This window comes from Myotis lucifugus, unplaced genomic scaffold (assembly GCF_000147115.1).
Source record: "Myotis lucifugus unplaced genomic scaffold, Myoluc2.0 scaffold_61, whole genome shotgun sequence".
Classification (NCBI taxonomy): domain Eukaryota; kingdom Metazoa; phylum Chordata; class Mammalia; order Chiroptera; family Vespertilionidae; genus Myotis; species Myotis lucifugus.
In genome coordinates, this window is record NW_005871109.1 from 1,311,789 (window position 1) to 1,383,877 (window position 72,089).

At 40.2% G+C, this 72,089-nt stretch overlaps 2 protein-coding genes, 1 non-coding gene and 4 pseudogenes across 4 annotated transcripts in view; 4 read left to right on the top strand and 3 right to left on the bottom strand.

The window, feature by feature from the left end:
- Positions 1 to 4,373: 4,373 nt before the first annotated feature.
- LOC102431464 lies at positions 4,374 to 20,632 on the bottom strand (annotated as a pseudogene).
- On the top strand, positions 12,891 to 13,055 carry LOC111826231. The gene has a single exon (XR_002829518.1). It is a non-coding gene; the product is annotated as a U1 spliceosomal RNA (small nuclear RNA).
- Positions 20,633 to 30,221: 9,589 nt separating the features above from the next.
- LOC102427742 lies at positions 30,222 to 32,274 on the top strand (annotated as a pseudogene). Its single transcript, XR_002829497.1, has one exon. The product of XR_002829497.1 is annotated as a mediator of RNA polymerase II transcription subunit 17 pseudogene (transcript).
- Positions 32,275 to 62,817: 30,543 nt separating this feature from the next.
- Positions 62,818 to 63,177, bottom strand: LOC111826214 (annotated as a pseudogene).
- Positions 63,178 to 64,224: 1,047 nt separating this feature from the next.
- LOC102428376 (parathyroid hormone-like) lies at positions 64,225 to 64,695 on the top strand. The gene is made up of 2 exons (XM_023754514.1): positions 64,225 to 64,315; positions 64,434 to 64,695. The coding sequence occupies exons 1-2, from the start codon at positions 64,230 to 64,232 to the stop codon at positions 64,693 to 64,695; spliced, it is 348 nt and encodes a 115-aa protein (XP_023610282.1). The 5' UTR covers positions 64,225 to 64,229.
- Positions 64,696 to 69,489: 4,794 nt separating this feature from the next.
- Positions 69,490 to 72,089, top strand: part of LOC102428696 (parathyroid hormone-like) — a 4,083-nt gene continuing 1,483 nt past the window's right edge. The window contains exon 1 of the mRNA XM_023754515.1: positions 69,490 to 69,692. Coding sequence (XP_023610283.1) covers positions 69,598 to 69,692 — 95 coding nt within the window. The 5' untranslated portion in view covers positions 69,490 to 69,597. The remainder of the gene's footprint in view (positions 69,693 to 72,089) is intronic.
- Positions 71,173 to 71,876, bottom strand: LOC111826213 (annotated as a pseudogene).

The window sequence follows — 72,089 nt, forward strand, 5'->3', positions numbered from 1 at the left end:
AATATCATGTTCAGGGGTGTTGTTCTACAGAAAGATTTACTTTTTAAATAGGACACTCAATTTTCAACATAAATCTTCTATATTTGAGTATTATCATTGACTTTCCCAAGAAAAATTGATAGTTAACTATATCCACTGAACTAAAAAGTCGTGCAAAAATAATACTTCCCAGAACACAGGGAGGGTATGTTCCCCAAAACAAGCTGTTTTTCCATTCTGGGTGGCAGAAAGTGCTTCTAATATATAAATTCAAAATTTTCATACATCTATATTTTTTGTAAGGTTCATTCTTCAGTGAGCAAACCCATACCTCAGTTAAGGCACAGCACTTCATGTGATCCCACTGCACAGTATGCAGGCCAGCCTGTGTTTTGGTTGTTCTTCAGTCAGTTCACTCTGTTATCAGTGGCCCTGGGAATATGGGATGAGTTAGTAACACGATAGAAAACAGGATTACTAGTCAGCATGGGCCATGGGTAGGGCTGGGGACATGGCAAATATTTTGATAGCTCTCTCAGCATCATACTAAGTCACAACCACAACAAGGAGTTTGGTGGAGCGGACACAGAGAACAACACAGAGCTGACGTAGGTCCCCACCCTGACCCTCCACACACAGTGGTGCAAGAAGCAAGCAAGTTCCTCATTGGGGTTCCTGCTTCTACTAAGCTGCCCTATTTGTCACAGGCTGTCCTGGAGGAAGAGCAAGTATCCAAAGACCAGAACAGAGTAGGTGAAAGAAGTTCACCAAATAGTGAGCAGGCTTTGGAGGTGTTTGGTCATTTGGTAGGAGTGAGGTGGCCACTGGAGTGGCTCAGTTGGCTGAGTGTTGTCCTGTGCACAAAAGGTTGCCAGTTCGATGCTATGTCAAGGGACATACCTGTGTTCAATCCCTGGTGGGGATGAATATGGAAGGCAACCAATCAATGGATCTCTCTCTCTCTCTCTCTCTCTCTCTCTCTCTCTCTCTTTGCAATTCCTTTCCTTTTACCTCTATCTTCAGGAAGATTTTCGGTTTTGCGGAGGTTTTGTTTATTTTGTATCGTTTAATTTTTCTCTAATTATTATTATAGATCTAAGGTACCTTTCTTGAAATAGTGTCTTACTTAAATGACTCCACTTCTGCTTTTGAGAAAAATTCTCATTTTTTGAAATTTATCTTTATTGTTGAAAGCATTACAGATGTCCCTCTTTATCCCATTAACCCACTCCACCCTGCACCAGCCCCTCCCAAGCCTTCACCACACTATTGTCTGTGTCCATGGCCTATGCATATATGCATGTAAGTTTCCCAGTTATTAATCTCTTCCCAGCCCTTTAGAAATTTGTTAATTTTACGTCTGGGGTAGGGAGGAGGGGGCTTGTGCCTTATAGTGTCCTACACGAGGCTTATGAGGACTGTTGTTTTACTAAATCTGGAGGTGTCCTTTCCAAATCCCCAGATTGCTTCACTGCTTGGTATAGAACTTGGTAAGCTTGATACTTCTGCTCAAAACATAAGTTTAAAACCAGGTCCCCAAGTCACATTTTAGCAAGTTGCCTATATTTAAGCCTTAGATTCCCATGGGAGCATGGAGTGAGAGAACCTAATGGTTATTGAATATATACCATGTTCTAGGCACTATAGTAATACTTTATATTCAAGCCACACAACAGCTTTTGTAGGAAGTACCATTATCTCTACTTTACAGCTGAGATAAAAATAAAATTCAGAGTTGAGTAACCAGCTCCCTAAGGCCATCCAATGGCTAGGAGCCAGAGATAAAATTCCTTTGCATCACTTCAGATAATAACAGTTACACATTGCTTACGAAAACAATTTTTGACCTTATGCTCATATACCCTTTTGTCAAATAGTTGAAGAACTCCAGTGCTATATTAAAGTTTGTAATTCATCCATTTTACAAATATTCGTGTCTGTCTTTCCTTAAGAAATGACTGTCTTAGATGACACCACTATAACATCTCTTACATATTCAAAGTTTAAGTGGCAGATTTAACATAATTTCTCTAACACTATCACCCCTTTGTTTGAATATCCAACCACAAAGCTTTTTTGTCTGGCTACCTTCCAAGGGAACTCAAATAGATTTGGGGCTACTATTTGATTCCTTGAACAGTGAGTTTGTGAGGCTAAAGATTAAGTATCTTTTACTTCTTGTCAAAGATCTAAGGGCCAAATGGTGTATAATAGAGTCACATCTGAGGTTGAGATAGGGTCTTATGTATAAAATGTGTCTTACATAGTCTGGAATGCCAGAGGCAGATATTAAGAGCCTAAGTAGAATTTAAAAAGTGAGAACAACCAGCAAAGAACACAGTAGGCAGTAGAAGTAGTTTTCAAACTTGTGTGCTTAAAAACATTCTGATCTGTAGGTCTGGAGTAGAAGCCAGGTATTTGTATCATTAACAAAGGTCAGAAGTGATCCAAATTTGAGAATTCCTGGGAAGGGCATCAGTAAAACCAGAAGATGTCTAGTAATGAATTCCCATTAAGGAGAAGGAGCAGGGAATATCTATGGTTGGAATTTGTTCTGCTCTACTCCTAGCCCAACTTGGTGTACATGACTCTGATCCATATAAATGGGTGAAGGTTCAGAGAACAGGTTGAGGGAGTAGGATATTTTGCTAAAGACCAAGATTTCCAAAGGGCAGAGTGGATTAGGGAGATTTCAGAGTGGATTAGGGATATGATATTGGGTGATATCACTAGAAGATGCTCAGAGCCATATAATTTAGTATGTCCCAACTTTCAAAAAAATGCTTCCTCACCCCTCTTTCCTTTGTAAATGTGTCTTTATTTCTCAGTTCCACTTTATAGCGAGACTCTTCAAAAGGGTTGTCAATTTCCCCTGTTTTATTTCCTATTTTCCTATTCCCTCTTCAATCCACATCAATCAGGCTTTGTCCCAACAACTTTGGCAAAGTTTTCAAACTTCATGTTTCCAAATCTAATGGTTAATTCTCAGTTTCATCTTGTCAACCTCTTAGCAGTGTTGACAGAGTTGACCACTTCCTTTTTCTTGAAATAGTTCTTCACTTGGCTTCTCGAACATCATATTCCTTTGATTTTCCTTCTACCTCACAGACCACTCCTTCTGAGGTTCCATTGTTGACTCCTTTTCCTCAACATTTATTGGAGTCCATCAAGGCTTAATGCCCAGCCCTCTTCTCTCTCTACCTCCCCTTCCCAGATTATCTCATCCAGTCTCATGGCATCCATGTGCTAATGGCTCCCCAAATTTTTATCTCTAGCCCTGACATCTAAACCCAGTCCAAAGTCATTAACTTTTCCAGATCCTTCTTGGTGACTCCATTTGGTGAATATAGATGTTTAATATTGTCTTTCTTCCGCAAACCTATTCCTCGTATAGTTTTTATTATTATTATTATTATTTTAATAATTGACAACTCCATTCTATCAGTTGCTCTGGCAAAAAAAAAATCATCCTGGATTCCTCTTTTTCTCATACTTCACATCTAGTCCCTCTGGATATCCAATATTTTCCATCTTTAAAATATAAATGAAGTCTGACTATTTCTTATCACCACAACTTCCACTAACCTGATTCAAGCCACCATGGCTCTCAACTGGATTAGTTAATAGCTTTCTCCCTGATCTTCCTGTGTTTGTATCTCCACCTTCCCACATAGTCTATGGTTGAGACAGCAATCATAATGCTCTTTTAAAAACATGTTACTCTTGCACAGCACTCCCACCCACACAACCGCATCCCTGAATTTCCAATTAGGGAGGAAAGGATATATTTTCACTACGTGTCATTGGGTCCATGAAATCATTTTTTTAGGACCCCAATGTGTTAGCTCATGTACATGTTGAAGTACATGGGGTTGGGCCTCTATAGGTAAAATAGATTTCTGATTAGGTCCAAGCCATGTCTGTCTGGGTCAAAGGTTCCCACTGTTTGTTGCCATATTCTTTTTTCATCTTCCATAGTTGTGTACTGAAACTGTAAAAGATAACCTTTTATTGATTTAACAGAAAGCAAAGAACATTCTTGGTTCTGGATAACTTGACTGTTCAATACGGCCTGCTTAGCTGCAGCATCAGCAAAATGATTTCCTTTTGCCTCCATGGTGGTAGCTTTAGAATGCCCTGGGATTTTGATAATTGCCAATTGTTTCAGTTGCTGTATGGCATCTAAAAATTCTGCAACCAGTTTTCCATTTTTTTTATGGGCTGCCCAGAGGAAGTTAAGAAGCCTTACTGCTTCCATAACATTCCAAAGTCAGAGCTACAGCAAATGCATAGCAACTATCAGTGTAAATATTGGCTACTTGGCCTTTGGCCAATTGACAAGCCCAAGTTAGAGCAAATAGTTCAGCTTGTTGGGCAGATCTTATTTCAAGTAGCTAAGAACTTTCAATTATGTCCACCATGGAAGTTATTGCATATCCAGTTCGGTAATGTCCCTGTTCATCGTTCAGATAAGATCCATCTGTGAACCAAATTAAGTCAGCATTATCAATAAGAGTTTCCTGTAAATCATTCCTAGGAGCAAGAAGGTGCTCAGTGAGCAAAACACAACTGTGGGTGTCTTCATCCTGTAAAGAGGGCAACAGAGTGGCAGGGTTAAGGCGATTACAGCAAGTTAAAGTAATATTAGGTGCAGAGAGCAGGAGCGCTTCATAAGAAGCCAATCTACTGACAGAAAAGTGTTGAGTGTGATGAGAGTTCAGGAAAGATTCAACAGAACGAGGAACAGAAATAGTTAAAGGAGAGCCCATAACTATATCTTCTGTGTGTTTACATAACATGGCTGTAGCAGAGATTGCCCTCATACAGGAAGGAGCTCTTTTGCTACCGTGTACTAGTTGCTGACTATACTATCCTATAAACCTATAGTGATCTCCATATTTCGGAGTTGGAACTGCTAAAGCATTTCCTTTACTTTCATATGTGAAAAGGAAGAAGAGGAGTTTATAGTGTGGATGCCCCAGCGCAAGAGTTTTAGACAGTACTTCTGATAGAGCCTCTATAGCTTGATTCCCTTCAGGAGTCCATTGAATTTGGATCAGGTTTATCTGACTTTAATAGGGCAGAGAGAGGTTGGGCTATCAATGAAAAGTTTGGAACCCAATTTCTACAATATCCAGTCAAACCCAGGAATCCTCTAAGTTGCTTTCTTGTTTTTGCAAGAGAGAAAGATAGGATTCCTCTAAGTCAGGGTTAATCAGTAGCCCATCTTTAGATATGAGATGGCCAAGGTATTTTACTTGAGGTAAGTAAAACTGAAGCTTATCCTTCGAGACTTTATGTCCTTTTATAGCTAGCTGCTACAGTAGGTAAATTGTGTCCTTTTGAGGGTCTAGTAATGTCCTAAAGCATAAAAATAAATCATCTATATACTTGATTAGAGTGGAATCTCTAGGAAATTTAATATCATTTAAATCAGCTTTTAATATCTGGGAGAAATAGGTGGGACTTTCTGTATATCCCTGGGACATTATAACAGAAGTAAATTGTCCATCTTTCCAGGTGAAGGCAAAGAGATATTGACTGTCCTTTTCTACTGGAATACTGAAAAGGCACTACATAAATCTATTACTGAAAAATACTGGCAGTCCACAGGAATGGCTGATAATAATGTACGTGAATTTGAAACCACAGGATCTCTGGGTATAACTATTTTATTTATAGCTCCGAGATCCTGTACAAATCTCCATCCTTTTTCTTGCTTTTTAAAAAAATATATTTTATTGATTTTTTTTTTTCAGAGAGGAAGGGAGAGGGATAGAGAGCTAGAAACATCGATGAGAGAGAAACATCGATCAGCTGCCTCCTGCACACCCCCTACTGGGGATGTGCCCGCAACCAAGGTACATGCCCCTGACCAGAACCGAACCTGGGACCCTTGAGTCCGCAGGCCGACGCTCTATCCACTGAGCCAAACCAGCCATCCTTTTTCATTTGGTTTCTTTACTGGAAGAATAGCAGAATTACAGGGGCTTGTACATGGAATTATAAGTCCCCTTTTTGACCAGTAAAAATATATGTTGCACCATAACATCTCCTACTTGAAAGGGGGCAAGTTTGGATTTAAAAACAGTCATTGGTTGGTTAGATATCCCTACCATTTATACAGAAGCTTTATTCCGAGTGAGAAGGAAACTTAGTTGGGTAGGGTAGAGAACAGATAAAGTAGCCCCAGTGTCCACAAGGGCCTTAGTAACTTCCCCTTTTATGAAAATTTCAATTTCTCCTAAAGTATTAGTAAGGAGAAGGGGAAGTACCCTCTCAGTCCTCGGAGTAGCCCTATGCTTGCTTCTGTTTGTTTTCTCTTTGTAAATACCATTTCAGTTTTCTATAATCTTTCTTATGGTGGTCTGCCTTTTTACAGTAAAAACTTATTTCCCTCCTTTTCTAAGAGATTTCTGAGTAGAATTGACTTGATTGCTTAATTTTTGGAGCTGTAAGTTTATAATTTGGTCAGCTTTATCTCTTTTTCTCTTTTGAATAGTGTTAGATAGTCAATCAGCCAGAATAGCCAGTTCATCAGCATGGGTAGTCTGCCTGTTTAATTTATGTTGTTTTATCAAAGTTACAAGCTCTTCATCCAGTCCTTCCAAAAATGCTGAATTTATTAAGGGATCATTTTGATGATCCTTAAAACTGTCTGGAGAGAGACCTGAGTATAGTTGGAAAGTTTTTTCAAAACGTTCAAAGAAATCAAGCACTGGTTCATCAGGCTTTCTTTTACATTGCTGGATTTTGGTCCAGTCCATTTTCCGAGGAAAAATCTCAGGTATGGCTTGATAAAGCCCGTGAGCTAATTCCCTGCATTTTCCCCTGTCTGTGTCTCTCTGCTTTAAAAAATCTTGTACCAGAGTATGCCAGTGAACCTTATTCAGCCATTCTGTTGCCTTGCTCTTAGAAACCAGTAGGTGTATTAATTGGAACAGGTCAGAATAGCCAGGATCATATATTCTAACAGTTAAATCAAATTCCTTTGTAAAGGAATTTGGGTTCTGAAGAGGGTCAGGGAAATCTTTAGTTAGATTTCTTAATTCTGTTCTAGTCCAGGAATATATCTAAAAAAATAAAATAAAAAAGATATATAAATGGCTAATAAGCATATAAAAAGATGTTCAATAACATTAATATTTAAAGAAACACAATTCAAATCCAAAATGAGGTACCACTTCACATCCACTAGGGTGGTTATAATTTAAAAATAGGAAAATAATAAGTGTTGACAAAGATATGGAGCAATTAGAACTCTTCTACGTTGCTGGTAGGAATGTAAAATGGGGCAAGTGTTTTGAAAAACAATTTAACAGTTCTTCAAAATGTTAAAAAGGACTTACCACAAGACTCAGCAGTTCTACTCCCACGTATATACATAAGAGATTAAAAACAGTTGATCAGACAAAAACATGGATGGGAATGTTCATAGAAGCTTTATTCATAATAGCCAAAAATTAAAAACAACTCAAAATGCCCATGGCTAACGAATTAATAAATAAAATGTGGTATATCCACATAATGGAACATTGTTTGGTAATAAAAAGAAATGAAGTACTAATACATACTATAACATGAATGACCCTTGAAAACATTATGCTAAGTGAAAGAAACCAGACTCAAAAAGCCACAGATTATGATTCCATTTGTATGAAATGTCCAGCATAGACAAATCCATCTATATTATATAAAAGCCTAAGTGACCGCTGACCATCCAACTGTCCAACCGTCTGACTATCCAAACGGTAGCTATGACATGCACTGACCACCAAAGGGCAGACATTCAACGCTGGAGCGGAAACCACAGGCATGGAAACATGGAACAGATTGATGAATCTCAGAGGGAAGGAGGGAGGGGGAGGACAGGAAGAGACTAACCAAAGATCATATATGCATACTAGAGGCCCGGTGCACGGATTCATGCACCAGTGGGGTCCCTCAGCCTGGCCTGCAGCCTCTTGCAATCCGGGACCCCTCGGGATGTCGGAGAGCCAGTTTCTACCCAATCCCCACAGAGGATACAAAAATACACAGAGTTTCTTTTTAAAGGGGATTAATAGCAGGGGTTAATAGCAAAACCAGCTGGCCGGTAGACCTCCAGAGAGAACAATGAATCACTGAGTTAAAAGAAAAGTTAAAAGACAAACATCAGGCAGTTACTACTCTCTACATTCATTAACCTCCTTCCTGGGGGCACGGTGTTTGTCTTTGGGTAGCATGGGGGTTGGGGGTGGGGGGTTAGAGGGGGAGTGGTTCAGAGTAGTCAGCCGTGTCTGAGCTTACAGATTTTGACAGTCACAGAGAGTTCAACATCTCCCAGGTGCCTTTGCTGCTGGAGCTATATTGCATCTCTAAAGTGAGTTCCCCTACATATATAAATGTAAGGGGGAAAAAGTTTGGGAAATCAAAAGTGAAAGTGATATCAGTGGAAGGGGACAGATCCATATTGTTGAAGGTAATAAAAGGTGATTTTAATCTTATTTTAAACATTTTTTTTTTTTACACAGAGACATGCTACTATTCATAAAACAAGAAAAATGTAGATTCAAAGTCCAATATTTAAATAGTGAATATATTTGAACTCTGAACAAATATATTCTGAGCTAGTCAAAGTGACTTGGTTGAAAGAAAACTTTGATTTACATTTTTGTCTTCCTAAGGGTAGGAAGAATTGAAAGGGAACAAAAGAACTTAGAGTAATTTCTGATTTTACTCGGCCAAAATGAAAGCCAGGTAAATCTTACTAGTAGGTAATAGTTTAAACATGCCTTGAATCAATTATTTAGTCTCACAAAGAACTCATTATAAAAGCTTTTTGAAATATCTAAAACCTGAGAATTCATCAGTAAGGAACTCTATCTACAAAGAATTTTTCAAGCAACACTTGAATTGGGTTATCAAGATCTCTTGATAAGGTAGACATGGATACTAAGGAAAGCCTGCTATTGCATGTTAATTATTCAGTACAACAGACTATGGGAGAAAAAGTAAAGACAAGTTAAAAAGCAAAAAGAGTAGTGGCACAACAAAATGCTATTCTAGAATGCCAACGTGACAACATGTAAACAGCATAGAATCTAGAGACAATACCCTTGGGTAATTTTGAGTCTGCCACTCTCTAATATGACCTTAGGCAAACCACTCACCCCATTTGTAAAATGAGAATAAGAATACCGACCTTGCTTACCTGGCTGGGTTGCTGAGAAGGGCATTGTGAAAGGAAAAGTACTAACAAGATCAAAAGAGTTCAAAAGAGTTAGAGTGAAAGAGATCAACTCAATAATGTAAAATTCTCAAGGGACTGAAGAACTGTCAAAAGACTTGGGACAAGCTGTCCAGAGAGACTTGTTTTAGACCAAGTACAGTCTAATTCTTTATCCTCTGCGTCGTAATGCACACCTGCCTCGGATTATGCCCATGTTTCTCCATCTTAATTTCAGAAAATTGCTCTTGAACCATCAGCTATATTATTTTTACCATTTATATCTCCGTTTCATTGACATAATTAAAATATATATCAGTCTCTCCTACCCACTCAAGCGTCTTTGAGAATTATGTATTCAAGTGAAGCATTATCAGGGAGAAATTACGATGAAGACTCTTGGGTCAGATTGCCTTGGTTTAAAGCCAAACTCCACACCTTAACAAATATGTAGGAGTAGAAAACTTACTTAACTTCTGCGTGCCTCCGTAAAATGGGTGAAGGTTCATAACTGAGGATTCTTCCTGTTGGGGTCTGTAATTGGCACTTTCCTGTGGGGTCTGTAATTGACTAGAGTGGTAGGTGTGAGGGCTCCCCCTTCTGGCCTCCCGACTCCATTTTTTAAAGATTTATACTTTTATTATAGTAACAATAGTTGTTACAGTGAGAAGTACACACATATACAGAATTATTATATTCAAATTCATATAGAACAATATTTACATTTTAAGTTACAGCTTTTGAAGTTAGAAGATGAAGTAGAGCTTAAGTTTTACAACAGAGGATACAAAAATACACAAGGCAAAAACAGAGTTGACAGTATAACTATCTGTTCTCGATGCAGGATTGTAGACTAACATTTTAAAGAGCAGATCCAAGCCATTTTCATCCAAGTTTTTGATATGGGATGCTAGGCTGCCTGGTTTTCACTTGGGAAATGTATTCTTTTTATTTTATTTATTTTTTTAATGTATTTTATTGATTTTTTACAGAGAGGAAGGGAGAGAGATAGAGAGTTAGAAACATCGATGAGAGAGAAACATCGATCAGCTGCCTCCTGCACATCTCCCACTGGGGATGTGCCCGCAACCCAGGTACATGCCCTTGACCGGAATCGAACCCGGGACCCTTCAGTCCGCAGGCCGACGCTCCATCCACTGAGCCAAACCGGTTTTGGCAAATGTATTCTTTTTAAAATTATTAAGATGACATATACAATTTTCCATCTTTTTTTCAATTATAGTTCACATTCAATAGTATTCTGTATTAGTTTCAGATGCACAACATAGTGGTTAGGCAATCATATACTTTACTGAGGGTTCCCCCTAATATTTCAAGTACCCCCTCTGCCCCGGCCCATACATAGCTATTACAATATTATTTGTTTCCTCCATTGACCTCTCTCCAGCCACTTCTACCCACTACCCCCCCCCCCCCAGTGACTGTGTCCATTGGTAATGCTTATATGCATGCATACAAGTCTTTTGGTTGATCTCTTACCCCCACCCCCACCCCTCCCCTGCCTTCCCTCTGAGGTGTTTTTTTAAAAAATATATTTTTATTGATTTCAGAGAGGAAGGGAGAGGGGAGAAAGAGATAGACACATCGATGATGAGGATCGAGTTGGCAACCCCAGGCATGTGCCCTTGACCAGAATCAAACCCGGGACCCCTCAGTCCACAGGCCGATGCTCTATCCACTGAGCCAAACCAGCTAGGGCCCCTCTGAGGTTTGACAGTTCAATACTTCTCTGTCTCTGGATCTAATTTTGTCCATCGGTTTATGTTGTTCACTATATTCCACAAACGAGTGAGGTCATGTGGTGGGAAACGTATTCTTATAGTCCTATAAAGATTCCACTTTTGGCCACACTTCATTGTTGGGGGTACCCAAAGCTCTGAAAATTCTGAAGAGTTTACCAATTTCTGAATCCCCATGGAAAAATGGTTTCTTCATTGCTAATTCTGCAAATATAGTGCTTTTACTCCAAATGGCAACTGGAGTTGAATAGCAAGCTGATCCCAGCAGTACTTCTGGGGATCTATACCAAAGTGTTTCTACCTCATGAGCATATACTGTAATGGGTATTCCAAAAGCTCTGGCAAGGACAAAAACCAGACAGTTTAATTGTTCCTTTGTCATTTGATCAACAGAGTTTGAGGTTTTACCTGGTAAGTCTCGGTGTAGAACGATTCTAGAGTGACAAAACACAACCCCTTATAGGTTTTGGTACAAATAACCCTTAACAAGGGAAAAATCCATGAACTGACTAGGAGGGATAGAATCCAAGCATTTCTTTAGATCCATGGAAGGTATTTAAAGATGAGATAACCCAGAATCCTGCATGAGCACATTTTGCAGACTGACTATATTTGGATGACGAAATTCAATTAATAGAGAAATTTCCTGAATTTCAGTATAAAGAACCCCTTCCTCTTCACTTTCTAGTCTGATTTCTTTTATAGTTACCACGTGACCTGTAGTTTTGTCTCTACCCGTAGGTTCTTTCTACAATTTTCTCTATTTTGATAGTCTTCCATAGTCGGTCAATAGTTATGGTAGATGCCAACTAATGACCCCGTGACGGCTACCATGTCAACATCGCTCTTTCCCACTGGACTTTATTTTAAATGAGGTTCCCCTTTAACAATTTTCACAGAGGTTAGTAATCGAATCACTAAATTGCATCCTGCTTTCCTCACTGGACCTAGCCTGAAGGAGCACTGATGCTTGTGCTCCTGGGCTGTCTACTGCAGAGTCACCCCAGGCTGATGGATGTTTCCAAAGTGCAAGCAATAGCCAACACGATATTCATCATCTATGAAGGAAGAACGCAAGGATAATCAACGTTTGTAAATCACACTCTTTGGGGCTAAGAAATAGGTTGTTTATCTCGATTTCCTTCAAGCGATGGAAGGTGGGCATGTCTTTTGCTGTTTGCTCTGAGACCCATTCCTTGCTCTGCCTTGTATTATAGAGTGGAGATTCCCTTCCCAAATGCTTTTAGGTCAATTCAAAAGGAGGCATCAGGAGAAAATTGAAATTTGGAAGGTGGGGGCGGGGGGAGCTTGGGTATTTCTTCAAATATTTAAGGAAGAAATGATACCAATTCTACACAAATATTTACAGAGAATACAAAAGGGGGGAGAATATATCAATTTATTTTATAAATTGAGTATTGCTTTCAAATAAAAAATCCTGCGAAAACAACAAGAAAAAAATTGTGGGTAATTCTCATTCGAGAACATAGATGCAAAACTCTTATTATTTAAAAAAATATTTTAATTGATTTTTAGAGAGAGAGAGGACGGGAGAGGGAGAGAGAGAGAAATATTGATGTGAGATCAAAACATTGATTAATAAACATATGATAAAAGCCTCATACCCAGAATATATTTAAAAATGCCTATTAATAAGGAAAAAGAAATAAGCAAACAATAATAATAATAAACGGGCAAGAGACTTGATGAGGCACTTCTCAAAAGAGGATATCCAATACACATTTGAAAAGGTGCTCACTTCAACAGTCATAAAAGATACAAAGTAAAATCAATGACTATACAGCTACCAGAATGACCAAAGATAAAAAAACAGCGACAATGTCATGTCTAGGAAATTTTAAAGCTACTGGATCTCTCAAAACACTGATGATGGATATGTATTTTGGTACAACCAATTTTAGTCCTTGGTAGAGGAAATGAAATCACATGTATATCAAAAGACATGTAATGATCACGAATGTGGTTTTCCCAGGGCACGGCTTATCTATTGCACTCCAAATGTGCTGACCCCTGCAATTTCCCCAAGTGTGGGAAACTCGACTGCATAATTTGTAGTTGTGGGGGGACTGCATTTGTGCAAAATTAAAAAAAAAAGAGAGAGAGAGACATGTAACACTGTTCATAGAAGCACAATTCATTATAGTCAATTGGCCATTACCCAAAAGTCTATCAATAGTAGAATGGATAAATAAATTGTGGTATAGTCAACCAATGGAATACTATACAGCAATAAAAATAAGAACTGCAGCTACTAGTACACACAATGTGGACAAATTTCATTAATGTAATGTTAAATAAAAGGCACAGGTACAAAAAAATACATGTCACATTATTGGATTTATCTGAAGCTCAAAACAGACAAAAACTAATCTATGGCGCTAGAAGTCATTCTGTGGTTAAAATTGGGGAGGAGGTAGTGGCAGGAGGGGGTTAAGATAGAAGTTTCTGGGATTCTGGCAGTATTCTATTTCTTGACTTGGGTGTAATTACCAGAGCATGTTCATGTGTTAATTTATTGATCTTTACACTTACAGTTTTTATACATATCTGTATGTTATACTTTAATAAAATTTTTAAAAAGCCAAAACAGTGTTATATTTTTCAAGAATATATAAGTACTTGTAAAAATGAATATATGGAAGGTGAATTGAAAAGACATGTATTTGCCTGGCCAGAGTGGCTCAGTGGTTGAGCATCGACCTATGAACAGGAGGTCATGGATAAATTCCTGGTCAGAGCACATGCCAGGTTGTGGGCTCGATCTCCAGTGTGGGGCATGCAGGAGACAGCTGATCAATGATTCTCTCTCATCATTGATGTTTCTATCTCTTCCTCCCTCTCGCTTCCTCTCTGAAATCAATAAAAATATTTTTTAAAAGAAAAGAAATGCATTTGATATACTAACATGAATGCCCATAGGAGAAGGGGGATGTAAGTGGACAAGGGAAGAAGAGGGAGAAATGTACAATTTTTTAAAAAAATTTCCTCTATCTGTAACCTGCTACCACCATTCCTCATTTATGTTTTTCTTTCTCTCTCTCTCTCTTCTGTATTAGACTAGCTAATCTTCTAAAACTTGCTATATTAGATTAGCTAGTTTATCCTCTAAATTTCGTTCCTTTAATTTTTCTCCAAATAGGCATATCGTTAATTTATTTTTCCTCCTCATGTAATGATTTCCTCCAATCTATTTTTTACCTTGCCATAAGAATTACCTTCTAAAATGGAAGTCTATCAGGTACTTTCATGACTCGCACATCCTTCAGGAAAAAGAGTTCTTCAAAACATGTGATAGAGCCTTCAAAAGCTGGCTTATACCTACATTTTTAACTATTTCTCTATTTGGCCTTTATATGTCAATTGCATTGAATTCCTTGTCATTCCCACCCACAGGTCATCATGCTGTTGTATTCTTCCATGCATTTACACATGCAGTGTCCTACTGACTGCCTGATGAAGTCAGGAACATACTGACACTGTTATGGCAAAATGTGACTGCTAGCTATGTGCTCATTCTTCTGGGAGAGCTACAGGGATTTGTTCAAGCAACAATTTTACAAATTGAAATAAAAGCTGGGGGTGGATTTAAAATTTGTGAATTTGTTAGGATATAGATTTAGCTGCTGTGATTCAAAATAATAACGGCTTAAACAAATTAGAAGATCCTTTTCAATCTCATGGATAAATCTGGATAGGCAATTTATGGTTGGTGTGATGGCATTATAGTTATAAAGGGCCAGGCTTTTTTTTTTTTTTTTTTTTTCATTATTGCTCTATCATTCTTACCTATGGCGTCTATCTTGTGAATAAAATGGCTGCTCCAACACACATAATCACATCCACTTTCCAGCCAGCAGGCAGGAAGAAATAGTCAAGGGGAGGCTGGCCAGTGTGACTCAGGGTTGAGCATCAGCCTATGAACCAGGAGATCACGGTTCGATTCCCGGTCAGGGCACATGCCCAGCTTGTGAGCTCAATCCCCAGGAGGGGTCGTGCAGGAGGCAGCCGATCCATGATTCGCTCTCATCATTGATGTTTCTATCTCTCTCTCCGTCTCTGAAATCAATAAAAATATATTTTAAAAATAGGAGAAAAGATTCTCCTTTCTTTTAAAAGAGTGAAGCCTGGAGGTTGCACACTTCATTTTAAGAAATTCCCATTATTTAGATCAGTGGCCACTTTTGACCCCAGGAGAACTTTGACAATGTCTGGAGACATTTTTGGTGTCACAACATGGAGAAGTGTGCTACTGGCATCTCCTAGGTAGAGACCAGGAATGCCTCTCCTTGAAAGTAGTCTAGAGGTTAACAAGATAAGAAGTATGAGAACAACAATAATCTTCTTTGATTCAATTTTATTTCTGGAAATTGTCCCAAGGCAGTAATTGAAAAGAAAATAGTAATGTTTGTCAAATGTTGGCTGTAAGTTTTATTAGTGTCATTAATAAAAGTTTTACTCTACATGTTACACAACCTAAATGATCATTTTTAAATATATATATATATATATATATATATATATATATATATAGAGAGAGAGAGAGAGAGAGAGAGAGAGAGGTAATATAGTAATATAGTAATTAGCCCGGACACCATAACAGTCACGACCAGTCAGGAGGAAGCTGCGCACGCAGGTGAGGCCCGGAGCAGACACAGACAAGGGGGGTCTGGGGTTGCTCCATCTGCAGCGCACCAGCAGTCCCACCTCTGCACGTGAGCTGCAGAGGAAACACCTCTTCTGACTGCTCATTGGCTAAGCTTCCGGTAAGCCACTCGCAGCATTCTTGGTAACTTGGGTAATAAGAATCCAAGAAGGTGATCTAGGGCAGGGGTGTGCAACCTTTTTGTGAGTGCGTGCCAAAACCAGCAAAATCTCTGACTCAAAATTCTTCTGCGTGCCAACCCTAATTTCTTGAGAACATGTTACACCTACTTGATATCTCTTAAGGTGTACATATGTGAAGAACCTTGAAGAAATAAAATTCATTCGAGTAACAAAAACACAGTATATGATGATGAAAAATACATTTATTTTGTAATGTATACATGTACACTGATAGTCCGACAGAAAACTTTATGACTCCATTTGATATTATCATTGGGACTTTTGCTGCTGCATCAAAAGAGAGATTTTACATCAGGTTTATATTTCGTGACCTTCAGAGATATGCACAAGCTACTACTTTTATCCGTCAGGCTACTCCTATTACGAGACTTAACAAAATTCATCACTGAGAACAAAGATTCACAATTGTAAATGGAAGATTATAAGAGAGGGTTTCACGTGCCAGCAAAAGTTACTGGCATGCCATGTTTGGCACATGTGCCAGGGGTTGCCCACCCCTGACTAGGGTTTTTCCACCTCACCCCTGGAGGAAAAAATGAAGGTCTGCTGCTGGAGGGGCTAAGAAATGTCATATCCTGCCTTAGCCAGTTTGGCTCAGTGGATAGAGCCTTGGCCTGTGGACCGCAGGGTCCAGGTTCGATTCTGATCAAGGGCATGTACCTAGGTTGCAGGCTCCTCCCTGGCTGGGGCCCAGGTCAGGGCTCATGCAGGAGGCAACTAATCGAAGTGTTCCTCTCACATAGATGCTTCTCTTTGTCTTTCCCTCTCTCTTCCAAGCTCTCTAAAAATCAATGGAAAAATATTCTCAGGTGAGGATAAAAAAAAAAAAGAATCAAAGAGACATCTTGAAAATGCCTAAAGAAAGTTGTCATTTTTTAGTGGTGAAGGGACTGGAGTCTGTGTTGATGAAAACACCTTGGCGGCTGCAGCGGCCGGCAGTGGCAGCAGCGGCAGGGTGATGGGGGTGGCATCTTCCCCTGATCAGCCGGTCGCCTCCTACAGAAGGAGGCCAGACTGCTGCAGGGAGTGGGCCTAAGCCGTCAGTAGGATATCCCCTGAGGGCTCCCAGACTGTGAGAGGGGGCAGGCTGGGCTGAGGGACCCCCTCTCCAGTGCACGAATTTCGTGCACCAGGCATTCATATATATATATATTGTTGATTTCAGAGAGGAAAAAAAGAGGGAGAGAGATAGAGATAGAAACATCAATGATGAGAGAGAATCATAGATCAGCTGCTCCTACTGGGGATCAAGCCCACAACCTGGTCATGTGCCCTTGACTGGAATTGAACCTGGGATCCTTCAGTCCACAGGCCAACGCTCTAGACACTGAGCCAAACCAGCTAGGACCCTAAATGATCATTTATGTAGCCATCAATGGGAGATCAGTCCGAGGGTTCCATTGCTCAAGTATGAGGAAGGAACAGAAATTGGCTCCCTATGACCTACATACTTTTTTGCAAGTCAAAAGGGCCATTCCTGGCCTGGCTCCTGTGGACCTCTCTGATTTCATCTCCTGGAGTCATTCTGTGCTCTGTGCCCTAGTTACACCGAATGGCTTATAGCTGGCTGCATACAAGGCATTTGGTTCATTCCTAGGATCACTCAAAGGACTGTGTTCTCCTGTGTTTGGTACTGGTGCTATATTCTTTAAAAAGACAAATCCAAGAGACAGTGTATGGGTTCTCAATCTTGTAGCATCTGAGTACTACGCAATTTAAACTAAATGTTCTTTTCTCTGTTCACCTGGGATCAGAAATAGTGATGCTTTTTAGGTCCCCAGATATACCATTCTGATAACTTATTTAAGGCAGGTTTTCAAACAAAAATGGCAACCCTTGCAGGAGGTCTGCAGTAATGAGAAGAATGCCACAGATTTGGGTCTTGAACACAAAGAACATCCCAACTTTCTCAAGAGACAATACAGTGCAGTTGTGAAATTACAGACTTTGCGCCAGTTCTGCCACCCACTCATAGAACTTTGAGCAAGTTACCTGTTCTCTCTGTACCTTATGTCCTTCTTGTTAAAATGGGAATAGTAATAGTATATACCTAATAGACTAATGAAGATTAAATAAATACGTTTATCTATACAAAGTACTTACAATGGCTGCTAGTTTTTTTAGTTGTACTCATGGTATTTTAATTTATGAAGATGACTGAATGATGACATGGAGAATCTAATGCTGTTGAAAGAAAATTTTTCTTACTTACATTCTCCAAGAGGAGGGGGCTACATCACACCATGGGGGCCACATGGGGAAACACCAGTGTTCATCAGGAGGCAGAAAGAAATGAGAGGGGAAGTCTGGCCCAGAGCTTTTACTGGTTTTCATGGGAAAGGCAAGGCAGGGCAGGAGAAATTGTTCAGGACTGGTTAGTTTAAATAATTCTAGTGGGCTCTGAGCTACAGTCTCTAGTTTTCTGGTACCTGGCCCTTGGTGATTTAGGGCAGGAAAAATATTGTCTTGGTGTGGAAGAGTAGGATAAAGAAGGTGGTTTGGGGTATGGACTTGGGATTGGTTGGTTTGTGAATGAAACACATGTTTTTAAACAAATTGTTAATTATCTTTGGGAATTAGCTAACCCTGGGAGGGGCAGTCTCTCCTCAGCCAGCTAGACCCCCCAGTATATCAAAACATCATAAAATATTAAAAATATAATTAATGCACTAGCCCGTGGAAAGTGTGAAGGTTTGAGTTGCTTTTTTTTTTTTTTTTTTTTTACAGATAGCAGAGAACTTTAAGGAGCTTAGAAAAAACTCCTGCCCAGAATTTTTCTGTCGGCTTGTGTCTCCCCTGGTTCTGGAAAATTGTACTTCAGTTCCAGTTCCTGACACTGCGATGTTGACTTAGCGATCAATGTCTTCCGTTAAGAATTATACATGTCAGCTCACATTTTGGTTTCCATGGAAACCACCTAGGGATGTGCTTAACCACATTTTTGCTTTGACCATGATACTAAAGGCTTTATGACATTACTTAGCAACCTTGAAATGAGACAATACTAAACTAGTACCACCAACCCAGAGTCACCAAATAAAAGTATAGAGGTAGGTGTGAGCAAAACATGTTAGTAGCATATAGCATCTGGGAGACATGGTTAGGAATTGTAGTAATACAATCCTAAAGAACAGTATGGTGATTACCAGAGAAAAAGGAGGTTGTGGGGAGGTAGAAGAGGGCATAGGGAGGATAAATAATGATGGAAGGAGACTTGACTCAGGGTGGGAACACATGCTGCAACCTTTTACAGCGAGGATTCAGGATCTAGAGAAGGGGCTGTGCACAAACGAATGCACTAGACAAGAAATATGAATTTAGAAGGCATGGGGGGCCAGGCGGAAACCTTTCTCTAGTGGAGAGGCTCTCTAACTTCTTGGTCCTGTTTGCTTTAATTCACTTGAATACACATTTGCCCTTTAGGAATGCATACAGGCATATCAAAGGTAAAGTTTGTAAACAGTAAAAGGATTATCAGGTTAGGGGATTGCCTTGAGCCATTTGGCCAACAGCAGGGCGATATTATGCTGATTTTCAGCCCTGCTGAATATTGCATTAATGTTAACTACAGTTGGTCTTAGCCTCCGGCAACACACAATACAATATACAGATGATGTATTACAGAATTGTACACCTGAAACCTATATAATTTTATTAACTAATGTCAGTTCAATACATTTAATAAGAAAGTAAAAAAATATCCTGAGATATTGGTTATATAGTTTATTCTTGATACCACCTGAAAATGGTCCTCAAACGAGATCAGTCGCTCATTTTATCTTCCCCAGCTTTTAGGGCCTAACTTGCCTTCTAGATTGGTGCATGCCTGCAGATTAAATCTCTTACTAGGTTTCCCTTGACCTCATTGATAAGTCATATAATAAGCAATTGAACAAGTAGCAGAAGTGGAATGGAGATGAATACATTTGTTTGAGAATTCTTTCAAAAAATACCTGCAGAACTTTCTGGCAATTGATTATAAATAGGGAATGACGGGGCAGGAGATTGAAATCTAATGATCTTAAAAAATGGTCATTGCCGTTAAGAAATAACTCATTGAGCAAGGCCTAGATTAGGTGGCCTAGCACATGTCCCTAGGATGTGGTAGGAAGGGAGATTACTGAAGAATATAGAAACCAGGTGGTTCTCTATATTCTTCAGTAATAGGATGTGGGTAGGAAGAATGAGATCCAGGGTGATATAATACCTGGACAGAGGTCACAGGACTAAGTTCACAAAGTAGAGCAAAGACAGTTGAATCTAATGTAGTACAGAGGCTACCTGAGACAAAGTAATACTAACAATTGGATGTGGCAACATGGAGTCCTTGGCAAGAACAGTATGAATGGTGAAGTAAGGAAGCCACATTTCAACAACTGAAGAAACACTTTATCTAGGTTACATAGAAGTGACTTTTAGATCACTTAAGAAGTTGCACAATGAAGAGAATGGACTGAATCCACAGAAGGTACCCAGTGTATCCTTTCTTCTTTAGAAGTGTTATATTTGCAGTATGGTGATTACAGAGGGAAAGAGGGTTGAGAGGGAGGGGGGAGAGGGTAAAGTGTGGTTAATGGTGTTGGAAGGAGACTTGACTTGGGGTGGTGAAGACACAATACAATGTACAGATGATGTATTATAGAATTGTGCCCCTGAAACCTGTATAATTGATTAACCAGTGTCACCCCAGTAAATTCAAATAAATAAATAAATAAATAAATAAATAAATAAATAAATAAATAAAGTTCTATTTTATTTTGATTCAATTATGTACAGTATATTGTACCTGATAATGGTAATAGGCAACTATGTTACTCATGTTTACCATGTCTCTTGATTGCATCATTTTCTCTTGTGCTTGATTCAATCTCATATTCTTTTGTTCACTATGGCCTTTAAGTGTACAAGATTCACTGCTAATATTGTCAGTAAGAGGCTATGACGAATGATTGACCTGGAAACAATAAATGACAATATGTTTAATGACAATGAAGGTGGAAAATCAGTGATGGTTATCACTTATCCGTCAGGGATGTTCCATTCCACCACAGCTATGATCTTGAAGAAAAAGAACAAAGTGATGGGAGCTGTTAAAGGATCTGTTTCATTGAAGGTAACAAGACTAACAAAAATTTGAGAAGGGCCTATATCAGACATGCAGAAACTTATTAATGACCTGGGTTGAAGACCAGACACAGAAGTGTATCCCTCTCAACACCAAGACGATTACAACCAAAGCAAACAATTCGTTTGCAATGTTGAAAAAAAGGGCCGAACCTGATTATGATATTGAATTTACTGGGTGGTTTAAGTGATTCAAAAACAATTATTCATTATATAGTGTGAAAGTTGAGTGATAAGTCTGCGAATGCTGATATAAGGCAGCTGAAGAATTTTTGGAAACTCTAGCTAAGCTGAATGTGGAGGGAAATTACTTGCCAGAGGAAATACTCAATGTAAATGAAATCTTCCTGTTCTGGAAACAGACGCCTGAAAGGAGGGCAAGTCAATGCCAGGTTTCAAGGCTTTTAAGGACAAGATAACAGTCTTGCTTTGGGGCAATGTTGCAGGATACAAATTGAAACCCTTTGTGATCTGGTGTAGTAACCCTCAGGACCTTCAAGCATATTGATAAGCATACACTGCCATGTGCTATAGGAGCAATAAAGTCATGGATGACCCAGCTCCTCTTCCAAGATGTCCTCCTGAATTACAAGGCAGCAAAATGGACAAGTACTGTTGGAGGGTAACATACCTTTTAAAACTTTGCTTCTTGTCAATAATGCTCCCAGACATCCTTTTATTGGTGATCTTCATCCCAATATCAAAATCGTCCCTCCAAATACCACCTCTTTGATTGAACCAATGGATCAAGGAATTATAGCAACTTTTAAGCCTTACTACCGGAGATGAACTTTACATAGATAAGTATTGCAATTGAGGACACTGATGCAATTCTGAAAGGATTACATCTATGATGCATCAAGAATTATGCTTTGGTTTAGGGTGATGTCGCCAAGGAGTGTATGAGGGCATCTGGAAAAAGACACTCAAAGAGGTTTGTCCATGTCTAAAAGTATTGGTCTATGGCCATGATGGCGAACCTTTGAGCTTGGCGTGTCAGCATTTTGAAAAACCCTAACTTAACTCTGGTGCCGTGTCACATATAGAAATTTTTTGATATTTGCAACCATAGTAAAATAAAGACTTATATTTTTGATATTTATTTTATATATTTAAATGCCATTTAACAAAGAAAAATCAACCAAAAAAATGAGCTCGCATGTCACCTCTGACACGTGTGTCATAGGTTCGCCATCACTGGTCTAGGGTAAAGAGATTGCAAAATCAAAAAGACTGTGGTTGAAATGTCCAGCAACTTTAAGTTGGGTGTAGTTGAGGATGACATTGAAGAGCTCCTAGAGGTGGTTCCAAGGAAGTGACTGATGGGTAGTTCTTGAAATTGGAACAGAAATGCATAACTGAAGAAGAGGCAAGAGGAAAGGAAACTGTAGGAGAAGAAAAAGAAGCAACCCCCCCCATCCCACCAAAAAAATAAAAAAAAGAACCCCCAAGAAAATTCACAATGAAGAGTTTAACAGATGCTTTTGCAGACCTCAACAACAAGCTCCTTAAAAAGTTTGAAGACATGTACTTTTAACACTGAAAGGTGTTCATTAACAGGAATGTTCATGGCACATTATCCTTTCTAATAATAGAGAAACATGGTAATTAACCGTAACTTCACTACCCTTCCCATTGGCTAATCAGTGAGATATGCAAATTAACTGCCAACCAAGATGGCGGCCGGCAGCCACGCAGCTGAAGCGAACAGAAGGTTTGCTTGCTCCAGTGAGGGAGGAAGCCAAGGTTCCCCGCTTGCCGCAGCCCAGCTCTGAGCTACGGATGCAACAATGTTGCAATTATAGAAGCTAAACAAACCCAGAAACCTGCTTTCAGCCGCTAGCGGGCTCAGAGCTTAGAGCGCCAGTGATGGCAACAGAGTTTCAATTATAGAAGCTAAACAAACCCAGATACCTGCTTTCAGCCAGCCACGGCCTCAGAGCTGGAGCCGGCTCTCAGCTCCAGTGACAGCTATAGAAGGTAAATAAATCCCAGAATAAAAAAAAAAAGAAAAAAAAAAGAGGCTGGGAGCTTCAGTCGCTCGCCAGCCTGAAAACGGCCCTCAGCCCCTCACCCAGACTGGCCAGGCACCCCAGTGGGGACCCCCACCCTGAAGGGGGTGTGATCAACTGCAAACAGCCATCAGCCCGTCATCAGGCTGGCCAGGCACCCAAGCGGGACCCCCACCCTGATCCGGGACACCCTTCAGGGCAAACCAGCCGGCCCCCACCCATGCACCAGGCCTCTATCCTATATAGTAAAAGGGTAATATGCAAACTGACCCTAACAGCAGAAAGACTGGGGATGACTGGTCACTATGACACACACTGACCACCAGGGGGCAGACACTCAATGCAGGAGCTGCCCTCTGGTGGTCAGTCGCTCTCACAGCGGAGAGCTCTGTTCAGCCACAAGCCAGGCTGATGGCTGCCAGTACAGCGGTGGTGGTGGGAGCCTCTCCTGACTCCTCAGCAGCGCTAAGGATGTCCGACTGCAGCTTAGGTCTGCTCCCCGCTGGCAAGTGGGCATCCCCCGAGGGCTGCCGGGCTGCCAGAGGGATGTCTGATTGCCAGCTTAGGCCCAATCCCCCGGGGAGCTGGTCTAATCCAGCAAGTGGTCACCCCTGAGTGGTCCCAGACTGCAAGAGGGCACAGGCCAGGCTGAGGGACCCCCCTACCCCCGAGTGCACAAATTTTTGTGCACCGGGCCTCTAGTCTATATAATAAAAGCCTAAGTGACTGTTACCACAAAATGACCAGAATGATCAGTTGCTATGATGTGCACTGACCACCAGGGGGCAGACGATCAATGCAGGAGCTGCCCCCTGGTGGTCAGTGCATTCCCACATAGGGAGTGTCACTCAGCCAGAAGCCAGGCTCACTGCTGGCAAGTGCAGCAGTGGTGTCATGATCCTCTCCCACCTCCGTGGCAGTGCTAAGGATCAGCGAGCCGAGCGGTAAGGAGCAGTGAGCAGGTGGGCGTAAGGAGCAAGAGGCCCAGACTGCGAGAGAGTGCAGGCTGAGCTGAGGGACCCCCCACCCCCAGTGCACGAATTTCATACACTGGACCTCTAGTCTGTTTATAAGCAAATCTTTGATGAAAAAAAAAAAGCAAACCAAGCAAACTGCTATGGATATATTTCTGAAAAGAGTGACACCTTCTCAAAAAAGAGCCTCAGGCAGGTCCTTCAAAAGTTATTCTTTAAAAAAGCATTGTTATTATAGGGGAGGATAGCTCCATGCATATTATTACCCCTGAAGACCTTCCAGTGGAGGTGGAAAACAGTGATATTGATGATACTGACCTTGGTGTAGGCCTAGGCTAATGTGTGTGTATCTTAGTTTTTTACAAAAAAAAAGCTTTAAAGGTAAAAAAATTTAAAAATATTAAAAAGCTTATAGCTTAAAGATAAAAATATGTTTGTACAGCTGTACAATATGTTTGTTTTAAGCTAAGTATTATTATAAAAGAGTTGAAACATTTAAAAAATTAAAACTTTTACAAAGTAAAAATGTTAGTTACAGTAAGCTAAAGTAAATTTAGTTTTGAAAAAAAATATTTTTTATAAATTTAGTGTAGCCTAATTGTACAGTGTTTATGTCTACAGTAATGTCCCAGGCCTTCACAATCATTTTCCACTCTCACCAACTCATCCAGAGCAACACCTAGTCCTGTGAGCTCCATTCATAGTAAGTGCCCTTTACAGGTGTACCATTTTTTATCTTTTTCTACCATATTTTTACTATACCTTTTCTTTTTGATACACAAATACTTACCGTTTTGTTACAATTGCCTAAGGTATTCAGTACCATAACATGCTCTAAACTTATAGACTAGGAGCAACAGACCATACTGTATAGCCTACATGTGTAGTAGGCTATATCATCTAGGTTTATGATGTGCAAGAATTTGTGCACCAGGCCACTAGTGATGATATAATAATTTAGCTATATTGTCGAAATTGTTTTTGTAAGAATTTTAGATTACTTTCATTAATATTTTTCTGCCATAAGTGGCACTGCTAGCCTACAAAACACAGTATGTTAGAGTGTAATAAGCAGAAGGTTTGAAGTCAGAAGGCTTGGGATTGAATTCTGGACCCATCATTTACTGGCTGCCCCAAACCCTGTGGTCTGTATAGATAATCCACCCAGTAGTTCAAACTTCTCCTCCTCCTCTTTTTCCCTTAAATCTCCAACTCCAACTCATCACCCAATTCTGACAAGTCTGACTCCTGGTATCTCTCAGTGCTGCCTCTTTGTCTTCATCCTCATTGTACCTTAGTTGTCAGTGTCTGACTTCTACAACAGCCCCCAACTAACTCATCTCTTTTAGTGTAGCTTCCTCATTGGCTCCAGAGTTATCTTCTCCAAACATTACTCTGCTGACATTGTAAGCAGTGGCAACCGACAGAGATTTTTAAAAATCCAAACCCTTTACAGGCCTTTAACAATCTGGTTGCAGCTTTGTTTCCCAGGCTCAACCCCATGACTTCTCAGCATGTACCTGATGGTTTAGTCAATGAAATTTTCACCATTCTCTTATTGCAGGGGTCTTCTGTACTCCCATATCTTTGCATCTGATGCATTTTATTTTTCTCCCTGCCTAGTAACCTCTTCCCTACATTGCATATTTATTTTCACTTTTTAGGGCCAACCCATTGCTCTTAGGAAGTATTTCCCAATATTGTCTCTGTGTTATAATTATTTTACATACAATGAACAATAAGGTTCTTTGTATGTAAACTTATTTCTCCTTATATTCCTAGAACCTGGCCAAGAATATAGTCAATAATAGAAAGTACTCAATTTTAAAGTACTTTATAAAAGAAAAACTAAAAAAAATAAGAATAAAAATAAATGAATAAAGTACTTTCCAAAAAAGTAATGTTGGGCAGATCTCTGCTTTTCTTTCTTTCTTTTTTAAAAAATATATTTTATTGATTTTTTACAGAGAGGAAGGGAGAGCTAGAGAGTTAGAAACATCGATCAGTTGCCTCCTGCACTCCCCCTACTGGGGATGTGCCTGCAACCAAGGTACATGCCCTTGACTGGAATCAAACCTGGGACCCTTCAGTCCGCAGGCTGATGCTCTATCCACTGAGCCAAACCAGTCAGGGCTTATCTCTGCTTTTCTGATCCCCAGTTTTCTCAGCTATAAAGTTAGAATACCAATACCTACTTTGTAGAGCGGTTAGAAAATCAAATCCACTAAATTAATAAAAAATATTTTTCAAATTTTTTTTAATTTGCATAAAAGTGCCTTGTAAGGCATACATTTCTGTAACAGTTAACTTCTGATTCTAGGTCTGTCTCCAAGTATCCATTCTTATGAATCAGTTTAACACCTGGAAAATAATAGACTTTTAATAACGCTTGTTGAATTACATCCAATTCTAACATAGTTTGTATTAGCCAGTCTGGCCACGGTGACAAACGTAAAGGGTCAGGAGCACCTGGATGTATAAGATGTTAAGTCAGCCTGTAATGGGGTGACCCGTGGAGATGACCACCAGGGACTCAGATCAAAATTTAGGAGCCTTTATTAAGCTGGCCAGCGACTACAGTTACAGCACCCTGCCGAAGCAGAGGCTGAATTGCAGTGCCGACTACAGGAGTTACATTTTATTATTAAATTCTGTGGAGGCCCAGAGAAAAATGTGTCTTTCAAATTCTGGGCCCCCAATAGGGAGGAAACTCTCTTTATTTATACTTTTTCCAGTCCTTTGTCTCCCAAATTTGGAATGAGACTTCCGGGCCTTCTGAGAAAGAAGGCCTGAGTGCTGGGGAGGGGCCATGAGACCATATCTCAAGGCCTGGCAACTGTCTGGGTGCCAGCATTGACAACTCTGTCTGGGGCATAGTTTACGGCCTCTCTGGAATGGGAGTAGTCTTATTTTCCTTATTATTTAAGACAGAAGCCATACTATCAGGGTTAAAATTTCAAACAGCAGTTTTTATGTAAGATGGATACTTCAAGCCCTTTTAAGCACGCTCTCCCTCCTGGAGCAGCCCTGCACCTTCCGCTTACCCCTCTTCTTCTCCCACAGGTGTGCATCTCCTAAACTCAGGGGACCCCAGCAGACCTGCAATCACAGGAGCAATGGACAATGGCAGCTGCCAGGGGCTGACCCCCTGAACCTGTTCCCAGGGACCTCTTTTCTCCGACTTTCCAGAGAGCCAAAGCAGCCCTGTCTAGGCTCTCTCCTGTTGCTTCTTCTGTCCTAGGCCCTTCCTTGTTTCACTGTTCCCAGCTTAAATAAACCTACTGTCAAAAGAAATAAATAATAGCCCTTTTATTTGGTTTCCCCACCCTCTACGACTCTCCTCTCCGCTTGATGGCAGTATCACGCAAGTGCAGTAACAAGAAGCTACACCAGGGGGCTCCCCTGCATTTTCCAAACGAAATCTGTAAAAAAATGTTAACCTGAATGAATACTTGCGAGTTCTCAAGTAAAGAATTTGCTTTCTTTTGGAACAAGGCAATAGAGAACACACAAAACAAATCATAAGCCTGAAAACAACACTTTCATTTCCATCAAACCACTATCTGAGTTTTTCTTAGTCTGTTAAAAACCTCTCGGGGAATTATTAATCCCCTTTTAGTGAAGGGATTTATAAACGGAGGAGTCCAATATACTGTTTCTTATCAAGAGATTTGAGCCCAGGTTGAGCTAAATAGAAGATAAACCTGAGAATACCAACATTTAATTACCATGATTGCAAGAAAATCCAGTGAGAGAGAAACATCGGTTGGTTGCCTCCTGCGTGCCCCTACTGAGTATCGAGCCTGCAACCTGGGCAAGTGCCCTGACCAGGAATTGAACCAGCGACCTCCTGGTGCACCTGACGATGCTCAACCAACTAGGCCACATGGGCCGGGCATTTTCACCTTTTTAACCTATATTTTATTGAGTTGTTTGTCTTCTTATTACTGAGTACTTTGTATATTCTGGATAAATGCCACCTTACAGCCTTCTCAATTAGGTGAAATATCATTCAATTATTTCTTCATTTAAATAATATTTATTAAAGGCCTACTTTGTGCCAAGAATTAGTGATATAACCAAGGCTAGGCAATGTCTTTGCCTTTAAGAAGTTCACTTTCTTGTACAGAAAACATATAACAAGGAATCTCAGAAATAAAATAATTACAACAATTTCAGGTTACTGTGAAAAAAAAGAACAATTGCCACAATTGAGAATATTAAGACAACTACTGTAGGTAGGGGGTTTTCAGAAAGCCTTTTTGAAGAAGTAAAATTTTATTAAGTCATGAAGAATGAGGAGAACTAGCCCTAATCAAGAGCATTCCAAGCAAAGATAGTCCAATAGAAAGTCCCTGAGGCAAGAAAAAACTAGATACACTCTAGGAAGTAACAGAAATCCAAAGTGGAATGTGCTGAGCAGAGAGGACAGTGATACTGGAAAGGTAACCAGGCAATATATGCAGGGTGCAAAATCAACTCAAGAAGAATCTGGAAACTCGATCCCCAGTAGGGGGCATGTAGGAGGCAGCCGATTAATGTTTTGCTCTCACATAGATGTTTCTCTCTCACCCCCTCCCTTCTTCTCTCTCTAAAATTCAATTTAAAAATCTTAAAACAAACAAACAAAAAAAAGAGTTGGAGGCTTTGGCTAAAAATGAATGTCAAAGATTTATTAAAGGGTCTTTGGGTTTGTAAACCAGAAACACAACTAGGCAAAAACCCAGAAGTGTTCCAATGAAGAAAGAAAAGTGAAGTTTTTATAGTAAAAAGTACATTCTTGAGAAGAATCAGCCCTGTATTTTTAGTACTAGAATTGGTCCAGGGCAGTTTTCAGACAGATGTCAGGCTATCTGGATGATGGATACCAGGTAGTCTGAAGGATGGGCACCAGGGTGTCTGGTCACATCCAGTGTTCGGGATAATGTATGTCAGGTGGATGTCAAGTGTTCTGAATATGTAGTCCTTCAGGAGATAATTGGAGAATTATCTGGAGGCATTGGCACAGGACTGGGAAATTTAAAAGTGCAAGTTTCTAGGCTAGTTAAAACAAAAATAGAATTGTTTCCTCATGCCTCAACTTACTTGATTGTAATAACTTAACAGCTTGACTATAGTGACTCTATTTTATTCCTTCACTGTATACCTCAGGGGCACTGTAGGTTCTTTAAGAATCGATTTATCCAAAAAACAATTAGAGGCCATTAAAAGATTTTAAATCAAAGAATGTTGTGATCTGGTTTACACTTTTAAAGCTCACTCTGCTGATGTGTGTAGAATGGGCTATGTGTAAGGGCCAACAAGATTAGAATCAGGAAGTACAATTAGGAGGCTATTCCAGCTTTGAGAGAAGGGTGTCTTAGTCTAGGATGGTACTAGTGGAGATAATAGAGAGGATTGAATAGATTTTGGTCTAATTTGGAAGTGAAATTAACAGGTTGACACTCAAGTTTATGGCTTTAATAACTCACTGAATGGTTGCCGGAAGCCGGTCCATCCTTGCTGCTTGACACAGTCGCTGCAGGGAAGAAACATCTGCATAGCATATGTTTCAAGGGACCTGGCGTATATGGCATACTGTCCTTAATATGTTTGCTCCCCTTCTTGGCACTATGTGTTTTAACCAAGGTCACCTCTCCGAGAAAGGTTGTTTTCTCAGGTAGGGATTTTTCCCTGAAGTTAGGGAGGGAATAAAACCCCTTAACTAAATGCCAGGGGGGTAGTTAATCACTTTAACTACAAACAATCACCCTTAAGCTACATAATCTTTACTTCCTGGAATGGAGATAAGAAACGCCCTAACCTTTGGAATAAAAATTGACAGGATTAAAATCAACTGGTATAAATACAGATGTACAAGACAATAAAAAGAAAAGAATTCTGGCTGAGATACTGGCTAGAGAACCTGGCTAGGCTGCTGATCAACTGAATACTACCTCTGTGTCATTCCTTCTTCACCGACTCTGTCCACACCTTTGGGGACCCCTGGACCTGCTGGACCTGCAGTCAAACCTTCCCGCCACCGCTCGAGAACCAACTGGAAGTTCTTGCCCCGAAGCCCCTGGAGCCCCGCACTGCACCTCATCGATTTCATTCCCAGAGACTCCTAGCGGAGGGTCTTGCAGTGCATTCTGGGAAGTGGCCGGCTCTCAGCTTTGTTTCCTGTGGAGGAGCAATGGCCGGTTTCTGACAGCCCGCGGGGGGCGTCGCGTTCCCCAGGTGGGCGGAGGCGTTCCGGCTGCCTAGAACGGCTTCTGGCTCACGCAAGGGTCCTCCCGCCACGTGCCCAGCCGCCAACATGTCTGGGGTGCGCGCTATGCGGATCAGCATGGAGTCGGCCTGCGAGAAGCGGGTCTGGGAGGTGGGCCTGGATGGCACAGAGACCTACCTGCAGCCGCTGTCCATGTCCCAGAACCTGGCGCGTCTGGCGCAGCAGATCGACTTCAGCCAGGGCTCGGCCCCGAGGAGGAGGCAGGGGGCGCCGAGGGCGATGCGCAGGACTGGGTGGACGCCGGGGCCAGCGGGGACCAGGACGACGAGGAAGGGTTGGTAAAATTTCAGCCTCCCCTTTGGCCTTGGGACTCAGTGAGGAACAGTTTGAGAAGTGCCCTGACAGAGATGTGCGTTCTCTATGATGTTCTCAGTATCGTTAGGGATAAAAAATTTATGACTCTTGATCCCGTTTCTCAGGATGGACTTCCTCCAAAACAGAATCCCCAGACGTTACAGTTGATAGCTAAAAAGAAGTCACTTGCTGGAGCAGCACAAATCCTATTGAAGGCCGCAGAAAGACTGACTAAATCAGTTACCGAAAACCAAGAAAATAAGCTACAAAGAGACTTCAACTCTGAGCTTCAGAGATTAAGACAACACTGGAAACTTAGAAAAGTTGGAGATAAAATTCTTGGAGATCTCAGCTACAGAAGTGCAGGATCTCTCTTTCCCCATCTTGGTACATTTGAGGTCATAAAGAATACAGATATTGATCTAGATAAGAAGATACCTGAAGATTACTGTCCCCTGGATGTTCAAATTCCTAGCGATTTAGAGGGATCTGCACATATCAAGGTTTCCATTCAAAAACCGGCTCCAGACATAGGTGATCTGGGCACGGTTAACCTCTTCAAACGGCCTTTGCCCAAATCCAAACCAGGTTCCCCACATTGGCAGACGAAATTAGAAGCAGCACAAAATGTTCTCTTGTGTAAAGAAATTTTTGCACAGCTCTCTCAGGAAGCTGTTCACATTAAATCACAGATCCCTCACATTGTGGTGAAAAACCAGATCATCTCTCGGCCCTTTCCAAACTTGCAGTTATCAATTTCTTTGTGCCATTTCTCAAATGACAAGAAATCCCAAAAATTTGCTACAGAGAAGCAAAGTCCGGAGGACCACCTTTATGTCCTAGAGCATAATTTGCATCTACTGATGAGAGAGTTTCATAAACAGACCTTGAGTTCCATCATGATGCCTCATCCAGCGAGTGCACCTTTCGGCCACAAGAGAATGAGACTTTCCGGTCCTCAAGCTTTTGATAAAAATGAAATCAATTCACTACAGTCCAGTGAAGGGCTTCTGGAAAAAATAATCAAACAAGCAAAGCATATTTTTCTGAGGAGTAGGACTACTGCAACCATTGACAGCGTAGCAAGTCGCATTGAGGACCCTCAGATACAGGCTCACTGGTCAAATATTAATGATGTTTATGAATCTAGTGTGAAAGTCTTAATCACGTCACAAGGTTATGAACAAATATGCAAGTCCATTCAGCTGCAGTTGAACATTGGAGTTGAGCAGATCCACGTGGTACACAGAGATGGAAGAGAAATCACGCTGTCTCACCAGGAGCAGGAGCTGCAGGACTTCCTTCTGTCTCAGATGTCGCAGCATCAGGTGCATGCAGTTCAGCAGCTAGCCAAGGTCATGGGCTGGCAAGTTCTGAGTTTCAGTAATCATGTGGGGCTTGGGCACATAGAGAGCACTGGCAATGCTTCCGCTATAACAGTGGCCTCCCCAAGTGGTGACTATGTTATTTCAGTGTGCAACGGCCCTGAAAGTGGCAGCAAGATTATGGTTCAGTTTCCACGTAACCAGTGTAAAGACCTCCCAAAAAGTGATGTTCTACAAGATAGCAAATGGAATCATCTGCGTGGCCCATTCAAAGAAGTTCAGTGGAATAAAATGGAAGGTCGAAACTTTGTGCATAAAATGGAGCTGCTTATGTCTGCTCTGAGCCCTTGTCTACTATGATTTTCTTCCAGAAGTTTCCAGAATTTTTTTCCAGGGAAGTCTCCAGAAACTTTGACATGAGGTGTTTGCAGATCAAATACAAGCAAAAGGAAGAGAAATCTTCCAAAGAAGTATTGGTTTTTTGTATTTTGTTTTTTTAAAATATGTTTTATTGATTTTTTACAGAGAGGAAGGGAAAGAGAGAGCTAGAAACATCGATGAGAGAGAAACATCGATCAGCTGCTCGCCCAGTAGTTTGTACAGCTCTAGAAGAAGCCCGGCGGTCTCATGCCATTCACCATCAAAATGCTTCTGCTCTCCGTCTATATTATCGCATATCTAGAGAAGCTGCTCGAAGTATTGTGCGTGACTGCGGCCATTGTCCTACTCATTTTCCTAGCCCTGCTACTGGAGTTAATCCAAGAGGACTTAGACCCTGTGACTTATGGCAGATGGGTATTACTCATGTCCCATCTTTTGGCAAACTTTGCTATGTGCATGTTTGTATTGATACCTTTTCTCATATTATCCTTGCTTCTGCATGTACAGGAGAAGCCTTTAAAGATGTAAGTCAACATTTATTCCAATGTGGACTCCGTCCACACTTTTGGGGACCCCCTGGACCTGCTGGGGTTGGACCCCAACAAATGGTGGATCATTTGCTGAAATGGGGAAGAGTGGGAGAGGACTAGAGAATATATGGATTTTAAAAATCATCAATAATTTCATTTTAGACATGTTAAGTCTGAAATGCCTATTAGATGTCCAAAAGGAATGTAGGATGAGGGTCAGGTTCTTCCAGCAAGAAAAGCAGCTTACAAAGAAGGCTTACTCTCAAGGGAAGCCTGATACCCACTGTGCTGGGGTAAGGTCATTATCCTGAGAAGCACAGACAAATAAAAGTCAAGAATTAGTGGTATAGCCCTGGCCGGGTGGCTCAGTTGGTTAGAGCATCAGTCCAATATGACAAGGTTGCAGGTTCAATCCCTGACAGCCACATACAAAAATCAACCACTGAATGCAAGAATAAGTGGAACAACAAATCAATGTCTCTCTCTCTCTCTCTCTCTCTCTCTCTCTCTCTCAAATAAATAAATAAGTAAATAAACATATTAAAAAGAACTAGTGGTCCTATTTCAGCTCATCTTAGCAAATATTTATTGAGTGCCCATAGGGATCACCATGAGGCATGAACATGAAGAGAGAAAATATGGTTTAAAGTCTGGTGACTTTGGCAAAGTTTTAACTTCTTTGATCTTTGTTCAATGATTGTGAAGATTAAATGTGGTAATTCATATGAAAGCCTCTGGATATATGTAGGTTCATATTATACATTGTGGGAGCAGGTGTTATTATGAGCAATGAATATGAATAATACTGCCTACCTATAATATTGCTTTCTGAAAATGACTAGTGACTTGGATGATGACTTAACATAATCAAAATAAGTGAATTTTACCTTGTACAGACCAGCTCTTGCCTGAGGTGAAAAGATCAGGGCAAAATGACTCCAAGGACACTGATGTGTGTACATTGAGCTCCCATGTGGGTGAAGAACACACCTCAGAATCCATGGGTCTCAGCAGATCTTTACCCTGATTGCATGTGACCATGACTAACAGCCACAGCTCAATTATGCTGGCTGCCATCTCTTTGTCATTGCATCAGATTGTTGTTTGTACTTTTTGTACCTTCTTTTCCAGCCCACCTGTCAGCATTAGTCCACAATCTTGGTAATACATGCCTGTAATAGTCAGCCTTCCCTTCTCTACAATCTTATAAACTTGCTGCTTCAACAAAATCAGCATTTTTTTCACCCCTTTGAGTTGTAGGACAACTCATTTTTTTTTTCTCTCAAAAAACAGGTACTTTCAGATTGCCAAACCTTAGCTTTTACAAAGGCTCCTTAGACCCAGTATGTCCCCACTACTCACCTTATTGCTGATCTATTATTCATATTATAGGCTTAGATACATGTAAATTACCATTTCTTCTCAAAACACTCCTTGGCAGAATTCATTGCATCTTCATCTCTATTTCCATTTCACTCTATTTATAATTCAACAAATATTTCTAGACTGCCTGCTGAATGGCAGGACTTTTCAGATGCAAATGACGGAAACCCAATCCAAGTAGCTTAAACAAACTAGCTCATGTTTTATCCTCACCTATATTTCCATTTCACTCTATTTATAATTCAATATACTTAGTCAACAAACATTTATAGAATGCTGGTAAATGTCAGGACTCTTCGATGCAAATGACAGAAACTCAAATCCAAATAGCTTACTGGCTCACCTAACTAAAAAGTATGAGAAAAAACTTGGTGAGATCCAGGCATTCAAAGGATGTCATTAGTATTCATCTTTTTTTTTTTTTTTTTTTTGGTACAGGCTGATTGGGTTGGGTTCCCTGGAAATAGAGCCTGAGATAGTATTCTCAAGAAATTGAATTATTGAGGGAATGCTTTTAGGAAAAGATGTGCAAGGGAAACAGGAGGAGAAACTTAAGTGAGAATGTGGTTTCAACTGAGTTTATCCCACCCTGGAGCATAAATGACACCACAGAGTTTATCCCACCTTGAGGCAACGGAGTCTGTCTTTTGCATCCCCTTGGCAGTCAGTCAAGGGCGGTGGGATGGGGCTGGGTTGTGCTGATCTCCCCAATCAAGTTGCCTTTTCATCAGTTTGAGCTATGCAAGAAAATTACTCACTGTTTTATGGCCATAACATGGCTTTAAATAGAACTATTATTATATCTGACTCCTAATGATTTTTTGTTTATTCGAAAATTCTGAAACTGTTTTCAAAGGGCAGACCTGAAAACTTTGAGGATTTTTAATTTCTCTGAGTTTAGTGTAACACATAATTCTGTTATAGAATTTACCAGGTGACTGAAAAATACACAGGAGTACCAGAAACACAGGAAAAACCCATTTATTTTCAGATGTTTCGCATGTACTAGTACAGGACTCAGGGGAGACTTTTTCTCTCCAAATCTTGAGCAAACCAATATGGAGGAAGCTCTCCCTTTATACCCTTTGGTTTCTTTGTCCCCCAAATATGGGACTTCCAGACCTTTCTCAGGCTTTGCAAAAAGCCCCATGTGCTGGGATGGGAGCCCTGAGACCACACCTAGAGGCCTGGCCTGGCGCCAGCACTGATAACCCCATCTGGGCATTGTTCATGGTTTATGGCCTCTGTAAAATGGGAGCAGTACTTAGGTAAATCGGTCTTGCAAGACCAGATTGTGGAGAAAGGGGCAGTGACTTAATTATAGGCTATCAAGAATGTACATTAGGTTACTGGCTCAGATTCAGATTGCTAGCCCCCCAAAATGTTTCATTTTCCCAATCATTGATCCTCAAGCTGATTTTCAGCCGTGGGGATTCAATAGAAGACTCAAAGCTAGGGAATAGGACGGCCCCGGTGAGGTTGAAACGGCCCCGGTGAGGTCGGGATGGCCCCGGTGAGGTTGAGACAGCCCCGGTGAGGCCGAGACGGCCCCGGTGAGGTTGGGACGGCTCCAGTGAGGTTGGGGCAGATAATGGGGACCAGTATAGACTGATGAACAGGGGTAGATGCAGAGGCAGAGCAGCACTGAACAGACTGTCAAACTACAGTCTGGGAAGGGTTTTTGGGGGGGGGTTAAGAGATCAACCGAAGGACTTATATGCATGCATATAAGAATAACCAATGGACACAAGACACTAGGGGGTAGGGGCTGGGGGAATGTCAAGGGGGGGAAAAAGGAGACATATGTAATACTCTTTGTAATACTTCAAGAAATAAAAATTATTTAAAAAAAAAAAAAAAAGCTAGGGAATAGGGTGTTCAGCAGCTCGAGTTTTTTTTTCATCTTTATCACCCAAGGGATTGTGATGAGAGACCTGGTGTGGAGTAACATCAGGGGCTTCAGGGCCTACTGATTCTCTCTATTAGCTGTTCTAAACCTGTTGGCTTTCTTAGAGGAAGGGAGAGGGAATCTACACAGGTTTCTTCATTTCCAGCTTCAGAGCAGTTGAAGTGTTGAGAAGCATGTCTCAGGGTCCCATCTATTTCTTCTCCAGCTAGCCCATCGTCCTTGCTCTGCTCATGTCTGTCTAACTGCCTAACACATCCCCTCAAGGATCCTGGCTCTGAATTCTTTCAGGGAAAATGGACGTCGGTGGGATCCTCTGACTACTTCCATGCTGAGGAGGGATGGAGTTTTCTTTCAGAGCCAAGAGATCCCTGCTCTCTGTCAGAGGGACGATGAGGCCTGGGCACGGAAGGAGGTGGGCTTGTGACCTGGCGGAGACCAACTGTATTATAAAATTTAGTATTATTGAGCAATTAGAACAGCAAGAGTTACAACAAAAGGTCTGGTGGAAGGGAAAGAAAACATTTCAGTTCTAATAACTCTTATTGAAATAGAATTTTTCTCCTTAAAATCACCCTTATGCTTATTAAAGAGCCAAATTAAGACCAATTTATCTATTACATTCAATTTGGCCTGATTGTTTGCATAAACACAACAAGAATGGTAACTGATCGCCTTTGCCGGAATTTCATGATTGAGTCTCAATGTGCCCCATAGGGCAGAGAAGCCAAGCCATCCAGCTGCCATCAGCCTGCCTGCAGTATCTGCTGGGTTAGGTGAATTCCTCACCTGCAGTGACTCCACACAGCCTGTGCCCTAGGCTTCAAGGCCCATCTCATTAACCCCCCTACTCCTCACAACCTAGAGTGCATGGGGGTCCACAGGGACACAGAGGTGCCCTCGTTTCTCCCCTTCCACTCTGACCAACTGCCAGCGATGGCAGGGTATGGGCCTGACACTCCAACACCATCCATTTTCAGAGCTACCAAGCAAGATACCAGGCTTTCTCCATGGCACTCTTATTGGCTTCAAGTCTTCAGAGTCCAGACAGGTCTCTTTAAAACATGACACTCCAGTTAAAGTTTTCGGTCAATAAAACCACCATTAGAAACCGGTCTTATTGAATTTATGCAAAGAAATGCATTGCCATGATTCATTCATTAAGTATTGCCAAATTTCGGAGGGATCATATAGGGAGAAAAATACACTGACCTGCTTTAAGATCTTCTGATTTTCCTTGCCAGTCCTTTCCATGGACTCTTCAGAGTAATATTTTTCCAAATGTATTATAACAAAGCAGTTACAGTCTCCAAATGACAAGAAGAAATTTAAAATGACACAGTTATGGATTTCATTATAATGCAGATAGCATGGAATGTTGTCCTTTCTGTAAAACCCAAGTTTCTATAATATTATAACTAATAACCATTAGTTATAACTGTATTTGACAAAGGTTCCTATGTACCTTCAGTATAAAACTTTCCTTCATGAGAGAGAAAACAAACATTTGAGGCATTTCAGAGCCTATTGGGATGATCTAAAGCCAATTCTATATCAAGAGGAAGTTTTTTAAAAAGTCAAACCCTTGAAGGATTGTCAAACTTGATTTTACCAAAAGATTAAATATTAAAGTGTATTAGACAGGAACATAGGCCAGCAAACTTTAGTTCCTATGATTAAAAGATTTTTTTAAAATTAAAAACCTGATTAATATAACAAATATTTTACTAGAAAAGAACTCACCAAAATAAGGCTTATTTTCTAACTTCATTTGTCCTTGGGTGTGGACAGCAAAAGACACTAATTGGATTTCTCCCATCAGTCTTCCCTAGTACTTTGGCATAAGCTATTTACCCTCTATTTAGGGAGGCAAAATGCAAATCATTGACTTTTAAGTGTCCTTGTTTAGGGAAGACAAAGTTTTCTAGATGGTTGCAAACTGCTGTTTAAATATTTGTTTCCCTGATCTGCTTGTCCTGGCTTACTGGCCTGCATCACTTAATTAATTTCCTTTTAACATTTCTCTTTTTCCTTCTTATCACATACACAACCTTCACAAATTTCACACTTTCAAATTAGCCTTCAAACCTTTTTTCTCTGTCCTTCAAAAATGCATAACCATACCTTAGTCCTTCCATTAAGTATTTCTACTCTAATATTCTTTCTTTCTGTCATACCATCAGCAACTTGTACAGACCTTTTCTTTCTTTTTTTCTTTAAAATGTATTAGAATTCTTCACTTTTAGAAACCTTAATTTTTCAATGATTACCAAAAAGTAAACAGTCAGCATTTCTTAGATTAACATTTATGAACACACTTTAAACATATCCTTACTTTCAAGAAAATATACCTTCAACAAAATACAAGAGACCTCTGTAATAAAAACTAAGAGCAGGCAAATTAAAACTTGTCTAGCAGTTAATGTTTCAGTTAAAAAAAAAATTTAGATGTTTATCATTTAACCCAGCAATGCTCCAAAGCCTTTTTAGCATTTTCTTGAAATGTCAGGTCAACTCTTGGTGACAAAATGTAATTTATAATATTTCTTGGCCCAACAGGTCCTCGGGGTCTGGCCCAGAGTACTTTCTCATTTGATCTTTTAGTCTTGGTAAATTCAGAAGGCCCTGCTTCGCTTTGCTGAATATTGAAGGCCTTATTTAGGTTCTGAGTCCCACTGGGGCTCCCGGGTTTGGAAATCTTACATCTGCTGGAAGCACACTAGGGCCAGCCAATGTGGCTCCCTTTCCCAGGTAGCCATGTTATGCCCAGATTTCAGGATCCCCAAGAAACCACATCAGGGAGCCAGCCAGTCCAATGCAAAAGCATAAGAGTCTTTATTCGAGCTGGCTCGGCTCCCCCACCTTGCCGACGCAGCGACAGGAAGCAGAGAGAGATAACTCTGTGTGGAGACCGGTTATATAGGGGGAGTTGGAGGAAGGGGAGGAGAAAGGACTGTGCTCTGCCGATTGGCCAGGCACAAGTCTGTGTCTTGTTCCTGGGTGTGGCTAGTAGAGGCTTAGACTTCCGGGAAGAAGCTCCTTGCCAAGCACGTGGCCAAGGTAAGATGGAGCACTTACCCTGGGGCAAGGTGGAGGGCGTAGCCCTTACCCTGGGGCAAGGTGGAGGGCGTAGCCCTTACCCTGGGGCAAGGTGGAGGGCCTAGCCCTCGCCCTTTCAGCCATAGCCGACGTTCAAATCACTTCCCCTTTTTTTAGTCCAGCTAATCAGCTGAGCCATGTGGGTCTTCCAGCAGAGTTTTTAACTCTTTTTTTTACTGCTCCAACTCCTTTCAAAACCTAGAAAAGCTGGTTTCTGATGGCGCAGTGGCCTCATGGCGGTTAGAGCTTTTTCAAGATAGCTCTCCTCCCGAGGGGGAGGCTGGGATCGTAAATCGTCATCTTGGCTGTTCCCTCAGATTGACCCTGGGTTGCCTAGGGAGGGGAAGGCAGGACAAGGGTCTCATTCCTGTCTTCCCTTCTTTAGGCTTCTCTGCCTTTACAGGGAGGAGGACTGGCCCCTTCCTCCAACAGACAGCACAGTCAGTCTCCTCTTGAGTGACTGGACTTTTATTATTAACATATTTATAATTATTACTGAAAAGCTTCATCTAAATTCTTCACTTTAGTTACATCTATTTATTATATCTTAACAACTTTGACATTTTTAAAGCCAATTATTACCTAACGCATTTTCTTGACCAATATGTTATGCCCAGACCTTCCTGTTCAAGGAAAGGACACACTAATCTGGGTCCTATGCCCGCAAGCAAGAACTGCCCATTATCATGGAAGCATTAATCTTATTACCCAACCCAGCCTGCATAGCTTACTAGTACTTCCGTATGTAATTTCAAGTATATTGTATCGGTCTAATTTAGTTCAAAAATATTTCTTTTTAGGGAGAGAGAATAAATCTTTGTGTCACCTCAGGGCACTTGAGATGTCACAAAGCTGTCTCTCAGTTAAATTCTTGAAATATTACATTCAGAAAAGCTGTCAAATATAAAGATTATTTAAACTTAAACCTGCTGTAACATTAAAGATTTGGTCTTGACCACAGAATTAATCCTTTTCTAGTCAGGCCAATAAAATATTATATCTTAAAGTTCCTCTGCTGAATGTTCTGATGTAGTTTAAGAAGCCCCCAGCAACCTCATTCTGCTAGGCTTGGAGCCAGAAACCTTTTGCTTCTCTGCTTAAGAGTAAACTGACCTTTTTTTTTTTTCCCTGTTCTTATCTTTCCCCCTCTCCCCGTCCCTTTCTGCATTAATCTTTTACTCTGTCCTTAGCAAGGGAGATAAGGGCCTGTTAGGTACAAGCAAACTATAAACTAGCTAGTGGTTCTTTGTTTAAACTTCCTTGAGATCTTCATGACCCTTTTACAACTCTTGCAAATAGTCTTAGAATCTTAAAATTTTTAACCCAGCACAGAAAATCATAAATCAGGGAAGAGCAAATTAAAGTCTCTACTTTACAGACATAAAGACAAAAATCTCACTAGCTAAGGGTTTCTGGCGAGCTAATACCCTGACAGAAAGAGCAAGATGATCCCTAAGAATAAGGATTCTTGGCAGCTGCTGGGACATCCTGCAATCTGTCATGTGCTTAGCCTCACCACATGTGGGAAACTGATATAGGGTTAAGCCTCGGACTGACCTGCTGGCAAAGTCACAAACAAGTCCTAGCTTAGAGGGCACAGTCCTCTTAGCATAATTAGGCTTGACCTTATAACACTCCCTAGATCTTATCTGGGAAAGCTAATGGGATGAGGAAGTGCAGGAAGTGTAACCATGGTCAAAACAAGTGAAACTCACAAGAACTGTGTAACTATGGTAACCACTACCTTGTTTACCTCTCACTATAAAAGCTTGGTGAGGCCTGAGCACAGTGGAAGTCCTTCCTCTAGAGTTGGACTTGCCGCCTGGTCCCCCAGTATTCCCAAATTATCTTGTGTCTTTTCTATTTCATTTGTTGTGTGGCTCCACTTCCAGACCCGAACCCTGAACCACACAGGACGTGGAGGGAAACACTTACGACATCTGGCGCCCGAACAGGGACTCTGGAAGTGAAGGCAAAGTGAGGAACAAAGAATTCACCATAAAGGTAGGAAAATTCACTGTAAAGGTGAGGGGTTATTTCACCACACACAAACACCCACAATCAGCTACAGTGGTCCGGAGCTGTAGGCGGTGTGGGAACGTTTTCTCAACCAGGCTAATGGGGCGGGATTCGGCTTTAAAAAAGTAGATTAGGCTTTTAAAAAGTAAGAAACTTTATTATAGACTTTTGAGTTGTATGCTTAAGCAGTTAAAGTTTCAGAAGGTAATCTCTTATAGTTTTTGCATGTTGTTACAGAACATAACTTTTGGTTTCTTGAAAAAGGTACATTGGATCTTAAAAGTTTGCCAAAAAGTTAGAAATTGAAAAAAGGTCAGCAGCAGGGAAAAACTTGCCTCCAACCTGTTTTTCCTTGTGAAACACAGTATTTCATTTACTAGAGCCTTTGAGAGAGGCCAAGGAGGATAAATCTCGTCCCCTTGCACCCTCCGCTCCTAAAGAGGAGCAGAAAGAAAAGAAAAAATGGGAGGAATGGCCTTCATGGCTCCCTCCACCTCCATGTCCTAATTAATTCTCCGTTAATAGAATCACCCGTGCTAAAAGGCCAAATTATAAAGAAATTGGAATATTAAAAGGTACTCTTTTAAATAAGGCTGGAAAAAAAAAAAGAATGCCATGGTCATCTCAATGTGGTTTCTTGTTCAAATTAAAATCTTAATTTGTATTTGGAATCTAAAATCTGTAATAAGAAATGAAATTCCGCTACCGAATCCACCTCTGCTGTAGAGAGATTCAAAGGTGGCAGGAGAGGGCAGAGCTATAAGCTCTCCCACAATGAGATTACTTAACGTCTTATTTAAAAATTACCGGAGAACATCTTATGACAACCAAACTCTGGCTAAGATAACCTTGGGTGCTAGCCATAACTTTGGAAAGCGAAATAGGAAAAAATTTAAAATGTCTTTTTCTATTAAGCATGACTTTGGGAAAAATATGAGTCATTTGCTGAAACTTCCCCCAAAGCAGGATGTGGGGGATGAGAAGAAGGGAGCACATGGCACTCCAATATGGACGCCCCCTCCCCAAGTATTCTAATTTAAAATCTCCTTCTCGTAATTGAAAAGTTTTACAAAATTTAAAAATGCGTCTGGGATTTCTGTGCACGTGTAAAGAGAAAAACTGGCTTGGAACTAAAGCGCGCATCGTCCGATTTTGGACATTTAGATAGAGTTTTGAGCTAAAATCTCTTTACAAATGTACAGAATAAAACCCAAGACTGATTATTTCCTAAGAAAAATGGCATATTTGAGCCAGGGAAGAAATGCAGGCTGGTTCTAGCAATAAGATTGGTATATTTCCATAATAAAGAGTGATTTTGAAATGTTAATGAAGCCTGTTCTGAAATTAATCTTAAAACCTCAAAGAAATTCAGTAAAATTGTCTCTGTTACAAAAATTTGCTAAAGAGTATGCCTTAAAATAATAATTTGGATTTGAATCTCAAGAATTATTGAAATATATTAATTATAAAAATCTAAGTAGCCCAGGTAAAAGACGGCTATGCCCTTTTATTAAGGCTGGCTTCCCAGAGCAATTTCTAATGGAGGAAGGGCTAGCCTCCCTCCCCCCAACAGAACAAGCAGGTAGGCAAAAAAAAAAATTTCCCACCTGTGGCAACTTCTAAAGACAGGCTTGCTTCCCAGTTTCCCATCCTTGGGAGCAATGGCAGCCTAGGGCTTTGGGAGTTTGCTAAATTGCTAAATCTGCCTCATGAAAAATCTAGAGGACAGAATTAAATCTGTTGGTTGACTATATCTTGTATTTTTGAAGTTTATTCTTAAAAATGTTATTGATTGAGAAATGCTAAATATTTGACTTGCCAGCTAAAAGTTTAAGGTTCGGATTGAATTGGGAAAAATTGTGTAATTGAGGTAGCTAAATGCCTAAAGTATAGAGATTTATCTTTGAAAAAATAATTTTTGTTTTCTCTGAAATAATTAGAACTCAGAACTGTTGGCCATTGAAATTGGGGCTTAAAACATTTTTTGTTCTTGAAATGTTATGCTGAAGTTTTAAAATGTTTTGGGTTATGGATTGGCATTGTTATTGTTTTAATAGCCAGAGTTTTGTTTTTGATGTGTAAGTTATAGTAGCTTAATAATAAAAAAAGGGTGAGATGTTGGAAACTGATACAGGGTTAAGCCTCGGACTGACCTGCTGGCAAAGTCACAAACAAGTCCTAGCTTAGAGGGCACAGTCCTCTTAGCATAATTAGGCTTGACCTTATAACACTCCCTAGATCTTATCTGGGAAAGCTAATGGGATGAGGAAGTACAGGAAGTGTAACCATGGTCAAAACAAGTGAAACTCACAAGAACTGTGTAACTATGGTAACCACTACCTTGTTTACCTCTCACTATAAAAGCTTGGTGAGGCCTGAGCACAGTGGAAGTCCTTCCTCTAGAGTTGGACTTGCCACCTGGTCCCCCAGTATTCCCAAATTATCTTGTGTCTTTTCTATTTCATTTGTTGTGTGGCTCCACTTCCAGACCCGAACCCTGAACCACGCAGGACGTGGAGGGAAACACGACAACCACACACAGCTAGGCTTCCCCCAAAGCGGGACTTGTCCCATCTTTAAACAATTAAACAACAAAGAGACATAAAACATCAACAAACACTCTCATGTTTCCCATCCTTGGCCATAAGCTGGGTCCTCTGATTTTGTGGAGAGACATCTACATTGCAGGCAGCGGTCTGGGCCCTTTTAAATTTTCTTTAGCATACATTCTAACACAGCAGGTTTAAAGGAACTACTTCCCATGCTTGCAGCCAGACCGCGCAATCCCCTCCCAGTTAACAGAGACACAAGACAACACAAGGTAGCTTTCACTTCACTCAGGCTCACACACTAGTCAGTCCAAGTTTTGACCCTCACCCATGGAAAGTCCTGAACTGAAGCAAATAATTTGCCTACGTAGTGATCGGCTACTTCTGCCCCTAAAGACAGGCCTGAACTCGGACTGGTCCCCTGGGGGGCAGGGGGACCTCACCGGTCAGATGTCTGGTTCCAGAAAAGGGCTTTCCTGTCCTCCTTGGAGTCCACTGGAGGCTAGCGGTTGTCAGGGCCCAATGAGGACTGGAACCCAGTAAATCACTGGATTATGCTTTCCTGTCATCATGGGCTTGGTTGAGTGGGCCCACCTTCCTGCTCTCATGCAGTGGTGGGTGCCTCAAGGGGGCAAGTTCACAGTCAGGGAACCATTTTTATGTTACAAAATTTATCAGGCAGCCGAAAAATACACAGGAGTACTGGAGACACAGGAAAAACCCATTTATTTTCAGATGTTTCACATGTATTAGTACAGGACTCAGGGGAGACTTTTTCTCTCCAAATCCTGAGCAAATCAATATGGAGGAAGCTTTCCCTTTATACCCTTTGGTTTCTGTGTCCCCCAAATATGGGACTTCCAGACCTTTCTCAGGCTTTGCAAAAAGCCCCATGTGCTGGGATGGGGGCCTGAAGATCTGGCCTGGCACCAGCATTGTTCATGGATTATGGTCTCTGTAAAATGGGAGCAGTACTTAGGTAAACCAGTCTTGCAAGACCAGATTGTGGAAAAAGGGGCAGTGACTTAATTATAGGCTATCAAGAATGTACATTAGGTTACTGGCTCAGATTCAGATTGCTAGCCCCCCCCCCCCCAAATGTCTCATTTTCCCCATCAATTCATTAATCATCAAATTTGCTTTAATAGAGTAATGTGTTACAAAAGATAAAGAGCTAACTAAATCTTAATTCCAGCAAGCTAAGAATTTAGGACTGCTGCCTAGTAGGATAAATGTAGTGGCTTATAATGGTAGGGAATGCAAATTTCATCTTGTGCATTTTCTCGACAGCTGCTACCAGAACTGTAGGTTTTATTAAATGTGTACTTGATTATATTCAGTGTCATTGAATCTAAGGCCAAGAGGACATACACTGAAACAGAAAAGCCTTTAGATACGTGCTCTCAAGGCAATAGAGACAATCATCATTGATTTGTGTCTCTTTTTTATCCCTCAGCTCCAAGAACAAAGGAGTTCTTGCCATGAACCCAATTTGGGACTTTGGAAGTAAACCACTATTTTGCATGGCTCCGCACAGAAGGGAAGGTGAGCATAGTTAAGCTAGTTGAGTGGCCTGGTTAGGTAGAAAGTTCAGTTTGCTCTCTCACTTGCCCTGGGTTTCCTTGTGCTGGGAACTCTGAGTTGAGGGGCAGTGTTTCGGGCATGAACTGATAATAGAAGTAAAATAAATGATCATGCAGCAAAGGCATGAACAGTGGACAGTCGCCCAGGCCAGGGCCTGGTTGAAGAATGTGGTGGAAATAGAGAGTAAACTGTAATACCTTGAGGCAAGAGAAATTAAATCATCAAGGAAAGTCCACTGGAAACTGAGTGAATAACAAATAGGCCATTAATTTCATGCCAAAGGTCAGGAATAAGCCAAATATATGTGAATGAATGGCTGCAGTGCATATACATGGATCAACTTAGGTGTGGGGCTTTTTACTCCACAAAAATGTCACAAGATCATGAAGGCCAAACCCTTCTACCTGTATACCCAGAGGTCATCTTTAAAGAGATAAAAGGAGAGGGGGTGAATTTAGAAAGCTTAATTTAAATTTAGAAATCCTTTTAAATGAGTGGCTTTAACTAACTTATTTTATTTTTATTGTATAAAAATATACATAACATAAAGTTTACTGCCGGAAGCCGGTCCATCCTTGCTGCTTGACACAGTCACTGCAGAGAAGAAACACCTGCACAGCATATGTTTCAAGGGTCCTGGCGTATATGGCATACTGTTCTTAATATGTTTGCTCCCCTTCTTGGCGCTATGTGTTTTAACCAAGGTCACCTCTCCGAGAAAGGTTGTTTCCCCAGGTGGGGATTTTTCCCTGAAATTAGGGAGGGGATACAACCCCTTAATTAAGTGCCAGGCGGGTAGTTAAGCTACATAATCTTTACTCCCTGGAATGGAGATAAGAAACGCCCTAACCTTTGTAATAGAAATTGACAGGATTAAAATCGGCTGGTATAAATACGGATGTAACAAGACAATAAACATCAGATCCTCATCAGATCTTCATCAGATCCTAACCAGAACCTAGCCAGAGAACATGGCAAAAGATCCTGGACAGAACCTGGCTCCAGAACTTCACTGGAGAACCTAGACAGAACATGGCAAAAGAACCTGGTGACTAAACCTGGCTGGAGAACCTAGCGAGACAACATGGCACCAGAACTTGGTTGGAGATCCTGACCAGAACTTCGCTGGAGATCCTGGAGGGAGAACCTCGCTATGCTGATGAACTGAACCCAGTTTCCATGTCATTCATTCTTCGCTGACTCCGTCCACACCTTTGGGGAACCCCTGGACCTGCTGGGGTTGGACCCCAGCAGTTTACCATTATAATAATTTTTTAAAAAATATGCTTTTATCGATTTCAGAGAAGAAGGGAGAGAGATAGGAACATCAGTGATGAGAGAGGATCATTGATCAGCTGCCTCCTGCATGCCCCCAACCTGGGGATCAAGCCCGCAACCCAGGCATGTGTCCTGACTGGGAATCGAACTGTGACCTCCTGTTTCATACCACTGAGCCATACCAAGTGGGCTTAATCATCTTTACTTAATCATCTTTACGTGTACAGTACAGTGGTGTTAAGTACATTCATATTGTTTTATAATGATTACTGTTAGAAGTAAGGCGAGCCCCCACAATCAGGGGTCCTGGTAGAATGCAAAGCACACTCGGGAGCTGGACAGCAAGGCAAATGTTTTTACCCCTGCAGGAGAGTATGCATGCACAGGGTCTGGGAGCACACGCACACTGAGCAGGCAGTCCGCTTGGGCTTTTATGCCTGACACATATGATCTGTCCCTCACTCTTGATTGGAAGAGTTTAGGCTTACAATCTTGCAGGATTGGCTAATTTAAAAAGGGAGGGATTGACCTTTGCTGTTTCAAAATGGTGGCTGCCTAAACTCTCTCTTTGACAGAAAAGATTACTTGCTTATTCTCACATTATCACTACCTATCTCCAGAACTTTTCCATCATCCCAGACTAAAACTTTGTACCCATTGGACAACAACTACCTATTGACCCCTACTTCACAGCCCCTGGCAACCACTATTCTACTTTCTGTCTCTATGAATTTGACTATTCTAGGCTGCTTATATAACTGAAATTATACAATATTTGTCCTTTTATGTTTAGCTTATTTCACTTAGCATATCTTCAAGGTTCATCTATGTTGTGGCATGAATCAGAACTTCATTCCTTTTTAAGGTTGAGTAATATTCCATAGTGTGTATATACTACTTTGCTTATCCATTTACCTGTTGATGAACATTTGGGTTGTTTACACCTTTTTGCTGTTGTGAATAATGCCATGAACATAGGTGTACAAATATCTGTTTAAATCCCCTGCTTTATATTCTTTTGGGTATATACCTGGAGTGGAATTACTGAATCATATGGTAATCTATGTTCAATTTTTTGAGGAACCACCATGTTTATCACATTGGTTGCACCATTTTACATTTTCACCAACAGTGCACAGAGTTCCAATTTCTCCACATCCTCACAAACACTTGTTGTTTTCTGTTTTCTTTTGTTTTTGTTTTCATATATTTTTATTGATTTCAGAGAGGAAGGGAGAGGGACAGAGAGAGATAGAAACATCAATGATGAGAGAGAATCATTGGTTGGCTGATTCCTGCATGCCTCCTACTGGGATTGATCCTGCAACCCGGGCATATGCTCTTGACCAGAATCGAAGGTGGGACCCTTCAGTCCACAGACCAACACTCTATCCACTGAGCAAAATCATCTAGGGCTGTTTTTGTTTTTAAATAGCTATCCTGATTGGTTTGAGGTGGTATGTCATTGTGATTTTGGTTCGCATTTCCTTAATATCTATTGATGTTGTGCATCTTTTCATGTATTTATGGGCCATTTGTTTATCTCCTTTGAAGAAGTGTCTGCTCAAGTTCTTTGCCCATTTTTGTTTGTTTTGTTGTTGAGTTGGAGAAGTTCCTTATATATTCTAGATATCAATCTCTTATTTGGTATAAAATTTGCAAATATTTTCTCCCATTCTGTGGGTGTCTTCTTACTAAGTTTATGACTTCCAGTACTATGTTGAATAGAAGTGGAAAAAGCAGAAATCCTTTTGTTTCTGATCATAGAGGAAAGCTTTCAGTCTTATATCATTGAGTATAATGTTAGCTGTAGGTTTTTCATACATGACCTTTATTATGTTGAGGTAGGTCGTTTTCTCCTAATTCTAGTTTGCTGAGTATTTTTTATTGTGAAAGGGTGTTGAATTTTGGTCAAATGTTTTTCTGCACCAATTGAGATAATCATGTGTTTTTCCCATTTATTCTGTTAATGTAATGTAGTACATTAATTGATTTTCATATGTTAAACCACCTTTGCATTCCAGGAATGTATCCTACTTGGTGATGATGTATAATTGAACTTGTTTTCAAACTAAAGCAAATTGAGGCTATTTATGCCCTTGCTAACCAGCTCTTGGAGAACTTGAGAAGACCAAAATAATTTTAGAGATTAGAGAAACTATATTTCCTCACATATAAATTAAATATAAATAAACACACTTTAACATACTGTTTCAGGGTGTATGTGTGTGTTGGGGGAGGAGGATGTAGATAGACAAATGAAACATAATTATTATAAGATAGTTCCTGGCATATAGTAAATGAGTGATCTATAAAGATAATTATTATATTATTACACTGTAATTAATGAAAAATAAGAATCTTTTACTGAATCCAAGCTTATAATCAGATTGTCAGCTGAACTATTTGGTGGCAAGGAAAGCATTTACAGTTGAAAAACTATGGGCAAAGACCTTTATACTAGATAAAAGATTGTCAGCTTTATCATTTGTGAGTGTCATCTAATTCACACCTGAAAGGAAACCAAGAATCCTATCCTTCAGTGCTCCCTCAGGTTAAAAGAAGTAATCTTCCAATCTGCAGAGATTGCATGTAAGTGTAGAGTCTGACCTTGAATCTTCTCGCCACCCACAGGACTAAGGTTGTGGCAGGTTAAACGGCCACAACTGCCTTTCCTCCCCACTCCAATGTGCCTAGTATTATTGTAAATCACAATTGTCTGTCTCTCTCACCAGAGCATACATTTCTCAAGGTCAGGGTCAATGCCTGACCTTCTCTATAATCTCATAACTTCCAACACAGGGCCTCAACCTTAGCAAATGTGCTTTGAGTTGAATTCCCTGCTTCCATTCTATTGACATTTATTCATATGAAATTGAGAAAAAAAAAACCCCTAGATATAAAAGACATAGATTTAAATTCTGGCTGCATTCACTCAGTAGTTGAATAGACTTGAACCAGTAACTTCATAAGTCCAAGCTTCAGCTTCTCACTTAAAAGATAGAAATAACATTTATCTCAGAGGTCAGTGAAAATAAAATAAGACAATGCATAATATAAAGCACTGTGGAAAGTGACAATAGATGATCAAAGAAATCTTATTTGACTCTGAATTTTGCTGCATTAAGTCACCTCTCTAATTCTCAATTCAATTCCTAAACTTTTTTTTTAAAACTGAGAGTTGTAGTTGCCTACCATATAAAAAATATCTCCATGAACTATTTTAAGTAATGGACTTCATTTTTCAGAAGAGTTTTAGATTTATAGAAAATTGAGCAAATAGCACAGAGAGTTCCCATATACTCACCCTCCACACAGTTCCCCCTATTATTAACATGTTATATTGGGTGGTACATTTGTTATAGTTAACTAGAGGCCTGGTGCACGAATTTGTGCACAGGTGGGGTCCCTTGGCCTGGCCCACAACCGGGGCCAATGGGGGAGGGGGGGAGAGCCAGCCCGCCAGAGGGAGGGATCACGGAGGTTGGCCGGCTGGGGGGAGGGCTGGCCATGGGAGGTTGGCTGTGGGAGCACACTGACCACCAGGGGGCAGCTCCTGCATTGAGCATCTGCCCCCTGGTGGTCAGTGAGCATCATAGCGACCGGTCGATCTATAAGTCGGTCGTTCGGTTGTTTGGTCGCTTAGGCTTTTATATATATACTAGGGGCCCAGTGCACGAATTTGTGCACCTTGAAAGGAATTGTGGGCTGCGAGGCTGAGGTGGGCACAGGGGTGAGTCTTGGCCCACCCTTCATGCCCCCAGTCCCCTGTCTGCCAGCAGCCCCACTCCCACCACCACCACCGCTCCCACATGCTGACGGCGCCAGCCCCACTTGCACCTCCTGATGGCACAGAGCGATTGGGACCGGCGCCAGCAGCAGGTGCCAGTGGTGTCTGATGCCCCGATTACCTGTCAGGAGCAGGGGGAGGTGGAGAAGCCCTCAGGGGCAATCAGGACCGGAGCTGGGCACCAGCAGCTGGTTCGAGCGGCAGCTCCAGTGCCGGCTGTGAGTGGGGCTGACACCGGCAGTGGGTGCAAGCAAGGCCATTGCCAGCAGCAGGTACGAGAGGCAGCTGCTGGCCCCGATCGCCCCCCAGAAGCAGGGGGAGGTGGAGAAGCCCTGAGGGGCAATCAGGGCCAGCAGCCACTGCTTGCACTGGTTGACGGCACCGAGTGACCGGGGCCGGTACCAGGTGCTGGCAGTGGGTGTGAGTGACGGCTCTGGCGCCAACAGTGGATGCAAGCAGGGCCGGCGCTGACAGCAGGTGCAAGCACCGGGCAGGACCACAGGGCATGGAAGCAAAGAATTTTCAGTAACCACCAGAGGCTCGCCGCAATGACAGCGACCAGCGCCCTGCCTTGGTCTGGTGCCCCCACTTACCTGCTCCACCATCCCGCTGCAGCCGATGCCCGCCATGTTCTGTGCATGCCCCATGGTGGTCAGTGCACGTCATAGCGACCGGTTGTTTGGTTGTTTAGTTTTTCCGTCGTTTGGTCTATTTGCATATTAGGGTTTTATATATATAGATAGTTGAGCCAATATTGATACATTTTTATTAGCTAAAGACCATTATTAATTTATATTTTTTCTTAAGTTTTAGTCGATGTCCCTTTTCTGTTGCACCATATTACACTTAGCCTCCTAGGCTCCTCTTGGCTGTGACAATTTCTCAGATTTTCCTTGATTTTGATAAGTTTTGAGGGGTACTGGTCAGATATATTGTAGGATGTCCCTCAGTTGAAATGTGCCTTATGTTTTCCTCACTATTAGACTGAGGATATGGATTTTGGAGAGAAAAATCACAGAGGTAAAATGTCATTTTCATCACATAATATCAAGGGTACATTCTACAAATATGACATCACTGTTGATGTTGACTTTGATTACCTGGCTAAAGTCATGTTTATTGGGTGTCTCCACTCTAAAGTTATGCTCCCCCCCCCCTTCATATAGTACTAGAGGCCCAGTGCATGGCATTCGTGCATTTGGGGGTGGGGGGGCCCCTCAGCCTGGCCTGCGCCCTTTAGCAGTCTGGGAGCCCTCAGGAGATGTCTGACTGCGGCTTAGGCCCACTCCCAAAAGCCACAATCGGACATTCTTAGCACTGCCGTGGAGGCGGGAAAAGCTCCTGCCACCACCGCTGCGCTTACCAGCCTTCAGCCCGGCTTGTGGTTAAGCAGTGCTCCTTCTATGGGAGCACACTGACCACCAGGGGCAGCTCCTGAATTGAGCGTCTGCCCCCTGGTGGTCAGTGCACGTCTTAACAACTGGTCGTTCCACCGTTTGGTCGATTTGCATATTGCCCTTTTATTATATAGGATTCTTTGGAGGAAGTCACTCTACACAGCCCACACTTGAGGGGACGGTTATGCTCCCTCTCCTAAACATTTTTTACAACAAATATTGGAAGCATGAGTTGGTTTTATAAGGTAGATGTATATCATTGCCTGCCTTACCCAGACAGATCCTTTTAAGAAAAGTTGCCTTGAGAGGAGGGAATTAGGAGGACTGAATAAAAGAAGGTAAAGAAAGTAGCCAAAGAACATATATACGTAGCCCATGGACACAGACAACAGAGTGGTGAAGGTCAGGAGAGGGGCCTGGGTGGAGGAGGGCAAAGAGGGGGAAATAGGAGACATCTGTAATAGTGTCAACAATAAAAAAAAAAAAAGAAAGAAAGAAAGAAAGAAAGAAAGAAAGAAAGAAAGAAAGAAAGAAAGAAAAGAAAGGTTGCCTCCACACACAGCCTCTATTTAGTGGACAGTAGGCCACACAGCCATGATTGGGATGGAAATGGCCATTTAACCTTCAGTTTTTATTCTATTCAAACAATGATTACATTATTTTTGTAATTTTTTTTGGCATTCACAATTATTCAATTTCTCTCACATTAAAAAGCTCATTGACTCCCTTTGAAAAATACTGTTAAAGAATCCACAATATATTTGATGCATTGAAGTCAAAGTTTCTGAAGAAAGGGTTCCTAAAATTCTTGCTGACTTTTTAAAAAATTCATTGAGTGAATTCTAATTATTTCTTGTTCAGGGTTTTCAATATTTCCTTAGCAGTAAGATTACTCAAATTTTAAAAAGAGCAGTGTTATTGAAGTGTTCCATTGCTTAAAGGAACTTGTTAAATATGTTAAAGAGAGAATTGATAAATGTGTATTCCTTAAGTGCCTGTTCTTAAAAAGGACAAGGTTGCTTATGAACAGGAAAAGAAATTCCAACTTGAGTGGACAAAGATTATGGCATTTGTCATAACTATCTTGAAGAATTTTATTCTTTTATGTGGATATTTCTAAATATGCATCCAGCATGGGAGCAAATGAAATCATCATGTATAGTAATGAAGAAGGGAATCCAAATTCATGACAATGTTCTTTTTTTGTCAGTGGGTAACTATTTAAAATTCATTGATTAAGAGACAAAATGTTATCCTAAAGAATGGAAAGCCATTCATGTCACAAAAGATGGTATTGTATGCTTTACAACATCAAATGTGAAGAGCAGTTCTTGGAATTGTTGATTTTATTACAGTACATAGTCAGGATATCAGCTCATATGATAACGTTGAGCATGTTTTCTTATTATTAATGCACTAGAGGCCCGATGCACGAAATTCGTGCAAGAGTAGGCCTTCCTTCCCCCGGCTGCTGTCACCAGCTTCCCTCTGGCACCCTGGACTCAGGCTTCCCTCTGACCGCCGGCAGGTACCCGGGACCCGGGCTTCCCTCGCAGCCCCGGCTTCATCTGGAAGGTTGTCCGGTCTAATTAGCATATTATACTTTTATTATTATAGATACTCAATGGAGAAAACCATGAAGTAATTTAGATGTAGAAGCTCTGTTACAATGTAATTGAAACATGAACTCTAACTGCAGGAAATCTTATAAGCCAATACTACAAAATAGGAATTGTTAAGAAAAGCCAAATTAATCCTAACTGGTTTGGCTCAGTGGATAGAGCATTGACCTACAGACTGAAGGTCCCAGGTTTCAATTCCAGCCAAGGGCACATGCCAGGTTGCAGGCTCAATCCCCAGTAGGGGGTGTGCAGGAGGCAGCCAATCAATGATTCTCTCTCATCATTGATGTTTCTATCTCTCTCTCCCTCTCCCTTCTTCTCTGAAATCAATAAAAATATATTTTAAAAAAAGGAAAAGCCGCCCTAACCGGTTTGGCTCAGTGGATAGAGCGTCGGCCTGCGGACTGAAGGGTCCCGGGTTCGATTCCAGTCAAGGGCATGTACCTTGGTTGCGGGCACAACCCCAGGAGGGGGTGTGCAAGAGGCAGCTGATCGATGTTTCTCTCTCATCAATGTTTCTAACTCTCTATCCCTCTCCTTTCCTCTCTGTAAAAAATCAATAAAATATATATATATATAAAAAGGAAAAGCCAAATCATCAGGGAAATATAACTTTAAAAAGAGGTATGTAATTTAGATACTTAACATTGATTTCAGATAAATACAAATAATTTTTAGTATAAATATGTCCTATGCAATGTTTTTTTATTTCAGTGTATATATGCATAGGTAATTAGAAATCATTCTAATTTAATTCAGTATCATGTGGGGTTTTCTTAATTCTTTTTTTTTCTAATTGTAAAAAGAACATTGAACATGAGATCTATCCTTTCAATAAAACTTTAAGTATACAATATAGTATTGTTGACTGGTTTCCAGTGTTTTTTGTTTGTTTGTTCGTTTGTTTGTTTTCTGGTGGGGAGGAGGGGGTAGCAGGGGAGGAGAAGGCAGCCCATAAGGTCAGAGCCAGTGTCTGACCTGGGCCACGTGCCCACCCGGTGATGGCCAGTGTTTTTATTTGTTGAATCTGGCAACCTTAGTAATGCTGGGATCTGAATTAAGATCTTCTGGATTTAAGTCTAGTGATCTTTCCACTATGACTTGCCTTGTAGTTGAGTTCTCAAAATAACCAACCACATGAGTATGAGTATGTTTGGAATTAAGCCTCACAGTAACTTTTTCACATTTCGTTGGTACCGTAGACAGCTGGAGAATGTCCCTGGAGAAGAAATAGAATCTCATCTTCCTGCCTCTCTTTGTACCTATTATAGCATTCTTCTGGACAGTTTGTTGAGTTAAGCCATATGGGAAATTTTTTTCATTGTTGAAAGATGAAGTCAATAGCATTCTAGGTTGAGCCTTTAGAGCAGCTCTATGTTCGAAATGCCATTCATCCAGCTTAAAAGGGAGACAAGAAAGCTACAAATTGGAATTACATCACCCTTATAGGATTCATGAGAACAATATTACTACTGTACTGTTAATTGTGATTTAAAAAAAACAAAACACCTTATTTTTATTGACTTCAGAGAGGAATGGAGAAGGAGAGAGAGATAAAAACATCAATGATGAGAGAGAATCATTTATCAGCTGCCTCTTGCACGCCTCCCCACTGGGATCAAGCCCACAACCTGGGCATGTGTCCTGACCAGGAATCGAACCGTGATCTCCTGGTTCATAGGTCAATGCTCAACCTCTGAGCCATGCCGGCCAGACAATTGTGATTTTAATTGGTAGCATGTATGCAGCTGACAAGGTACCTTCATAAACATTATTCTGTAGGATCCTCATAATTACTTTATGGGATAGTTTATACCTATTTTTCGATGGAAGGTTTGGTAATAAAATGACTTATTCTGGGTTGTGGAACTAATTAGTGCCAGAGCTTTGACCTTCATCTTCATCTTTCATGCTCAGGTCCTGAGTGTTTCCACTGCACAGAACTGATAGGTGGGTGTGAGAAGAATGGAGCTTCTAGGACTGCCCATCTGTTTAACTTGTGTACATGTCTATTCTCCAATCACACTTAGCGCATTGTGTTACCAACAATACAAATATATGTTTTGTTGTCATTTAAATTTATAATTCATTGCATCATAACTGCCTACTGCCTCAGAATTCTTTGCACCTTAAGGGGCTGGGCTGGCAGATCTTGTTGGCAGAGAGCACAGTGGGCCCAGGAGCTCAGCACTCTCCCTGTCTATTACCGGAGACTTCTACAATGAGGTGGATCCATCGGAGGAAATGGGCAAGAGACACTTTCCTTTCAGATTTAGATTTAGCATGCATTTTTCTGAATGCAAAACATTTTCACATTTAATAGCTCATATCCAAAAGCTCATAACTCAAAAGAGGGAAGGCAGTTTTCTACTTTAAGATGTGGAATTTGAGATCTAAAGGTTAAATGCTCTAACTTAAAAAAAAATCACATGAAAACAAAATTCAAGGAGAAGACTGTGAGCAGGGAAAAGACTACTGTCTATTGGCTGTCTGACTTTTAGGTGCCCAACAGATCTTTATACTGTGTTGGATCAAAACTATAATTTAGATCGCAATGTCTGCATTCCTAAACCAGGAGTCTGAGAACCCAGATCATTTGACTTAGAGCTTCAGTAATAAGAAACCAATACTCCCTGTCTGGCTTTCTTCTCACACTATTTCAAAAGCATATAGGAGTCCTAGCAGGTTTGGCTCAGTGGATAGAGCATCAGCCTGAGGACTGAAGGGTCTGGGTTTGATTCTGGTCAAGGCTACATGCCCAGGTTTCAGGCTCAGTCCCTGGTAGGGGGCGTGTAGGAGGCAGCTAATCAATTATTCTCTCTCATCATTGATGTTTCTCTCTCTCCCTCTCCCTTCCTTTCTGAAATCAATCTATATATATAAAAGCCCAGTGACCAGAATGGCGGAATGACCAGAATGACCACAACAACCGGTGGCTATGATGCACATTGCGGCAGCCAACCAACCTGATCCAGGCCCAGATTGCTGCCCCACCCCCCGTCCTGATTGGGGGCGGGGCTGGCCAGCCAACAGCCCTCGGCCCCTTCCCCTCTATCAGCCAGACCTGATGGGCCCCCATCAGGGCAGGCTGGCTGGATCCCACCCATGCATGAATTTGTGCACCGGGCCTCTAGTAAAATATATTAAAAAAAAAAAACATATAGGAAAGAGTCAGAGTACACAGCCTATTGGCTCTAGTTGAACATTAAAAAAAGATGTGAAAGATATTGTATCTTTTTCTAGTATCATAGGGAGAGTAGTGCATAACTAAGATTCTATGTAATCCAAAGGAAGATCCACATTCACAGAGGAAAACATATTATCTGAACTCCAAGTCAGAACCTGAAAACTATGAGTAATTTCATGGGACAATAAAAATATATTGTGTAGAATTAAGAGTGATGACATCAGTGATCTGGTCAGCTCACTGAAAAAAGTCTCCAAAAATTTGAGACTTTACTTCTCAATTAAATTTCTGTGGCTGTCCATGTTCCTTATGATTAAAAGAAAAAAAAAAAGCTCTCAATTAAGCCTACTTTCCCCCTACTATGTTATGTCTTTAAGAAACAGAGGAGAAAAGTAGATTAAAGCTCAGGAGCTTTTGAATGAGGAACACCCAAGGACATGTTCCATTCTTAACCTATGTCACAGAGAATGTCACAGAGACATCTGAACAACTAGAAATCTTTTTAACCACGTAAAGACTCTAAGGTTTCCCTAAATGACATCCTGGTTTACACTGTGACAAGACAGAGACATTCCTTGCTGTATTTAGAAAGATTGCCTCATCCCAGGCATCCAGTATCTCACTATTTACCCTTACTCCCCTACCTATAGAAACGCCTCTTTCTGACTGAGCATGTCATCCTAACACTCCCCCGTTCCATGTGAACATACAGAAGGCTGCAAACACATGCAGGATGGACATTTACTGATAGAGTAGACAAGAAACAACTGGTAGTATTTTGTCTGTGAGGGTAGCTGTATACTAGTGTTCTATTGTCAAGGGCTACTCAAGGATAATGTATCCCAGGGTTTATAACAGCCCAAGAATGTCAAGAGAACAATGGCTTACTAAATGCTGCCAAAGGGTCCCAGGTTCGATTCCAGTCAAAGGCACATACCCCAATTGCAGTGTTTCTCTCACATCAATATTTCTTTCTGTCATTCTCTCTCTCTTCCACTCTCTCTAAAAAATCAATGGAAAAATACCCTCGAGTGAAGATTAAAAAGAAAAAGCTGCTTATTAGAGTATCACACTCAAAGAATCCATCAATAAGAGGGTTATCAAGAAAGAAAATACAGGCAGGGGACAGGATTGAAAATAAAGTCTATCTGGCTCAAAAAAAAAAAAGGAACTGCACATTACAAAAAGAACTAGGAAAATTCAACAGTTATTATACATTGTCTTTTGAAGCATTTTTGTCATTGTCTGAAACTATAGACAAATTCAGGAAAGGGAAGAGGGAAAGTTTTCTCTGTCAGATCAGGAAGAACTCAGTAGCTCAATATCCCACAGAGGAGCTAAAAGCAAAAAAGTAAGTCAACTTCCCCCATCCTCTGGGGAGCAGAGAGGGTTTGGAGGCTGAATTAATAATCAATTATGCCTGTGTGAGAAAGCATCCATAAAAATCCCTAAACATGGAGTTCAGAGAACTTCTCGGTTGGCAAGCACACCCACATGCTGGAAGGCTGACACATCTCAACTCAAGGGGATAGAAGCCCCTGCTCTCAGGGACCTCCTAAAAAAGAAAAAAAAATTAAGTCAACTGTTAAAACAGACACCATTTAATCTGTTGATAAAACATAAAATTAGGAGAACTGTGGCAGTATTTTCAAGCCCTGGAAGTTTCTTCAAAGCCATACTAATTCTAATTGAGCGAACAGAAGGAAAAACATATCAGTCTCAAATTAAACCTCCCATAAAGCAAGAGGAAATAACACATGACTCTTTATTCTTCCCAAATGTGAGGCATACAGTAGGTTGTCAGAACGTGGCTTCGGAGAACTTGAGAGTGCGAAGAAAGGCTGAGCTATTCAAAGCAAAAAGCTGTGCTCAGCTCTTCTCTGTCACTGTGACATCAGCCTCTTGTGCCCACATAACCCTGAGTCCTCTTTTTCGCTAAATGATTTCCTTCTATCTCATGCCTGCAGTCCCATGGCCTGATGGCTCAGATAAATCATGTGCAAAATCTTGGCAGCTATATCTCTTCTTTGTGGGAAGGTCATGTGGTCCCTTAAAAAATCTGAAGGACACAAAAATATGACTAATGCACATGTGGGTTTAGAGGGGACTACAAGATAAAACTCCTTGGCATGCAAACAAAAGCTTTCCATAATTTGTAACCAACTTACTTCTTTAGGGCCCTCACCCATTTCTCCTCTCCTTCCACTAGCACATATTCTGTCTATTGCCTCTGTGTCTTTGCACATGCTGTTCCTTCTGTCCTTTCTCATCTTCTCCCATGGAAAACTCATAATCATCCTTGAGAACATTTCAGATTCTCTGTAAAATATCTTCCAACAATTCCAGGGAAATTTAGTCACTTCTTTGTGCTTTTATAAAGCTTTGTTCATATCTTTACTATAATGCCTGTCACCTCATACTGTATTTATGTGTTAAATTTGAGGACAGAGATCATGTCTTAATCATCTAGTGATTAATGCAGCCCCTGGCAGATAGTAGGTAGTCAATGCATTTTTTGAATGAATGAACATCTAAATTGGGTAAATACCTATAATAGGAGGAAGACAGTGAACAAACTAATTGCATCACTCCTGGAAAGCTGCTAATTCTGTTAAATTTACCCCTCCAAGTGGGGGAAATGTACAAATTACAATGTTAAACGTGGCTTTATAATTACAATGAAAACTGTTTATAAAACCATTTCCATTTCCAATTCTCCTTTCTCTCAACAGAGTAAGTATAAGTAAAAAAAGATACACAAATATCCAGTGTAGACTTCATCAGAAGAGGTCTTTAAAAAGATCAAAACAATAGATTTTTACCGTCAAAAGAGACCTCTTGGTCATTTGTTCAATCCTGTCATGTATGAATCTCTATACTAATCTCCCCAATAAATGCTTACCTAGTCTCTACTTGAACACTTCCAGTGATGGGGGAACTCACTATTTAGAAGGTACTTGATTCCTTATTTTAACAATGATAATATCCAAGTTAGCTCAAATCTGCCTCCTTGTATTCGTTAACCATTGAAGTCAGTCCTTTGGTCTTAAACCACAGAAAATATACCTTCTTTGTTATGGTTACTCTATAAAAAATGAAAAACAGCTATATAGTCACTCCAAGCTTTCTCTTCCCTTCTCTTCCCTCTCCTCTCCTCTCCCCTCCTCTCCTCTCCTCTCCTCTCCTCTCCTCTCCTCTCCTCTCCTCTCCTCTCCTCTCCTTTCCTTTCCTTTCCTTTCCTCTCCACAGCCTCTCACGTCATGTTTTCGAACATTTTTATCAACCTGGTTCATATCTGCAGACACATTGCAGTCTGTCTCTAACACTTCTGAAATTAAGTGATATTTGCCTACCATAGAGGACTCCCCAGAGCAGGACTAACAGATCTCTCTCATCCAGGTACTATTCAAGCTTGGACTGGCTCTTTACATGGTGTAAGTCACACCTTGGCAATGGTTAGGAGAAAAAGGGATACCATGAAGCCTGGATAGGACCAGAGATAAGAGAACTGATCCCATTCTGAGACTTTAGCTGGGGAATCAGCTGCTTAAATGAATCCTAGGTACACCAAGGGCATTCAAAGGCCTTGATGGAATAGAGGGAGACAAGGTGTGGCCATATTTGAAATCTGATAGGTGGCAGCATTATGCCTCCATTAGGTTTTGGAGCAGGTCTTCAATCATCAGGTGGGGAACACAAGAATCCAGACCTGAGCAAAGCAGCTGCAAAGGGCGAGGCAAATTAAAGTCAAGAAGACTGGAGTTCAAAGAAGGGAGATCTGTTCGTTTCTAGGGGGAAACTGAGATAATAACAATAAAAATGACTCTGGAGTCATAAAGACCTTTGTTGAATTCCATTTTCTTTACTTTCCAAAGCTCAGTGTCCTCATGTGAAAATGGGGCTAATGATTGTATTTATTGAAAGGATTGCTAGGAAAACTCAGTGGAATAATATATGTAAAGTCTACATATAGTTAGTGCTTATCAAATGTTTTATTATTACAAATTAAATGCATGAATAAAATGTAAGTTACATAAAGGTTTAAATTATTTCACTTTTGAAGCCCTTAAAATTCATTATACACTAAGAGCATTTTCTCAAAGTATTTTTAACACCTCTAAGAAAAGCACTATATCTATTCTTTTAAAAGATGTGCAGGATTGATGTGGATTAGTTGAAAATGGCTTGTAAAGTAAGAATAACATAATATGATTCATTATAATCCTCATAGTAACTGTATCAATAATATGGTTATAAACATATACTTATTTTCAGTTTTTATTTTCAATGATGATGTTTTACGTAAAATGATGACTTGACCATAAATCATTGAAATCAGTTTTTTTATAATACAAATTCATTAACTCAGTCAGAATTCAGAATTGCAATTTAATATTTGTTAGAAATCTTTGCATAATTCTTTTTCCTAGCCACCTACTGTTTTTCTGTTAATATCTAATGATCTAAATCTTAAGAGGAATGGGCACCGCCCAATGGGGGTATCTGTTGTTCTGGTCTTATAGTTGCGATCAAGAGAATTGGGAGTGATGACATCTGTAACAAGAAAAGAGCTTCTCTTGGTGAGAAGAACACCTACATATAAAAGTCACCCTTAAGTGTCTACAATCCAATTCATCAGCTTTCTCAAGTTTACTCAACTTTAAGAGAGCACCAGCTGCTAAGATACCTGAAAGATATTGTCCTAAGACATTGTGTGGTGAGTAATCTTTACTTTCTCTTTTAAATCTCATATAATTGTTATAGTATAGGTATTATTTGATGTGTATCATTTTCTACAAGTAGTATGCTGTTTGTTCAAGTTACAATGAGAAGGAGGGTTTGAGTTATGTTTAATATAAAATGCCACAACACAAAATAATTTTATGCTACTAAAATACTCTGAAATCATTTATTCTTGTGAACAAAGTCTTTTGAGGGGCCTTGCTTTTTCTAAATTTATCTGAAATTACCCACAAAAAATTATATTTTGGCATCATATGCTTTAATGGTATCTTACTGAAATTTTCAAATAAAGCAGACTAATGAGGAATAAATCATTCTGATTTAAATAACCAATATATGTTTATTAAATTGAGTTAGTAGTCCATTTTTCTTGCAGAATATCCTTATCAAACTTTTGGTTTTATGACTCACGGAGAACTCAAGTTGTATACTAGAGCTAGAGAAACAATTTTACCACAACATATTTATTCCCTTTAATAAAACTTTTTTATAATTTTCTATTCTGAAAACTGTACAGGAATTGTAAAAAGCTTATTTTTCAGCTTTTTCATGACATTCTTGTAAGAAGCTTGTCTCTATTAGGAATAGGAAACAAAGCAGAGATGTCTAAAATCACTAGATGAATGTGATAGAGCTAAGATTAGACACCAATGCTGCCGACTTCTAGCTACAGTGCCTTTTTAAAAATAACATAAACCAAAATTGAAGTATATGTATTTGTTGCTCCACCAATAGCTTTATATTATATCGCACAGTGAAAATAAATGTAGTAGATCATATTTCTTATACTACTTCTTCTTTTTCCCCCAAACTGCATCCAGCTTTATTAAAGATACTTTTCATAAACAATCATGGTATTTCAGGCAGGATATGGGCAGACAATCATTAACAGTATACAACAGCTTTCAAACTCCCTTCTTCAATGAACTACCAAAATCAGAAAGCCACCATAAAACCCAGTGAAGTCTTCATCTGATGCTCCGAATAGGGAAAGTTTAGAGTGAGGGTTGACATTTCACATTGAGCATGTTGTGTAACAACTTCTCACAAGCCGACCCTAACTTTCAAGAAATGAAATGAAAATGGCAGAGAACATCAATCAGTAGATCCACAATCTAAAAAGGAACTGCTGCTCTTTTGAGGGAGGCCATCTCAGTGGGGACACTGGAAAGTTCAGATTGCCCAACCGGCTGGAAATCAACGTTTTTTGGGTCAGGTCCCAACAGGTCTCTGGGCTTAAGAGAGCCAAAGTCTATGCTAAAGTGGAGAGGGAGAAAAGGACAGAAAAATGAATTTTAGTTTCCCACATGACAAGGTGTTTGTGCCAAGATGGCTAATGTGTGACAACATCAAGAGATCCTCCTCCCAGGAACCAAGAGGAAGTTACTCAAAACTAGAAGGGAAAGGTATTTCCCCCCATGTCAGTCCAGCTTTGGAAACATTCTAGTAGCACTATAGGTCCTTCCCCCAAAATAACAATGAAGTGTTCTGTGTGCTAACAACATAGCTTAAAAGAAAAAAAGTAAAACAAAAGTCTGCATTTTTATAAAACTTGATAAAAAATAGTATTTCAAACTGTACAGTCACCAGAAATACACAGCTATCAAAAATGCACTCAATTCACTTGGCACCTCCAGCACCTTCAGCTTTCTGTGCCTGGTCTGCTTGGCATCTCCATTTTCTGCAGGGCTATTCCTATCTTTGCCAGCATCAGCTTTCCCTTTTCCCTTTCTGTACCTTCTCTCCCTTCTTTGCAGGGGCCTTTTTCGGCTTGGGCTCTGGCTTTGGAGGAGCAGGTTTAGCTGATAACCTGGCAGATCTGCTCTGTGGTTCGTCCTTCACCTTGGCTTCATCTCCTTCACCTTTAGCATCCCCTTCAGCCTTCCTCTTGGGCATGATGGCGATGGTGGCAGGACATCAGAAGGGATGCAGAGGAGGAGGTGTAGGGACGGAGGAGGGGTGAAATGCAGCAGGGCGCTGGCTTTGCTGGATCCTGGGTCGATCTCGCCTCCTCATATTGCTCTATTTCTTATACTACTTCTAAATGATGCACCACTTCAAAAATAAATAAATAAAGCCATTTCCCTTTAAAATATGAGTGCATAGTGACTCTATGTGTATGTTAAAAGAGAACATTCAGCATTAAGAAAAAGCACTTCTATAACAATAAGGTTTGCAATTACTGAAGTGCAGATTAAGATTATTTTGAGATGAAAAGCTTCATGAACAAAAGAGGAAAGTGCTAAAAATTATACTCAGACAAGATAGTTTTAAAAGAAGCTGACAAAAAAACAAACAAACAAGCATTTTATATGAAGCCAAAGCTCTAAATTCCTATAATTAATTAGATGATTTTTAAATACTTTGACACATTTTTAAATGGTAGAAGTATGCACTAATTTAGTAAAAATATCTCTAAATCACAGACTATTAATTTGGTACTTATGGTTATTATTGCAGTGCCTAAAATGAGGTTGACTTATGAAAAAGAAATTTTCTAAGTAAATAAACTGTGTTAATAATTTACCTAAGTAAGAGAATTAGCTATTTTCCAAGCAAATTATAAGCACTTGGTCATAAGCAACATAAAATGTAGGAGGAAATTCTAAAAAGTAAGCATTTTCATTCCTCATGTGGCTTAAAATTCATATATTAAAACAAGAACTCTCAAAAAGATTCCTAAAAAGTAAAACTAATTTACCTAGAAAGTAAAACTAATCTGTCTAATTTCTAAGTCAAATTATGTGTATATATGATACATACTAATGTATCTGTAAAATAAAGAGGCTGATTCCAAAAGTCCTCCATAAAAACCAATGCAATTAGTTGCTGTACCACTCTGTGTACAGTTGTATAGTTATAAATGTAAACTGCTAAATTTAATTACATAATGTGGAATAGTAAAAATATTTTTAATGCCTGCATTTTGCTTTTCCTTTTTAGTGAAGATGATGTCTGCAAAAGACATGGTTAAAGTAATGATCGTCCTGTTTGCAATTTGTTTTTTTGCAAAATCAGATGGGAAACCCATGAAGTAAGTACCGTTCCTTGTTCTGCAGGGCAAGGACTTGGGGACTGGATTTGTAGGGCTGGCTTTTATGATGGGAAGAGGAGAGCTAATGGAGTGGCTTCTCTGTTTCTGTTCCGGACAGAAGGAGATCTGTGAGTGAAATACAGCTTATGCATAACCGGCGTCAACATCTGAACGCGATGGAAAGGACAGAGTGGCTATGGAAGAAGCTGCAGGATGTGCATAATTTTGTTTCCCGCCAAGCAACTGTAGTTCCCAAGGATGATGTTTCCCAGAGGCCCCGAAGAAAGGAAGACAATGTCCTGGTTGAGAGCCATCAGAAAAGCCTTGGAGAAGCAGATAAAGCTGATGTGGACATATTAACTAAGGCTAAATCCCAGTGAAAACACATCTATCAGAGCACTGCTCCAGACAGCCTAGGGGCAACAATATTACATGCTGCTAATGTTTCCACCCTCTATTATGATGACCAAGTACCAATATTTCTAATATTCCCAAACTTTACATGTAATCCATTGCTAACCATGATAGCTATAATTTAATTGATTATTTTGATTTTATTTTTATTCAAGAGTCTTTTACTTATCCTATTTCTGTGCCAGCCTGGCTACTTATTCTTTTTAAAGTATGTTATTGCATAATTTATAAAAGAATAAATTGCACTCTTTAACCTCTCTCTCATCTTACAATGCAAAATAAAAAATTAATGATCATGATTCTAAAAAGGTGACGTTAAGTAATTTTCAATTGTTATAAGAATACCATAAGTAATACCAACATATTTAAATGGATCATGACTAGGAAGAACAACATAAAATGGTTTTATTTCCAGTTTTTTGAAAAATAATGGACATACATCACTTATATAAGTTAAAGGTGTACAACAAGATGATTTGATTTACATATATTGTGAAATGTTTATATGTTGAACATCATCCTTTTAGTAATATTATCAAAGTACCAGGTCCCCAAATCTTACTAGGTAGATACTTTTGTCCTCTTCAATTCAGGAAAGATAATGAAATACTCAGAAAGGGAGAAAGTGATCTGAAACTTGAATGCAAAAGTATTTGCCTATGCCCAATCCTACTGATCATATTTCTAGTCTGATCCCCAAATTCCATGGACTAGAGTTTTTGTATGTTTTAGAATATAACTTCATTTATTTGTCATTTGACACATATCTATCTAGGGTCCATTACTTGCCATGTACTATATTAGGCACTGGACATACACCAGTAAGTGAAATAGACACAGTTCTTGTCTTCATGGGGCCAATAATTTAGTATGGAAGACAGACATTAATTCAGTATTAACTTTGATAAGTGCTCTAAAAGAAAAGCACAAGATACTTCAGGACTGTAAAATACACAGCCCTGATCTACTTAGGTCAATACTGTCCAATACAACTGTCTGTGATGATGGAAATGTTCTGTATTCTGTGCTGTCCAATACCATAGCCACATATGCAGTTAAAATGTGGCTTGTGCCCAGATGGTCTCAAGCAGCCAAAATCCTCAGTAGTTTTTACAGCCAGAAGTTATGGCAGGGGTCCTCAAACTTTTTAAACAGGGGGCCAGTTCACTGTCCCTCAGACCGTTGGAAGGCCGGACTATAGTTTAAAAAAAAACTATGAACAAATTCCTATGCACACTGCACATATCTTATTTTGAAGTAAAAAAACAAAACGGGAAGAAATACAATATTTGTATTTGCATGTGGCCCGCGGGCCATAGTTTGAGGACCCCTGAGTTATGGGGACTTCTCTCCCTGGTACTGGAACTCTGTTTTGGGAGGCCTGATGTAGGGCTATGACTCCTTCACTCCTCAAGTGGGGGCTTCACAACCAAGATATCCCTCCCCATTTTTATCCACCACACATGTGTTCTGTGTCTCCGCCCCTCCTACCAGTCTCAATGAGGCTTCTTCTTAAATTCCTTAGTTATAGGATTTCCAGTCAGCTAGATTTCAGATAGATCTGTAATTTTAGTTTAGTTGTAATTTTGATGTGTTTATGGGAGGATTGGGTACCACATTTACCTATGCACCATCTTGACTAGAAGTCCTTTACTTTTATTATTGTACTAGACACTGGTGCACGAAATACATGCACGGGTAGGGTCATTAGGCCTGGATAGTGATCAGAGCCAAATGGGGCCTTCGGGCTGCCTGCCGGGGCCTTCCTTCCCCAGCTGCTAGCCAGGGCCTTCCTTCATTCTGTGCTGCCCGCTGGAGGTCAGCGCATGCCATAGTGAAGGATGGAACTCCCAGATCTCCTGGTCAAACTCCCAAGGGGATACTTTGCATATTAGCCTTTTATATATATTCATATACAAAAGCATGTGTAAAACACAAATGTAGATTTTTAAGAAAAAATATAAAATGAACACCATTACTCACTACTCAGATTATGAAACAGAATATTGCCAGTATCTTAGAAATTCCTTGTTAGCCCTTCCTCAATCAAATCCCTCTTCCTCTTGGCCTCCTTTTTATATTTATCATTATTCTCTTCTCCTTTTCTTTTCTTTTCTTTTCTTTCATTTCTTTTTTTCTTTACTTTCCTTTTCCTTTCTTTCCTAGTTTCACTCAACTGTTTCTCACATGTCATGTTTTCGAACATTTTTATCAACCTGGTTCATATCTGCAGACACATTGCAGTCTGTCTCTAACACTTCTGAAATTAAGTGATATTTGCCTACATAGAGGACTCCCCAGAGCAGTACTAACAGATCTCTCTCATTCAGGTACTATTCAAGCTTGGACTGGCTCTTTACATGGTGTAAGTCACACCTTGGCAATGGTTAGGAGAAAAAGGGATACCATGAAGCCTGGATAGGACCAGAGCTAAGAGAACTGGTCGAATTCTGGGACTTTAGCTGGGGGATAAGCTGCTTAAATGAATCCTAGGTACACCAAGGGCATTCAAAGGCCTTGATGGAATAGAGGGAGACCAGGTGTGGCCATATTTGAAATCAGATAGGTGGCAGCATTATGCCTCCATTAGGTTTTGGAGCAGGTCTTCAATCATCAGGTGGGGAACACAAGAATCCAGACCTGAGCAAAGCAGCTGCAAAGGGCGAGGCAAATTAAAATCAAGAAGACTGGAGTTCAAAGAGGGACTGTGTTTCTAGGGGGAAACTGAGGTAATAAGAATAAAAATGACTCTGGAGTCATAGAGACCTTCGTTGAATTCCATTTTCTTTACTTTCCAAAGCTCAGTGTCCTCATGTGAAAATGGGGCTAATGATTGTATTTATTGAAAGGATTGCTAGGAAAACTCAGTGGAATAATATATGTAAAGTCTACATATAGTTAGTGCTTATCAAATGTTTTATTATTGCAAATTAAATGATGACTAAAATGTAAGTTATATAAGGGTTTAAATTATTTCACTTTTGAAGTCCTTAACATTCATTGTATACTAAAAGCATTTTCTCAAAATATTTTAACACCTTTAAGAAAAGCACTATATCTATTTTTTTAAAAGATGACCAGGACTGATGTGGATTAGTTGAAAATGGCTTGTAAAGTAAGAATAACATAATATGATTCATTATAATCCTCATAGTAACTGTATCAATAATATGGTTATAAACATATACTTATTTTCAGTTTTTATTTTCAATGATGATGTTTTACTTAAAATGATGACTTCACCATAAATCATTGAAGTCAGTCTTTTTTAGATGGCCATGCATCTCAGTCTGTCTTTACATACAAACACGTGCACACATTCTTGGAGTGTGTACCATTTAGAACTCAGTCCTTATGGTTAGAATAAGACACCAGAAACCAAGAAAGTAACACTGCAGAGGAGTAGCCCAGCCCAAATAGCACCTGGTCCAGGCTGGTAACACAGCAGTGACTCTCCCTACCGGCCTGTGGATGTGGTGGTGCCATTGGTGGGCGCAGTGGTGAGGAGCTGAAGAACTAGGGCTGCACAGAGTTGCGTATGTCTGCCCCGGGCAGCCTGCTGCTTTTATAACATGTAATTGAGTTGAACACAAAGTATAGTAACTGATCTCCCTTCTTCCTGGATGAGCGCCCGATGGTGGTGAAATAGTGGTGTCAGCACCCTGAACATGCCCAGGTGGGCAGTGCCCGGCTACTGCTTCTTTTTGAGATGATGCTGTGCTTCGGTTGTGGCCCAAGCTGTGAAGTGTTGCTGCGCTTCTCTCCTGTGGAGCGCTGATCACTCACACAGCGGGTTTGGTGAATATTGGTTGGGGCGAGTCTTGCCTGTCTCCACTTGGTCATCTTTATATGAATCCAATGAGGTGTGTTGGGGGGGGGGGGTGGATTATTGTTTTTGTTTGTTCGTTTTGGTCTTTCTGAAACGGTTTTTAGGTGATATTCATGAAGAGCAGTCCGTACCTAGAACTGTGCCACTAATGAGAGGAAAACCTGTCTGAGAAGGTGCGTCTTCCCAGAGCTGCCGTTCCACCCTTGGGGCCTCTGCTGGGAAAACAGAATCAAGTCTCAAACAATGCCTTTTTAATTGTATCTCTAGTATTATAGACGTAGGGCAGTACGGTATCATACCTCTGTGAATGGAAAATACCTTGTACCTGCCTTATGATACGTAGTAGTGACCGTACTTTATCAGAGCTGTTTTTAATGATGTTATCCTAGAATGTTTTCTTTCCAGATGATGATGGAGAAGCTTAAAAAAAATGGTGCCAGGAACCACAACAGTAACAGAACTTTGCTGTTTTCTGGAGATTTATTTTTTACTTCTTTTTTTTTATTATTATTGGAGTGTGCTAGATGTCTATAATTTTGTTCAGATGACTACAGAACCTGGAAAAGCTGTTGCTGCTATTGATGCATAACATACTGCTATTGGTCTTTTTATATAAATATAAATTAAATATAAATATAAATATACACATACATACATATATAATTTGAATTTTTGGAAACTTTAGCTGTGCTGTCAACTTTGGCAAAACTATCCCAGTTGTACTGTGTTGGGTTGGCATTGAACAGAAATTAACAGCCATATTGGTCTAGAAACGTTAAAGATAATTTTTTCCATTTGTACAGGGGTAACTCGCTGTATTAAACATGTAAGGTCTTAATCTACATGGGTTTGATTACAAAAACTAATAAAGTATTCTTTAAGTAATGAAAAAAATCAGTCTTTTTAATAATACAAATTCATTAACCCAGTCAGAATTCAGAATTGCAATTCAATATTTGTTAGAAATCTTTGCATAATTCTTTTTCCCAGCCCCATACTGTGTTACTGTTAATATATAATGATCTAAATCTTAAGAGGAATGGGCATCATCCAATCGGGTTGTCTGTTGTTCTGTCCTATACTTGTGATCCAGAGAATTGGGAGTGATATCATCTGTAACAACATAAAAGCTTCTTTTGCTGAGAGGAAGACCTACATATAAGTCACACTGAAGCATCTACCATCCAATTCATCAGCTTTCTCTAGTTTACTCAACTTTAAGAGAGCACCAGCTGCTAATATACCTGAAAGATATTGTCCTAAGACATTGTGTGGTGAGTAATCTTTACTTTATGTTTTAAATCTCATATAAACTATTTTTTATAATCTAGGTATTATTTCATGTGCATCATTTCCTACAAATAAAATGCTGTTTGTTCAAGTTACAATGTGAAAGGCGAGTTCTATCTATATAATAGAGGAATATGGAAATTAGCCAGGACACCGTAATGTCACGACTGAAAGAAAAAATAGCAATATTAAAATATTTCCTCTAATTAATTCGCTTTAAATGTGCACAAATTTCCTGCACGGGGTCACTAGTGTTTAATACAAAATTTCACAACACAAAATAAAAGTATGTTTCTAAAATACTCTGAAATCATTTATTTTTGTGATGAAAGTCTTTTGAGGAGCCTTGCTTTTTCTAAATCTATCTGAAATTACACACAAAAAATTATAATTTGGCCTCATATGCTTTAATGGTATCTTACTGAAATTTTCAAATAAAGCAGACTAATGAGGAATAAAACATTCTGATTTAAATAACCAATATACATTTATCAAATTGTGTTAGTAGTCTATTTTTCCTGCAGAATACCCTTATCAAACTGTTTTATGACTCACAGAGAACTCAAGTTGTATACAAGAGCTGGAGAAACAGTTTTACTACTGAATATTCCCTTTAATAAAGCTTTTTTTCACTTTCTATTCTGAAAACTCTACATGAACTGTAAAAAGCTGATTTTCAGCTTTTTCATGACATTCTTGTAAGAAGCTTGTCTCTATTAGGAATAGGAAACAAAGCAGAGATGTCTAAAATCACTAGGTGAATGTGATAGAGGTAAGATTAGACACCAATGCTCCCGTCTTCTAGCTACAGTGCCTTTTTAAAAATAACATAAACCCAAATCAAAGTATATGTATTTGTTGCTCCATCAATAGCTTTATATTGCACAGGGAAGCTTTATATCGCACAGTGAAAATAAATGTAGTAGATTATATTTCTTACAATGACTTTTTTTTTCCAAACTGATTCCAGCTTTATTGAAGATACTTTTCACAAACAATCATGGTATTTCAGGCAGGATATGGGCAGATAATCATTAAGAGTATACAACAGCTTTCAAACTCCCTTCTTCAATGAGCTACCAATATCAGAAAGCCACCACAAAACCCAGTGAAGTCTTCATCTGATGCTCTGAATAGGGAAAGTTTAGAGTGAGGGTTGCCATTTCACATTGAGCATGTTGTGTAACAACTTTTCACAAGCTGACCCTAACTTTCAGGAAATGAAATGAAAATGGCAGAGAACATCGATCTGTAGATCCACAATCTAAAAAGGAACTGCTGCTCTTTTGAGGGAGGCCATAAGTGGTGACACTGGAAAGCTCAGATTGCCCAACCGACTGGAAATCAACGTTTTTGGGTCAGGTCCCAATAGGTCTCTGGGCTTAAGAGAGCCAAAGTCTATGCTAAAGTGGAGAGGGAGAAAAGGACAGAAAAACGAATTTTAGTTTCCCACACGACAAGGTGTTTGTGCCAAGATGGCTAATGTGTGTCAACATCAAGAGATCCCTGCTCCCAGGAACCAAGAGGAAGTTACTCAAAACTAGAAGGGAAAGGTATTTCCCCCCATGTCAGTCCAGCTTTGGAGACATTCTAGTAGTACTATATGTCCTTCCCCCAAAATAACAATGAAGTGTTCTGTGTGCTAACAACATAGCTTAAAAGTAAAAGAGAATTCTGCATTTTTATAAAACTTGGTAAAAAATAGTATTTCAAACTGTACAGTCACCAGAAATACATAGCTATCAAAAATGCACACAGTTCACCTTCAGCTTTCTGTGCCTGGTCTGCTTGGCATCTCCATTTTCTGCGGGGCTATTCCCACCTTTGCCTGCATCAGCTTTCCCTTTTCCCTTTAGGTACCTTCTCTCCCTTCTTTGCAGGGGCCTTTTTAGGCTTGGGCTCTGGCTTTGGAGGAGCAGGTTTAGCTGATAACCTGGCAGATCTTCTCCATGGTTTCTCCTTCACCTTGGCTTTATCTCCTTTAGCATCCCCTTCAGCCTGCCTCTTGGGCATGATGGTGATGGTGGAGGGAGGTCAGACCAGGACACGGGGGTGCAGCTCCCTGCGGGCTTCTCTGGCTCCTGGGTTGATCACGCCTCCTCATATTGCTCTATTTCTTATACTACTTCAATATGATGCCACCACTTCAAAAATAAAGCCATTTCCCTTTAAAATATGAGTGCATAGTGACTCTATGTGTATGTTAAAAGAGAACATTAATCATTAAAAAAAAGCACTTCT

Excerpts from the sequence above, each read along its gene's own strand:
- LOC102428376 (XM_023754514.1), top strand. The coding sequence starts at position 64,230 with ATGATGTCTGCAAAAGACATGGTTAAAGTAATGATCGTCCTGTTTGCA. Across the intron at positions 64,316-64,433 it reads TCAGATGGGAAACCCATGAA|AAGGAGATCTGTGAGTGAAA; the intron begins GTAAGTACCGTT and ends TGTTCCGGACAG.